The 72,089-nt window shown below is 40.9% G+C and overlaps 3 protein-coding genes across 3 annotated transcripts; 2 read left to right on the top strand and 1 right to left on the bottom strand.

Annotated features, from left to right (window-relative positions):
• Positions 1 to 19,657: 19,657 nt before the first annotated feature.
• LOC121393677 (protein kinase C delta type-like) lies at positions 19,658 to 27,039 on the top strand. The gene is made up of 8 exons (XM_041562800.1): positions 19,658 to 20,667; positions 22,132 to 22,238; positions 22,348 to 22,509; positions 22,965 to 23,119; positions 23,526 to 23,664; positions 25,060 to 25,251; positions 25,357 to 25,485; positions 25,832 to 27,039. Exons 1-8 carry the CDS (start codon positions 20,022 to 20,024, stop codon positions 25,943 to 25,945), a joined length of 1,644 nt encoding a protein of 547 aa, XP_041418734.1. The 5' UTR covers positions 19,658 to 20,021; the 3' UTR covers positions 25,946 to 27,039.
• Positions 27,040 to 50,149: 23,110 nt separating this feature from the next.
• Positions 50,150 to 51,660, bottom strand: LOC108705656 (zinc finger CCCH domain-containing protein 6). The gene is made up of 4 exons (XM_041585779.1): positions 51,529 to 51,660; positions 51,204 to 51,394; positions 50,883 to 51,010; positions 50,150 to 50,462 (listed from the first exon to the last, which is right to left on the bottom strand). The coding sequence occupies exons 1-3, from the start codon at positions 51,559 to 51,561 to the stop codon at positions 50,929 to 50,931; spliced, it is 306 nt and encodes a 101-aa protein (XP_041441713.1). The 5' UTR covers positions 51,562 to 51,660; the 3' UTR covers positions 50,150 to 50,462; positions 50,883 to 50,928.
• Positions 51,661 to 65,983: 14,323 nt separating this feature from the next.
• Positions 65,984 to 69,910, top strand: LOC121393674 (protein kinase C delta type-like). The gene is made up of 7 exons (XM_041562791.1): positions 65,984 to 66,163; positions 66,273 to 66,434; positions 66,898 to 67,052; positions 67,477 to 67,615; positions 69,010 to 69,201; positions 69,307 to 69,435; positions 69,782 to 69,910. Exons 2-7 carry the CDS (start codon positions 66,276 to 66,278, stop codon positions 69,893 to 69,895), a joined length of 888 nt encoding a protein of 295 aa, XP_041418725.1. The 5' UTR covers positions 65,984 to 66,163; positions 66,273 to 66,275; the 3' UTR covers positions 69,896 to 69,910.
• The last annotated feature ends 2,179 nt before the right edge of the window (positions 69,911 to 72,089 follow it).

Genomic DNA, 72,089 nt, shown 5'->3' with positions numbered 1-72,089 from the left:
CACTTCCTATTTAATGGCTTTTTAAACTTCATGTACTTGAGCCTATGATTACATATTGTATTATATGAAACGCATCAGGCTGTTTGTTTTTAAAGACGTGAAATAAAGACTTGGTTTTGATCTCCATCTGAGGTGTTCCACCAGTGTGCTTGCCTAATTTTTGGATAGAGGTTACCTCTCACCCCCAGCTATGGATTGGGGCAATGCACCCAGACCACCAACATGTCTGGTGAGTGTCTCTTTCTCTGTAATCTGGATTCATAGTTTGGAGTGGTGTGCATTCACCTAACTAAAGCAATAGTCTTGGGGTTTATACACCCAGGCTCACTGAAATACGGGTTTTAGTCTACAGTTAACTGTTTTCACTCCCAAGACTGAATGAGGCATTTTTCTTTTTTCCCTGCTGTCTGAAATAACAGTGGCAAGTGTTTCTCATCTGTACACATTTTACACCTGTGTACCATGTCTATACATATGTGTAAGCAGGTACACAAAGAACATAGAGACGTTCCCATGTGCCTGATATGGGCATTGAAACTGGGACCCCATGAATAGTAGGACTGGAGCATAAAGACAGAACATGTATTCCCAAATAAAATCACCTTTCTGGCCTTACATGTATTTCCTACAAACCTGGCATAACCATGGCACCTATGGGACACAATTAATGAGTATTTGAACACGTATATGGTGGTTTCTATATGTACAAAATACTACACTATATTACTTTTCTGTTTTTCCCTCCTCAAATTATTTTGAGGTTAACAGCGATCTTTTTGAAACTTATAGCCTTGGCACCTGTATACAGTCATAGTCTAGTCAAACAGGTTACTAATGGTTAATTACTCTGCCTCCCACTGGACAATTTTCTTCAGACACCCATGCTACTATTTCTATATACACCATACCATCAAGTCACCCTCCCCAGGCACCCCAGTTATTAGCCCATCGTCCCCCCCCCCAGGCTGTGTGGGACCTGCCAACAAGTAGAAACATCATCATTTATTTACCGGTATATAGTGGCAGCAAGTTACCCGGCACTTCACTTTCATTTCTAACAAATAGGGTTTCAATAAGTTAACAATCCATTTTTTATAAAATAATAATGGAGTTTCCAAGCTAAAGCATGGGCCCCAATGGAAAAAAAGAAATTCCAATGTAGTACATGTATATAGTGTATATAAATGTAATAGTATTATACTTTCTCTGAACTACCAGCCTATATATGTTGTCTTTACCTCATTAAAACATTGGCATGATGTCATTGCAACTGTAGCAGAGAGAGAGAGAAAGAGGACAGTTGTCTCTTTCTAGAAAACCATTGCTGCCTCTCTCTTCTCACAATAGCAGAGCAATGTTTCTTGGCATTGTAGGGCAGTATGAACTAAAGTGACAATGTCCTCTTTGCTCCAAACTTTCTGATACCTGCCTGCCAACTTGAATAGCAGCTGAGAAAACCTCCCACTTCTCTCTTTACTGTGTTACTGAGGCACAACCTGCAGCTCTCCCCTACGGACTGCAGGACGGTGTGCTCCCCTAAGGCAGAAGAATGCATACTCGCCTCTAAGGGTAGAGACACACGCTGCTATTTCGGCAGATTAGTCGCCCAGCGAATAATCGCTTCTTCTTCGGGCTACAAATCTCCCCGAACTGCCTTCCCGCCAGCTAGAATGTAAATCGCAGACAGGATGGCACTCGTAATGCTTTGTTTTCCAAAGTTGCCTCACAAGGAAACTTCAGGCGGCTTCGAAAAGCCGAATCGATCCAAGTGCCATCCCGCCGGTGATTTACATTCTAGCTGGCAGAAGGCAGTTCAGGGAGATTAGTCGCCCGAAGAAGAGGCGATTTGTGGCTGGGCAACTAATCTCCCAAAATAGCATTGTATCTCTGCCCTTATTGTACTCACTTATCCAAAGAGGCTGCAGTCACATCTCCATGCTGCCCACATGTCATGTTCCAATCTCCCTCCTCCTGTCTCATTTCTCCCTCCTCAGCCCTCAGTGCTCACTGGAGTCAAGCTATCAGACTGTTTCTGAACAGCAGTCAAGCTATCAGACCATTTATTTCAATGCACGCAGTCAAGCTATCAGACTATGCTTTTAGCAACAGCAAATCACATTTTCCATGCATTCCACCACTACTGCCACGAAGTACAACACCACCTTACTCAGTCCACTTAGTTTCGTGAAATTTCACTGTCGAAATTTACCGCAACGCTTCGCCAAATATTGCAAATCGCACTAATTTCTAATTCTCAAATGCAAAGTTCTGTTATCCATAGCAGCAGCAAATCACATTTTCCGTGCATTCCACCACTAGTGCCACGAAGTACAACACCACCTTACTCAGTCCTCTTAGTTTCGTGAAATTTCACTGTCGAAATTTATCGCAACGCTTCGCCAAATATTGCAATTCACACTAAATTCTACTCCTCATGTGCCAATTTCTGTTACCCATAGCAACAGCAAATCACATTTTCCGTGCATTCCACCACTAGTGCCACGAAGTACAACACCAGCTTACTCAGTCGACTTAGTTTGGAGAAATTTCTCTGTCGAAATTTACCGCAACACCAAATATTGCAAATCGCACTAATTTCTAATTCTCAAATGCAAAGTTCTGTTACCCATAGCAACAGCAAATCACATTTTCCGTGCATTCCATCACTAGTGCCACGAAGTACAACACCACCTTACTCAGTCCACTTAGTTTCGTGAAATTTCACTGTTGAAATTTACCGCAACGCTTCACCAAATATTGCAAGTCGCACTAATTTCTAGTCCTGATATGCAAAGTTCTGTTACCCGTAGCAACAGCAAAACATATTTCCAGTGCATTCCACCACTAGTGCCATGAAGTACAACACAAACTTACTCACTATATTAAAATACTAAAAATATTAACATGGCTTGTTAACAGTGAAAATATTATTTTCTGATGAAGATTTAATGACATATACATTTATCTGTAACAGGTATATGCTTTGAAATCGATTTAACACAATTGATGATTATTAACCTTATATATGGTTTGCCTGTGGAATAAAGCACAATTCAAGAAATTTCCTCATGAAATTTGAGCAAAATGCTTGTATTTTATTTGTACTGTGGTATTATAATGTTAGTATTTTTTTTTTTAATTATAGGTTTTTTTGCGTATATTTTTTCTTAAATAACGTTCGGAAAATCCTTTTCTTGTATGCCCAAACTGTCAGTGCAGACATCAGTGTTTTGTCTTTATTCACATCTAGAGGCAGGACAGAAAATTGATTTCTCCATGTCTCTCCCTCTGGTTATATCAGCTGGTTCCACCTTCTCCTCTCAGTTCTATTGGGAAGCTGGAAGGCCAAGAGACAATAGGTAGAGTATATAGCGAGAAGAGGTCCCAATGCCCATACTAAAATCAGCCTGGGTGGGACTAACTGCACTGACAACTAAAAAATGATTTTCCAGGGAGTCCAAAATCCGCTTTTCTCTAAAGGCCCTCCTGTCAGTGCAGACGCCAGGGGACGTACAAAAGCTGTCCCTCTGTAAGGGTGGGTATACCTGAACGGTGCGAAGCGTAATTTACATAATTATGCTACAGCAGCCTGTAAAACTTTTCGCCAAACATGGCAGACTGTGAAGCAAAAACATTTAACTTGTAAAACTTAATGAAAGTATTTGGTGAGGCCCAGTTTGCTGCTCTGTAGATTTGCTCTGCTGTTGCCATGTTTTGCAGCGCCCAGGAAGTACTTTGTGCTCTAGTGGAATGAGCCTTCACTACGAATGGTCTGGACCTTTTTTTTTATGGTCGTAGGCCATATTAATGGTCTCTACCAACCAACATGCAATAGTTCTCTTAGAAATAACTCTACCCTTGTGTGTAAAGGAGTAGGAGAAAAAAAGATTGTCAGAGCGGCGGTAGGCCACTTATCGCTTTAGGTAAAAAGCTCTAACTACATCCAATTTGTGTATTAGTTTTTCTTTTGCATTTGTCGGTGTTGGGCAAAATGATGGTAAAATAATGTCTTGGTTCATATGAAGTTCTGACACCACTTTAGGGAGGAACCCAGAAATGGTTCTGAGTACAGCCTTTTAATGGTGGATGGTGAGCCATGGTTGCTTAAAGGAGAGGGTGGCAATCTCTAACACTCATTTGCTTGTTATAGCTATGAGGAAAATTACCTTGAGAGATTGCCATTTGAGGTTGCATGTCGGGAGTGGATCAAATGGGGGCTGTTGCAAGGCAGCTAACACTAGTGGCAAGTCCCAGGTTGGTAATGGTTCTCTCTCAGGGGTGGTCTCTTACAGGCCAACCCCTTGAAGAATTGTTGGATTGCAGTGTCGTCTGACCAGTGAGTGTGAGAGTCGAAAGGCGGAGACCTGGGTCTTCCGCATGTGTAGACTAAGTCATTTTTGGAAACCTTCAGTGAGAAATTTTATTACAGAATGGTTGGATGCAGTCTGCAAATGTATGTGGTGTAGGTCACACCAGGTAAGAAAGGTGCGCCACTCTGTAGTATGCTTTACCCATGGGCGACTTACGTGCCTGAAGTAATATATCTGTTGCGTTCTGCGAAAAACCTGTGTTGGGTCCACCAGCTGGCCTCGAGAGCCAGGCTGTCAAATGGAGCATGGGTAGATTTGGATGATTGAGGGGGCCCTGAGAAGGTTGGGTCTCTGAGGTAGTCACCAGGGTCTTGCTACTGATAACTGAATGAAGTCTGTTTACGATACTCTGTTGGGCCAGTCTGGTGCTATTAGGATCGTGCTGGTGCTGCTGAATTTCATCTTTCTGATTATTCTGGGTAGTTTAGGGAGTGGAGGGAATGCATATACCATCTTTAAGTTCCAAGGCGGGACAAGCATATCTATGAACACTGCCTTGAGGTCCTTCATCTTTGCGCAATAGCGTGGGACCTTGCAATTGAGTTTGGACGCTAGCATTTCCACCTCTGGCATTCCCCACTTGCGCCTTACTTGTAGGAACACTTTGTTGTTTAACGACCATTCTTCTTAGTCAATCTGCTTAAGTTGTCCGCTTGCCAGTTCTGTACTCCAGCGATGGATATTGCAGATATTGCCGGTACCATCTGCTCCACCCACCTGAGGATTCGGGACAGTTCCTTCATGGCCAATTTACTATGTGTCCCTCCCTGCTTGTTGATATATGCCACGGCTGTGGTATTGTCCGATTGCACTCTGATTTTATGGGTTCTCAACAACGTGGACCATCCCTCCCGCGCCAGGGCGATTGCCCTGAGTTCTTAGATATTAATGGGTAATATGTAGGGATGCAACGAATCCACTATTTTGGATTCGGCCGAACCTCCGAATCCTTCGCAAAAGATTCGGCCGAATACCAAACCGAATCCTAATTTGCATATGCAAATTAGGGGTGGGAAGGGGAACATTTTTTTACTTTGTTTTGTGACAAAAAGTCACGCGATTTCCCTCCCCGCCCCTAATTATGTAAATACGGATTTGGTTCAGCTGCGCAGAAGGATTCGGTTGAATCCGAATCCTGCTGAAAAAGGCCGAATCGCAAACCGAATCCTGGATTTGGTGCATCCCAAGTAATATGCTCTCCTCTGGGGACCATAGTCCCTGTAGTGTGTGGTTTACTGCGATTACTGTCTGGACTAATTGCATTTTGAATTATTGGTTGGCTGCTATTGGGTTGAGCGGTTTCAGGTTGAGTACTGGCCTGAATCTTCCCTCTTTTTTCGCACCAGGAAGAGGTTTAAGTAAAAACCGTTTAAGCTTTGAGTGTCTGGGACTTTTTTTATGGGATCTACTCTCGACACCTGGCCCCATCAGGAGATCTACCTTGATGGTTTAATAAGGCCCCGGACACATATGCGGTTTTTGGCGGGGGTGGGATGAAACGTCAGTGGCTCTCAGCAAAGTCCCGGATGCATTTGCAGGCAAAGCTACTGTGACATACCCATGACCACCACATTGAAAAAGGAAGCAAAATAACAAACACTACTGTTTTTCCAGTTTCCTAAAAGGCACTGCCAGGAAGCTTTGGTGAAAGTCCTCCAGAGCTGGCAAAGTCGTCATGGCGACTGAACTTTCCATACCCCGATATTTGTGTGTGCATTGCTGGCGAGTCCACCGAGGAGCCGTGGGGAGAGAGCAGTCCAGGCTTGTAACAGCGACAGAGGCAGTTGTTATGCGGCGGTCAGTCCAATCACAAGGACATGTCGCGGTCTACCAGGAACATTAATGGGATCTACTGGTAGACCGTGATTGACATCCTGGGCACCGCTGGTGTAGGGGGTGAAGTTGCTAGTAATTTATTAGCTTGGAGGTAGTGTCTCATTCGTAGGTATGTACTGTATATAGTTGGTTGTTGGGGAGCCCATAATTGCTTTGGATTGTTGTGAAGGTTTTAATGCCTTCTTGGTTGTATAGGTCCCCCATTGTTTGTAATCCTGTTTGTAGTCCACGTGGTCAGGGTTAAGTCCTGTATAGCCCCTTCTAATCTTATTAATGGGGCTAAGACCTCTGGGAACTGGACCAGAGTTGCTGTTGATTTTGTGGTTTGCGATACTTGTAGTGTTGCTTTCATTGGTAGTGGCAGTGGGTCCTTGCTTGACTGTGGTCTTTTGTCTTGTGACCATAAATGTGTTGTTATGGCTTGTTTAGTTTGATTTTTGTAAATCCAGTGTTCTAGGTCCACCTAGCTTTTTGTGTTTGGGAGAAGTTGCCAGTCTGCTAGTTGGATCAACAGTGTTGCTCTGTAGTAGTTTTGTAGGTTTGGGCACGCCAGGCCCACTTTTTTCTTGTTTGTATACATAATGTCTTTAGCGATCCTTGGCTTAATTGGGCCCCAGATGAATGACATGAGGAGTCTCAGCAGTGGTTGGAAGAAGGCATTTCCTAATGGTATTGGGAGTGCTTGGAGCTTATATAATATCTTGGGGAGCATCAGCATTTTTATTGCATTTATCCTTTCTAGCCAGGACACAAAGGTAGTTTTCCAGGCTTGCAGTTCATTCAGTCTTGCAATATTGATGCAAAATTCTGTTGGTATGGAGCAGGGATCCCCAACCTTTTTCAACATTTCATTCAAATGTAAGAAGGGTTGGGGAGCAACATAAGCATGAAAATAGTTCCCGAAGATGCCAATGAAGGGCTGTGAACTATGTGAACTGGCAGTTTACAGAAAGCTCTATTTGGCAAAACTACAGTTTTTTATGCAACCAAAAGTTTCCTCCAAGCCTGGAATTAAAAAATAGGCACCTGCTTTGAAGCCACTAGGAGCAACATCCAAGGGGTTGGGGAGCAACATATTGCTCACAAGCTACTGGTTGGGGATCACTGGTATAGAGCATTGGGGTTAGCTGTGATGTTGATTCCTAGATACTTAATCAGGCATGTTTCAGGGGCTGCTGCCACCTGAGACAGCAGCCCCGATGCCGCCCCCTCCCCACTCGGTGCTTCTAACTTCTATTGTTGGAGCGGGTGGAGGAGGGGGCGCATAGCTATTGCAGAGAGCGCTATTGCGCTTGCTGCACTAGAAGAGCTGAATTTCCGTTTTAAAAAATGGAAATTCGGCTCTTAAAGTTACCAGAGGTGGCTTTTTGCTGCCCCTGGTAACTGGCTGCTCTGTGCCGCCTGAGGCAAAATTCTCACCTTGCCTCATGGCTGGAGTGGCCCTGTACTTAATAGAGGTATCTTGCCAGTCCATGTTGTAGTCTCCTTTCAATCTCTGCAGTTCAGTATGCGCCATGTGGATGGGGAGTGCCTGGGTTTTGGACATAATGAGCTTATAGTGGGATAGTCTTTTAAAGTTGAATAGTATGTAGTGCCGTACATGGGTTTGTAAGGATTAGGGCCACATCATCGGAAAATAGCTGAATGTTGTATTCAGTAGGTCCAATTTTGAGGCCTTGTATATGTTGGGCTTGCCGTGTTTGTTGGCCTAGGGGATCAATGCTTAGGATGTAGATGAGGGTGGATAGGGGGCAGCCTTGTCTAGTCCCATTTGTTAAGGAGAAGTTATCAGACATGAAACCTTGGATGTTAACTTGCGCTGTTGGGATGGAGTAGAGTGCCATGATAGCCATCACCAAGGGAGCAGGTATAGCAAATTTGTGTAGTACATGTGTACTGTATAGCCAGTTCACCCTATCGTACGCCTTTTCGGCATCGTGTGCTAACAGTATGGAGGATGTTTTACTTCTAAGCAGGTGTTGGGTCAGTGTGAGTAATCGTCTAGTGTTATCATATAGCTGCCGTCTTTACGTAGCCAAACTGATTTTATTAGGCCTGGTAGTAGGGTTTGAAGTCTTTGTGCTAAGATGGTAGCATATATTTTCAGATCTTCGTTGAGGAGGGGGATTGGCCTGTAATTAGCATACTGTGTTGTATCTTTCCCTGGCTTTGGTATTGCTGATATGTGGGAGAGTAGCATTTCTTTGAGGAATGTGCCTAGTTGGAATGCCTGGTTTGACATTCTGGTGAGGTTTGGGACAAATTGGGAATATCTGTTAGTAAACCCGTTGGGTCCCGGTGCTTTGTTTATGGGTAGGCCTTTGATGATAAGATAGTTCTGGAGCTACAGATTCTACCAGTTTTGTTGCTATTCATGATGGTCTTCCTGTTGTCCTGGGAAATCCGCCACCTGTAATGGGTGCCTGCCTCAGTCTGCCACCTGTAATGGGTGTGAAGGGGCCTGTCCTGGCTCCCGATTCTGGAAATGTTCCTGTCCTGGCTCTCGACGCTAGCAATGTTCCTGTCTTGGCTCCTGACCCTGGCTACTCCTCCATTCTGGCTCCTGACCCTGGTGACTCTTCCGATCTGGCTCCTGACCCTGGCGACACCTCCCATCTTGCTCCTGACCCTGGCGACTCCTCTGATCTGGCTCCTGACCCTGGTGACTCCTCTGATCTGGCTCCTGACCCTGGTGACTCCTCCGATCTGGCTTCTGTCATGCTGAGCCACAGGTGAGTGGCTGGCAGGTTGGAGCCTATTTGCTGTGTTACGTGTGTAATATAAAACTGGTACTTAAAAGGCAGCTGACATGTTGTAAGCATGGAGATTTATTAAAGAAAGAGTACAGCAGCAAGGAATGTAGGCTCAAGTAATAAGTCCTTTACCAGGCCAAAGGTCGAAGGCAGGCGGCTGACAAGGAGAGTCCGATGGGCAGGCCGAGGTCAATACTAGGAGATCCAATTAAGGAATGGTAAAAGGAGTAGAGGAAACACAGGCATGGCGCAGGAACAGGGAACCAGGAGGGACTCAGTAACTATGGCAGGAATCAGGAAACTCCAGCAGGAATCAGGAATAAAGGAACACAGGAACAGACCACCGCTAGAACTGGCGAAAGGGCTTCAATAATCAAGCAACCAGGGGTTGCTTCCAATGGGCTTATAAAGTCCCTTAATTGAATAATTGGTAACACATGATGAAAATGAGTTGGGCGGAGGGAGAGACCAGCAGGCAGAGAGAGAGACCCATGACCAACAGGATAGTTAACCCACATCCACACTGAAAACCCCCAGTGACTGAGTAGGTTAATGCAGATACGGTTCATCAATCAGACCAGGGTTTGAGAACAGGTAAGTCCTGAAAGATGGTGGCTAGGATTTCCGTTTGTAGGATTAAAGCTGTTGCTTCCTGTCGGATAGCAGGGAGTTGCAATGTATCTAGGAATGACCGAATATCTCTGGTAAAGGGTAGTGCTAGGTCTTTCAGGTTGTATAGGTGAGAATAAAATTGGGCAAAGGTATTAACTATTTTAATTTCCTGATTTGTTGCTTTGTTGCTTGTATTTTGGCTATATTATTTTGGGCGGCCTGCCTGATCAGTTGCTTCTTTAGGGCTGCATGTGCTGTATTGTCCATAGCTTAGGTATGGCTTTGAAATTTGAGTAGCTGGTTCTGACATCTCTGGAGGACTAGGATGTTGAATTCCTCTTTAAGTTTAGATAATTGTGTTGCGTGGTGGGAGAAGGAGAACTGTAGGTTTCTTGTTCTAGTTCATTGATGTGGAGTAGTAGTTGTTTCTGCTTGGCCTTAGCTTAGTTGTAGCTATGCTTATGAGTTGCCCTTTGACAGTCACCTTATATGCACAACTCAGGGAGAAATTGCTTATTCCTTGGGTGTGTTTTTTTATCAAGTAGTGGTCAATTTCTTTGGGGATTTGGTCAGTTAGTGTGGGGTCATTTAGGAGTGAGTTGTTTAATCTGCAAGTTGTCCTGGTGGAAAATTGATGTTTTTCTTCTAGAGTGAAATTTACTGCTGAGTGATGTGTCCAGGTTGCAGATTTGATGGAGCTGTGTGTTATTTGGTTTAATGTCTGAGGTTGTACTAAGGATAAGTCTATTCTTGTGTGTTATTTATGGTGTGGAGAGTAATAAGTATAGTCCTTTATAATATGGTTTTGGACTCTCCAGACATCATATAGATTGTGCTGAGTCAGTAATCTTGTTCCTAGCCTCTTTGATAACTTTGCATCTGTACACTTTGGGTAGGTTGGAAGCCTGGGGGGTCCTGTCCATTTCAGGGTCTAGTATAGTGTTGAAATCTCCTCCAATTACTAGTGTACCTTGCTGTATGGGTGATAGTTTTTCTAGTAATTGTCTAAAGAATTAGGTTTGGCTGTTGTTGGGAGCATAGAGGTTTACCAGCGTATATTGTTGTTGGTTTATGGTACATATTATTGCAAGGCATCTATCTTTGGGATATGCCAGTTGCATTGTACTTTGTATATTCAAGTTAGGTTTTGCCAGTATTGTTATGCCTCTATTCTTGTTAGAGGCTATAGCTGCTGCAATCATGTTTATTTTTCACAGTTACAGTATCTGGTCCTTGTGATGTGTTGTGATGATTTTGTGTTTCTTGCCATTGTATTATTAGATTCATTGGGTAGCCCCATTTATATGGTACTCCATGGGCTTGCAGGGCTTGTGTTATTGAGTTCACGCTGCTTTGCAAGCGTGCTTGGAGAGAGGTCTGCAAAGATTTGTATTTTCTCATAAGGTTGGGGGAGAGATTTCTGTTTCCTCATGAATTGCAGCAATTCTTCTTTAGTGTGGTAGAAGTGAATTCTCAGTATGACATATTTGGTGTGGTTTTTGGCTTAGGGAGTCTATGGATCCTGTCAATAAGGAGGTGATCTGCAAATCTTTCTAGCAGTGCTGACAGTATGAAGTTTTGTGCGTATTGGCAGAGCAGTAGCTGTGTAATGTCCTCTGGTACTCCTCTCAGACTGATATTATTCCTTCTGGAGCGATCCTCCAGATCCCCTATTTTGAATTGCAATGCTGAGATAAGGGAGTCTTGTGCATCTACTTGGTCTATTGTTCTCTATGTGGTCAGTGCATGTTGCTAAGGCCTGTATGTCTGCCTTTAACTCACGTACGGTAGTTTTGGAGTCCGTTATATCCACTCTAAGCTGTGCCAGCATTGTTTTGAGGTGCGAGCACTGCAGTTTGTTTCTTACAATTATCTGCATTCGGCTCTGTGTCCGAATAAGGAATCCCCGGTAAATTAAAAGCAGTCTCAACTTTGAGACTGCATCACCCGACCAGTGTTGGAGCCAAAGGGCGCACCTCGCTACCGCGGTGTTGGCTGCTGTTTTAGCTGCTAGTTTGAACACTTCGATAGCTGCGTCAGCTAAGAAAATTAATGTGGTGGTTAGCCTTTGTACTTCTGTGTGGAATTGTTGTCGAGATGATGGCGGCTGGCATGCCAGTTCTTGTGCCCAGGTTTTTGCCGTTCCGGCTAAACCTGCTGATGCCGCTGCTGGGCAAAGTATTGCTGCTGCTTGAATATAAGACCTCTTCAAAGTTGACTCCATGTGTCAGTCCAATGGGTCTTTGAATGCTGCTTCCTCTGCAGGCAATGCAGTCTGTCTGGATAGCCGGGCAACTACAGAGTCCGCCCTGAGTGCTTTATCCCATTTTTTTTGATGGTCCTCTGGCACCGGGTAGGTTTTGAAAAAGTGAGGGCAATGAAGCCTGAAATCAGGCTGAGACCATTCAGTTTCAATTGTTTGGGTAATATCCGCTTTTGATAAAGCTACTGTTTCATATCTTATCTCTAGAGTTTTAGCATTTCTCTGAGTATTTTTTGGCTACCTCAGGATTTGCTGAGGAAGAGTTATCATTCTCTGAGTCAGTATCCGACAATTAGAGTCTGAAGCTAATCCTTCTTCTGACTCAGAGAAGGCAGGCTGTGGAATTGGTGCTTTTTACTTTTTGTTGTATTGCGTGTTTGTTTGAGTTGAACCGTATTCATTATACATTAAAAACATTCCCTCACTTGGTTAGGTACTGGTGCAGAACCTGAGGCTACAGCTGAGTTCTGATCCCAAGGTAAGGGAATGGGGTTATCTACTATGCTCTGTGGAGGAGTATGCGAAATAGGAGTATTTGGAATGGCTATTGGGGGTGTAGTGGGAATTGAGCCAGGTCCCTCTGATATCTGAGGCTGGGTGGGTTGTGGTAATAGTACAGGTGCCTCCAGCATCTTCTCAATGTTTGTGTGGTGTTTGCAATCGGAACAGTAGTTTCTCTCTGATTTCCAGAGAAAATGTTTAAATTTTTTACATTTAGGTAATTTTTCAATTCTTTTTGTCTTTTTAGTTGATTGTAAATCATCTCTGAGTTCCTCAAGGGAGTCAGTTTTTTTCATGGTGAAGTTAGGTATGGTAAAAACTAGTAGGGTATAGGGTATGCAATTAGTGTGGTATACATAGGTTAACAGGATCGCATTCAAAGCGCCCTTGAGTCAAATGCGTGTATTGTGGTAACAATGACACACTCACGGACTGTAGTGATGTCACCTATACTGACACTGGTCCCAGTAACTGCGCAGTCATGCCTGGGAAAGTGTGTCCCGTCTTGAAGCTCCGGCAAAGTGCGCAGTTACAGCCTTGTCAGCTCAAGAGCGGACTGTGGAGGCGACCGCTAATGACTTTGGCACACCAAGAGTTAGGAATAGGCGTGGAGATACGGCGCGAATCGTCACCTAGCAAACGGATGGTTCTTTTGGGTGCAAAGTGGAAGTTCAGTCTTTGTAAGCTATAGCTGCACCTGATGGTTACCAATTACCATAGTCCACAGTCAATAGTTACCCCAGACTGTGACTCCTCTGCTTGAAAACAGAATGGCTGGCTAAGGTTGTGATATAAGTCAGTGGCTAGCTAAGTGTGAAGCAGCTCTGCATGCCCCATGCTCACTTAAGCTCAGAACAGCTCTGTGTTCAGTTAGAGCCCCATCATTTCTGACCCTAAAGCAACAGCTCTGTGTGTTGTCTGGGAAATATGACGTACAGCTCGGTGTGTCTTTCAGGAGACGTATTCAAGGATTCCCTTGTGGTGCAATTGCACCTAAGGACAGCTCTGTGTGTCCCTTTTGTGCCGCTGTGTTTTAGCATATGACTGTAGAGTTGGATTAGAGTATGTAAGAAATAAAAGAAAATTATAAATAAACAAAAAGAAGAATTGCTATCTGTCCTTCATTCACCTCAGAGGCAGGACAAAGAACTGAGAGGAAAAGGTGGAGCCAGCTGATATAATCAATCCAAAGGTGAATGAAGACAAACCCCTGACATCTTCACTGACAGGTGGGCCGCTAGAGAAATACTGAATACTTTATTAAACTATTTCTAGATTTGCATTTACAGTAAATTTAATTTTTTTGTATTTCTAACAAAATATTTATCTACACTTTCTATGAAGCATTTTATTAAAATGTACTATTATAAAATAAAGGATTATAGTTAAAATATTTAATTTATTAAAGTTAACTTGGTGTGGCCCCCATTTGCCTCCTTTATTATCTACTTTTGTCGACCAACTGTCAAGACATTTTTGAATTTTACCAAGTAGTCTTTGTAGTTATTGTTTACTACATAACTTGTTCATCAACGTATGGGTATTTTGAGCTTACTGTGTTTAGGACAAGGGCACACCATCTTGCATACTGGATGTCCCACTTCTCTCCACTGGAGAGAAAGGGGTCCGTCCTTTATATTATGTAATCATGTTTAGGCTCCATAGGCTCATCTGTGCAAGAATGGTGGGCCGCAGTTTCTGACTGATTTCCATGCACTATGGAGTCTAAACTTCTCTTTTCACCTTGTTATTCTGATGCATTTTGCATCATTGAGCAGAACAATAAGAAGTTGGCCATACCATATGTCATGCCTCTCAACTGTCCCATTTTTTGTGGGTCAGTCCAGATTTTGACAGCTAAGCCCACAGTCCCAGATTCTTATTAAAATGTCCCACATTGATCTCTTGCACAGATGCCAGAATTTTCACCGATCTAAGTGGAGTGAGTAAGGTGATGATGTACTTCATAGCACTAGTGGTGGAATGCATGGGAAATATGTTTTGCTGTTGCTATGGGTAACAAAACCTTGCATTTGAGGAGAAATTAGTGTCACTTGCAATATTTGGCGCATCATTGCGGAAAATTTCGACAGTGAAATTTCACCAAACTAAGTGGACTGAGTAAGGTGTTGTTGTACTTCGTGGCACTAGTGGTGGAATGCACGAAAAGCGTGATTTGCTGTTGCTATGGATAACAGAACATTGCATATGAGGATTAGAAATTAGTGCGATTTTCAATATTTGGCGAAGCGTTGCGGTAAATTCCGACAGTAAAATTTCACGAAACTAAGTGGACTGAGTAAGGTGGTGTTGTACTTTGTGGCAGTAGTGGTGGAATGCACGGAAAATGTGATTTGCTGTTTCTATGGAAAACAGAACTTTGCAAATGAGGATTAGAAATTAGTGCGAATTGCAATATTTGGTGAAGCATTGCGATAAATTTCGACAGTGAAATTTCTCCAAACTAAATGGACTGAGTAAGGTGGTGTTGTACTTCGTGGCATTAGTGGTGGAATGCACGGAAAATGTGATTTGCTGTTGCTATGGATAACAGAACTTTGCATATGAGGATTAGAAATTAGTGCGAATTGCAATATTTGGTGAAGCATTGCGATAAATTTCGACAGTGAAATTTCACCAAACTAACTGTTGCTATGGGTAACAGAAATCGGCACATGAGGACTAGAATTTAGTGTGAATTGCAATATTTGGCGGTGTTGCGAAAAATTTCGACAGTGAAATTTCACCAAACTAAGTGAATTGAGTAAGGTGGTGTTGTACTTCATGGCACTAGTGGTGGAATGCACGGAAAATGTGATTTGCTGTTGCTATGGATAACAGAACTTTGCATATGAGGATTAGAAATTAGTGCGAATTGCAATATTTGGTGAAGCATTGCGATAAATTTCGACAGTGAAATTTCACCAAACTAAGTGGGCTGGGTAAGGTGGTGTTGTATTTCATGGCATTAGTGGTGGAATGCACGGAAAATGTGATTTGCTGTTGCTAAAAGCATAGTCTGATAGCTTGACTGTGTGCATTGAAATAAATGGTCTGATAGCTTGACTGCTGTTCAGAAACAGTCTGATAGCTTGACTCCAGTTATAATGATGCCTCTGTATTTTGGCTCAAGAGACGTCCCCGTATTCAAGGAGCTGTCCCTGGATCAATTTTGTCCCATAAAGTCTACCCGTTACGCCTGTGAGTCCCAATAAAACCGGGGCCGCCATTTTGTTTGTTTATGCGCATGCACCCGATCTAGGGCGCGCATGACGTCACGGCGCGCTGAAAGGAAACGTCGCCGCAATAGTAGGGAACATCCCGCTCTTGTTTTGTTTAATCCGCCTTTACCGAGGGAAAAAGTTGTGAATGAAGCAGAGCGTCAAAGAGATAGACAGAATGTATTGCGGGGTGACAGAAATGGCAGGGACTCGGAGAGTCTGACAGGGATGGCGGCTCTTGCAGGAGGGTGAGGGCGATGAGGGAGCGCGTCAGGGATCGGCACAGGTGGATCAACAAGGGAGATGCTTGAGGTGCCTGAAATATTAGTATTGGTAGGAGAGATGTCGACAAAAGGGTTGCTATTAGGGTAATTACGGTAGACAGGGATGTGAGGATAAACCTGATTACGGTTTCTTATGTTTTACATCTTAGGCATCAGCCGCCTTTACTGAGGGAAATACAGTGATTGGTGTAGAGCGGCAAAGAGCCAGAAAATGTCTGTATTGTGGAGAGATGAATATGCAGAATTGGCAGGGACGGGGAGGGTCTGAGTGCGTGTGACAGAGATGGCGGCTTTTACTGGAGGGTGAGGGAGCGCATCAGGGATCCGCACAGGTGGCTCAACAAGGGCGATGCTTGAGGTGCCTGAAATGGCAGGAGAAATGTCGTAAAATTGCTGCTATTGGGGTAATTACGGTAGACCGTGATGTATTGGACGAAGCTGATTTTGGTTACTTATATTTTACATTTTAGGGTTTTCAGGGGCCCATATAAACATATAAATATAAATGCATTATAGATTATTTATTAGTAAGACCACAAAAAAAAGAGTAAAATGAGGGAAAACGTAAAATGAGGGGATGTATTTTGATGCTTGAATACAATGTTATTAGTAGGGATGAAACTGTGTATGTGGCATATAGAGACAGCCAAAATAAAAGTAATGTATATGAATTATCATGGCTGTGACTTTTATTATTGGAATGATTCAATTTATTTTATACATGGTGACAACAGCAAATCGTAAGGTCACTCCAGAAAACCTACATTTTAACATTCTAATAAATGTAAAATGGGTAATTATGCTTTTCTACTCCTCACAACCAAGCTCCAAAGCTTTGCTAAACATGGAGACATATTTATTAGTGTTTGAGCAATTGGTTATAGACAGCGCAAGTGAGTTTCTGAAGTGAATCGCATTTTCTATTATTGATTACTTTGGCTGATTATTACAGAAGCAAACTTGCTGGGAAAAAAGCTTTATTTATTTTATCACTTATTTTACAATCTGTTTGCTAGTAAGCTAATGGGTTATACCTTCTATAACCGAATACTCATTTGTGCAGGCTTGAGCAATAATAAATAATATGCTCTGAGATTTTTGTAAAACATTCTGAAAATTGCCTCATATCTTGCAATTTACAGCAACTCCCACATGTGCTCCCACAAACAGACTCATTTTGGGCAACTGAAAAAAGTACACTTTAGGGTAGAAAAAAAGTTGAGTTGAGTTTGAAACATACAACCTTCAAGTTCATTCCTTTTATCAAATACACAATTCTCAAACTTCTGCTTGATCCTGGGGGAAAGGTGAAATACCCATCTGTAGCTCTTTCCAGCGGAAAATCTTTTCTGAAGGCAGCCAGTCCTGACAGTATCCAGCCAACAATACAAGACTACTTTTATGAGGTAGCTTGTATATTAAGGGTATTTTTGCTATTTCCACTGGGGATGCACCGAATCCAGGATTCGGTTCGGGATTCTGCCTTTTTTCAGCAGGATTCAGATTCGGCCGAATCCTTCTGGCGAACTGAATCCTAATCCTAATTTGCATATGCAAATTAGGGGCGGGAAGGGAGATTGCGTAACTTTTTGTCACAAAACAAGGAAGTAAAACATGTTTTCCCCCTCCCAACCCTAATTTGCATATGCGGATTCGGTATTCGGCCGAATCTTTCACAAAGGATTCAGGGGGTTCGGCCAAATCCAAAATATTGGATTAGGTGCATCCCTAATTTCCACATTAGGAATGGTTTTAGCAGTGCTGAACTTCATCCTAGCTCTGGATACTAATAGGACATGTCACATGCAGAAACATTAGGAACCCCTTAGTCTCCTTAAGAATCATTAGTAAAGATATTCCACCAACAAGTAAGTCTCTTGGCTGCACTTACTGCTGACACCAATATGGCACTGGACAGGGTCTTCTTTACTAACAACAGGTCTTATTAGGCTACTGCTCCTACACTGAGCCTTGTGTTCTATAATAAAGACAACAGGCCAGGGTGTTGGTTATCTTTGCATGATAATTCCATTGATTCCACACGAATTACATTGTATTGCGAAATTCGAATATTTGACTATTTATTAATAAAATAGAGTATGTAAAACTTGGACGAATTTTACCGATTCGAAAACTGAAATCGAATTCAACCAAAAAAGAATCGAATATCAGGAATGCTACAAACATCACTAAATTGATTACTGGACCTTTCCCATTGACTTATACAGTAATTCGGCAGGTTTTAGGTGGGGAATCGTCAAATTCAAAGTCTTAAAGGGCCAGGGTATGATAAATCTCGAAAATCTAATTGTCGTTGTTTTAAAAACTCAAAACAAGTTTGGATAATTCCCTAGATGAATTTGAGAATTTTGATCATAAAAAATTAGAGAATTTGAATTTTCAATTCGACCCTCAATAAATCTGCCACTTAAGGGCAGATTTATCAAGGGTCGAATTTCGAAGTAATGGGAGTTTTTTTGAACTCCCAAAACAAAAATTGAGTTTTTTTCCTGCGGGTGAACAGACCATATTCAAATCGTTCGAATCGAAACATCTTATTCGATCGAAGTCGATTCAAAGTTTTTTTTAAAAAAACCTTTGATTTTTCAAAGTCCACCAATGGACTCCAATTTGGTTCTAGGAGGTCCCCCATAGGCTTAAACAGCAATTCTGCAGATTTTAGATGGCGAATGGTCGAAGTTGAATTTTCAAAGAGACAGTAAGTACATGATACATTTCGATATTCAAATTTTTTTAAAATTCAAATCAAATTTGTACTATTCCCTTGTCCAGTACACAAAAATAGCTCAGAATTCCCCCAAGTGTCCTTTGACTTTTTCAGCAGTTACAATCCATTCCAGAAACTGAACTTGTAGCTCTTGTAAAATATAATGTGTGAGATTCTTAAGGGTATTATCTTTTATCTATATAGCAGTGATCAGATACTTATCCCTTTTCATTCATACTTATATGCAATGTAGCAGTTTCTGTAGGAGGGACTAGATCCATACAGAATCCCTTCATTGTATGAGAGCTGTTCTCTTCTTTTTTCATTTGGTTAGGGGATGCTTTGGCATATGCACACTGAATATAGAACCACTAAGCATAAAAATATGCCAAACTTTGTGCACTTTACACCTGATTTTTCTCACACCTAGCACTAATGCAGCCATTGCCCCTGTAATGTGAAAGAGGCAAAATGTGCGCAAGAATTCAACTGAGCCCTGTACTTTACCTTTACCTGCGAGTAAGGGGACAGGGGTCAGGGAGTAGGCAGCCGTGGGGCAGGGGGGGGAGGGCCATACAGAGAACACAACTGAGAACTGAAAAAGCTAAGGGGAAGAGATGACACCATCTCAAAAACACCTTTTTATATATTATCCCATATGTCTTGAACATTTCATGCCTGTTGTTTTGTCCAGTCCATACCCAATTCAGCCTAAATCAAACCATGCCCTGTTCCATATAGACCCCCCCTATGAGTATGAATATTGTTAGTTCCTGAAAACAACTTGCTGGGATGACAGATCTATACTTATGATGTGATAAACTATCCTCGTATCCCTTTTCCTTCCACTCTCACCATAATAACCTTGCATTCTACAAATATACTTTACTTTACTGGAAACTCTTTCATTTCAAACCTTAATTATGGTACCATACATTTAGAAAAAAAAGCTGTACAATGAAATAGTGAAATGTTTAATATATATATATATATATATATATATATATATATATATATATATATATATATATATATATATATATATATATATATATATATATATACACACACACATATATTTATATATATATATGCATAACCATACACACACTTATGAATATGACTTTTGGCACTGTGAGTTACAGCCAAGCATTTTATCTAAAGAAGACAACCAACCAATAGCACCAACCAATATAGTATTGCCATAGTATTGTCTTCAGCTCTCAATTGCATGCTTGTTGCTCCATGGTAAACCCAATGATGCCCGCATGCCACTGCTGGTGGTCACATGACACACCTAGCTTAACTGTTACTTGCTGGTTCAGACCAACCGCCGTTTGGACAGTGAGTAGGAGAGAATAGGAGTTTTTGATCAGCGATTGCTAAATTTATCCAAACCGTGAGTAAAAATAAAAAACCGTATAGGAGGAGTAGTATAGGAGTAAAGAACAACATGGATTTGAGTGAGAGAAGGAGATGTCCGGCTGGACAGGTAGTGAAAAGCTGCATAGAAGGTAAGACCAACAAGGATTGGATCAAGGAGTCAGGAGAAAGAAAATCAGATGCAGCAAATGATAAAAAGATTTGCAGAAATGCACAGACAAGTCTGGATAGGAGCATTAAAAGGAGATGGAGAGTAGAGAAACAGACAGAAAATAAAGAGAAGACCATTAAAAGGATAAAAAATGAAAAAAGACAGATTGAAAAAGAAAGCCAGGCAGAGAAAACCAGTGAAGATGAGAAGATTAAAAGGAGAAGATTTGAAGGAGGAGATATAGAAAAGGAAAGCCAGGCAGAGAAGAAGACCAATGAAGATAAAATGATTAAAAGGAGAAGATTTGAAGAAGGAGAGATAGAAAAGAAAAGCCAAGTAGAGAAGAAAACTAGTGAAGGTAAGAGCATTAAAAAGAGAGCAGTTGAAGAAGGACAGTTACAAAAGGAAAGACAAGCAAAGAAAAAGACTAGTAAGCTTGAGAGAATTAAAACAAGTCAGGTTGCTAAAGACGATAAAAAAATCAAAGAAGACAACAGTAAAGAAAGAAATTTAGAGCAAAATGAAGGGAATAGCAGAAGATCAAGACCAGAAGACCTATTAGAAGGTAAGGAAAAGACATTACCCTTGTTGTATGTATTTAATAGAGGCATATACTGTAGGTACATAATCACTGAATGTGAAATTACTCAGTGCCGTTATAAGCACTTTTGCTAAGCCCCTATCACATTACAAGCATGGGACCTGTTATCCAGAATGCATGGGACCTGGGGTTTTTTCCGGGTAAAGGGTCTTTTGGTATTTTGGATCTCTACACCATGTCTACTAAAAAATTATTTAAACATGAATTAAACCTATATGATTGTTTTGGGTCAAAAAAAGATTAATTACATCTTAGTTGGGTTACCTTTACCTTTATTTTTTTAAAATATAAATTATTTGATTCAAATGTCTATGGGGGATGGCCATACAGTGATTCAGAGCTTTCTGGATAATGAATTTGTGGATAACTTATCCTATACCTGTATTATCCATTAGGATGAACATACACATTTCTTTAATTCCTAGCTGAAATTGAATCTAAGTCCCCAGCACTATAACTGTTGTCCCACCATTAATAGTATATGGGCTATTGTAAATTGAAAAAGTGCTTATAATAGCAGGCTGCGCAATTTTACATTGTACTTATGTACATTTTATGTCCCCTTCAACCTATCCCCTCACTTGCTAACAAACAGCAAACTCAACTGCTAATTTCCCTATATAACTTGTGCTGGAAAATTCCCATTGATCCTTTATGCAACACTGACAAACGTAGGCACATCCATTTCTGGATAAAGAGAGAACGGCACGACTCCATTTTGGGCCCTGTGAACAAATTTGGAGAAAGTAGAAAAAACATGGCACTTTGCAGTACAGCTGTTTTCTACAATTTGCCCCTCACATTTGTAAATGAGCCGTTGGGTCATAAAATGAGGTTGCGAGTGGCCATACATATAAGTGGGTAGGTATCACCTTCTCAATTATATGTTATACTGTAAATAAGTACCTCCCAAGAAACCATTTATACATTTAAAAAATACATTTAAAATACATTTAAAAAGTTTGTTTTGATTTTCATATGTATGTTTGTTTTTTAACATATACTATTATGTACATTTTATAAGTTTTTCACTAAAAAAATTGAAAACTGCAGCAAAATTAGCCAAATGGCGAAAAATTTGCAAAATGCATTACAGTCTATGGGTCACAGCGACTTTTTGTTAGCAAAATATACTCTAGTCCAAATGGGTGTTTTTTCTCACTCCAAGTGCATTGTCAATGGGTGTTTTTTCTTACTTTAAATCCATTAAAGCCAATGGGCTTTTTTCAAGTTTTTTCTCACTCCAAATGCATTGAAGTGAATGGACGTTTTTTATGATTAATTTTTTCGTGGCAGATTTTTGCTGCAGTTTCTTGAAAAATCCACCATTGGCAAAATTTCATTACAAATCCATGTGTGTTTAAAAAATTGGCTTATCACTACAGTTTGTGGTGTGATCTGTTAATGGAATTTTTTCTCTTTAACAAGGTGGAAGCATACAGAAGAGACCCCGTCTGGACATTGAAAGACCTGCTCCCCTGGATAGTAACAACTACAAGTTCCACACTGTACTGGGACAAGGAGGCTTTGGCCAGGTAAGTGAAGGATTTCCCAAGTCATGAAGCATGTTTGCATAGCAAGTTACATTGTTTCTGTCTCTAGGAGAGACCCCATGATATGAATCTCTTTTCTTATTTTTATTAGGTGATGTTGGCTTCTTTTAGACCAAATAAACAACTGGTGGCAATTAAGATCTTGAAGAAACAGAAGAACGACTGCTATTCCATCGCTAAAGAAGCTCGTGTATTGAAGATCAGCAGAGAATGTGCATTTTTATGCCAATCTCATGCAACTTTTCAGTCAGAGGTAAAGCATACTGATCCTTATGCACAATAACAGGTTAAAACAGCACTTTGTATGTGTCTCTGAGATTTAATTCTTGGAACTCGCACTCCTTATTTTCATCTAGTACTAACAGCATAATCTACTTGGTCATTGTCAATATATTCTTGTTGGTATAGAGTGGTGGTACCTTCATGGGGTGTATTACAGGGGTACTTATTTAACATTTAAATATGTTAAACAAAACCTATTGATTGACTCGCTTCCTGAAATGCACCCACACAGCTCCCAATACTGCCCTATTTGCCCTGTTAATGTTGATGCAGTTGGGGAGGGGGTATGAGATCATTGCAGGGGGCCCAAGTTACATAGATGGTTTTGTTCCCCTTAAACAAGTCCCTTTAGCCCTTCTTTTAACCAGCTCTATTTCTGTATAGTAATGTCTCATGTCTCACATTCTTCTAACCTGCACTTACCAGCTTGAAGCCTTCTTTGTCCTGGAGTATGCCAGTGGGAAATCTTTATGGCAAATGATTATGCGTGAAGGAGGTCTGCCAATGTCGACAATCATGTTCTACACAGCAGAGATGGTGGTTGCCCTCCAGTTCCTGCATTCTAAGGGAATCATTCATCGGTCAGTAAAATCTCAGTGTATTGTGTTTGTGTTCTTTAACACTTGTAAAGTTCTTTGAGGTCAGCTAATTAAATACAGTTTGTCTGGGGGGGATTAGATGCGGCTACTTATCAACTATAAGTTGCAATCGTGTAGAACACTCTATTATGCCCTCAATGAATCAAGAGCAGTGGCACACAGTGGGCTTTGTTGTACGCTTAATTTAAATTAGTTTATCACCTTCTTTTGTGGTTAATTTAATTGAGGTAATTTTTAACAACAATTAACTTTCTTAAATAGAAGGGAATGAAATATGTGATCGCATTTAACTTACAAAGACTTCACTTATGTGATAAAGCTTGACCTCTTTCCCAGAACTCTTTCTATATTTTTCTGAAAGTAAATTGTTCTTATGTTTAACCTACAGTGATCTGAAGCCGGACAACATATTAGTGGATAAAGACGGCCACATAAAGATCTGCGACTTTGGCATTGCAGAAGAGAACATCTTTGGCCAGAGGAAGACCTACGGCTTAGCAGGAACCCCTGGATATCGGGCACCAGAGGTAACATAATTTGTTGTAAAATATTTACAATATATGCATAGTAGCATATATATTAGAAAGGTGTGTATCAAAAAAAAATGAGAGAATAGTATCAACATCTTTGATGATCCCATTCCCATCTATCCCAATCTATCACCTAACAAATGCTGGCACAATGCCAATTCAAGCAATTTAGTTTCTTAGAATCTATTAGGGTCCAGTTTAGATGTTAGAATTTTCACTGATCTGAACCCAATGTGACCTTTCCATGATTACAGGTATGGGATCCGTTATCGGAAAACCCTGTATCCAGAAAGGTCCAAATTACGGAAAGGCAGTGTCTCCCATACACTCCATTGTATCCAATTAATCCAGATTTTTAAAAATGTCCTTTTTCTCTGTAATAATAAATCAGTACCTTGTATTTGATCCAAAATAAGATTTAATTGATCCTTATTGGAAGCAAAACCAGCCTATTGGGTTTATTTCATGTTTATATGATTTTCTAGTAGACCTAAGATATGAAGATCCAAATTAAGGAAAGATACATTTTGCCAGAAAACCCCAGGTCCTGAGAATTCTGGATAACAGGTCATATACCTGTATTGAAATGAAAGTGAAACTGTCAGTCCCAATGTTATAACCTTTAAACTTGTATCAGAAAATAGACCAAATTTGTACTATTAACATTTAAACATGCCATACTTCAATATATTTATTAAACAACAGGTTAACACTACTTCCCACCTTAAAATCACTGGTGGCTAATATAAGGCACCCCTCCTGTTGCAATTAAACCTTAATTAACACAAAGCATTCTAAATGGCATTTACTACATTTTATACAGCACAGAAATGTTAGTTATAGCTACAAAGTCTTATATGGGATCTTAGTATTAATATGTACTTTGTAACTGCAGAACTGTAATTCATCCAGCTGCACAGGCTCCTACTGTGGAAACACATTAATCCACTAGTAATTCCTGTTGTACATCCAGAACTCTAGTGCAAATATATCCAAAGCTTGTGTGATTCAGTTTGTTAGTTGTCATAGAATGTTAAATTGCAAATTAAATTAAATGCGACACCCCTGGCGTCTTTTTCCCATTCTCATGTGTTCCTCCTAATTACCCGCCAGTGATTTAAGAGGTGGATTAAATTTTTAGGCCTGTTGCTTAATAAATATATTTGTTTTAATATTGAAGTAAGGCGTGGTTAATTGTTAATATTACATGTAGTTAAAATAACTGAGTCCATCCCTTTTCTGATGTAGTTTAGACGTTCCAATATGTTGCAAAAAGACATGTCAATGTACCCTTGTAATTAACTTTCAATGCTTGGATCTCTTTACTACCACAAATATAAGGCATAAAGTTGTTTGTTGCTATAATTCATTTTATTTTTTTTCTTTTCAAAGATTCTATTAAAGGAAGACTACAATACAGCCGTGGATTGGTGGTCTTTCGGGGTGACAATGTATGAAATGGCCACAGGTGAATTGCCATATTCAACATCAGGCAGCATTTTAAGGCAGCGATATATGATTTTGAACAAAACACCAAAATATCCATGTTATATGAGCGAGGAAATGCTGGACCTCCTGCCTAAGGTAAATAGATATACTGGCATACTGCTTATGTGCCTGCCAATAATGCAGGGAGTGACCTAGTATAACATCTGCAAAACTCTAACATATGACCATGTTTCTCTTTAGCTTTTGGAGATTGATAACACCAAACGAATTGGACAGAATGGGAACATCAGGGAGCATCCTTTCTACAGCACTATCAACTGGGATGATCTGGAAAATCGAAGACTGAAGACACCTTTTCAGCCAGAAATGGTAAATAAATGTGATGGAGCAATCAATGTCTTATCAATACTATTTCATGAAACAGTAGGGCAGAGGTCTTCTGACTTATTATACATGTATGATTTGTATGAAAACATAGTCATAAGCATCACTCTCCCACTGCATAAGACCCCTGCTATTATTGGGATGGAGGACAGGTCAGTTGCATAATAACACCAGGCAACTGAGTTCATCCTTTTGTTCCTTGTAGTTAGGAAGCCCTCAGTGACTAATAAGATGTGATAGCAAATTACATTTAACCACTAGTGAAATTAATACAAAATTCTGCCGTGTGAAATGTTGTATAAAAGGTTAAGTTCTTTTTCTTTGTTCACAGCCATCTGCGGACGACTTAGATGAATATCCGCTAACATTCTCCCCTCATAGTTGCGATGGAAAGAATTTGAAAGATTTCTCGGAAGTTGATCCCAACTGGAATTGGCAGGAGTAAGGCATTACCTCTGTTCTAACATGGGATACCATCATTAGTTGCTGCCTGTAATAACCTGAGGCCTTTAACATCTGTGGCAAGCTGCACCCCTAAACAACCAATCCACCTGTTGTACCAAACCTAAACCATCTCCTGTGAATGTCAACTGGTTCTACCATCAAAGCCAGCACCAGACGGGATCTCTGACTGTAGCTTCTAAAGGATGGAAAATAGGAAGGTACTATGGTAAGGTTACATCTTGAATGAAAATTGCTAAATAAAAACAGGTTAACCCCACCCTCCCCCAAACATCTGCCTCCCTCCTATTCCCTTACCTGTGATTAACCCCTATCCTAAGTGGCCCACTCCAGTGGCATAACTATAAAGGAAGCAGACCCCATGGCCGCGGGGGGCCCGGATCTACTTCCTTTATACTGTCTCCCTCCTACTCCCTACTCCCTTATCCCTGATTTGCCTCTTTTTTAATCACTAAACCACACCCCAAACTTCAGTCTCTCTCTTATTCTCTTACCCATGATTGACCCCTTTCCTAAGTGGGTCACACCAACAGCATAACTATAAAGGAAGCAGACCCTCTGGCCGCGGGGGGCCCGGATCTGCTTCCTTTATACTGTCTCCCTCCTACTCCCTTATCCCTGATTTGCCTCTTTTTTAATCACTAAATCACACCCCAAACTTTAGTCTCTCTCTTATTCTCTTACCCATGATTGACCCCTTTCCTAAGTGGCCCACTCCAGTGGCATAACTATAAAGGAAGCAGACCCCATGGCCGCGGGGGGCCCAGGTCTACTTCCTTTATACTGTCTCCCTCCTACTCCCTACTCCCTTATCCCTGATTTGCCTCTTTTTTAATCACTAAACCACACCCCAAACTTCAGTCTCTCTCTTATTCTCTTACCCATGATTGACCCCTTTCCTAAGTGGGTCACACCAGCAGCATAACTATAAAGGAAGCAGACCCTCTGGCCGCGGGGGGCCCGGGTCTACTTCCTCTATATTGTCTCCTCCTACTCCCTTTCCTCTGATTTCCTTCATTCATAATCACTTCACAATACCCCAAACATCTGCCTTCCTCTTATTCCCTTACCTGTGTAACCCCTTTTCTAAGCAGTGGTGTAGCTATGAAGGAAGCAGACCCCCTGGCCGCGGGGGGCCCAGGTCTACTTCCTCTGTACTTTCTCCCTTCTGCTCCCTTACCCTTTATTTCCCTTCTTCCTAATCTCTAAACAACACCCCAAACTTCTTTTTCTCCCTTATTTCCTTACATGGCATAACTATAAAGAAAGCAGACCCTGCGGCCGCGGGGGGCACTGGTCTACTTCCTCTATACTGTGTCCTCCTTTTCCCTTTCCCCTGATTTCCTTATTTACATTTCTCTCAATCCCTTTCCCTATTCCCAGCTTCTTTACCATCCACTTTTAATCCCTCCAGGTTTTCTTCCATACCTTAACCCTAGCACTTCCCATACCCATGCCCTCTTTGTCCTCTCCCCAACTTCTCTCCCAACTCTTCTCTGTGAGTGTGTGTGCTCTATGTATTTGTGTGTGTGATTGAGTGTAAGTCAGTTTAGTCATTTGAAATGCTCACCCATTTGTTGAACAGGAGAACATTGAGATATATTTCTTACTATTATCCACTAGTATTTCTAGGTGCGTCTAGAGTCATTTTACTTGCAGTCCATAGCCAGTTCAGAGGTCACTGTATTTGTAGAGCTTGCATTAATAGCGCAGCAGCTGCTGACTGTACTGCAGGTGAAATTGGATTAGAAGCACCTTCAAATGCCCCTGTGTGTATCATCCTTACTGTTCTCCTGTTCAATGAATCAGTTACCAGTGCCAGGATATTTTTATAACCTGGTACTTTCCCAAATGTATGCCAATACTGAACCAACCCATATGCCCTGAAGGTAGCATTGTGCTTACTGTACAAAGCTACTGGTTTTAGTAGAATTAGGAAACCATTGATCCAGGGATTATACCGATTGCCATTTTGGAGTCAGGAAGGAATTTTTTCCCCCTTCTGAAGCAAATTAGAAGCTGCTTCAGACGGGGTTTTTTTGCCTTCCTCTGGATCATCTAAAAATTAGGTAGGATTTGTTTCAGCAAAAGGTTGAATTTGGACACCTTTTTTCAACCAAAAGATCAATGCCACACCTGGCTGAGAAAGCTCCCATTCACTCCATGGTATAAGTGCACTGACAGTCATGGAACAGATTTTGGTGTGAAAATGTATATTTATGCTTCTCTGCACCAAAATCCACTCCGTGTGTATCAATGCACTTACACCATGGAGCAAATGGGAGCGGATCTGCTTTTTCACAGCCTGGTGTGGCATTAGCCTCACTACTAAGTAACTGTGTCAGTGCACATAAGATAATTAAAATCACCATTAGAATATAAATTAAACCAACTAAAACAAAATCTCCTAAAAACAAAAGGGGTACTAAACTGAATCAAATAGGAGGGGGTTCAGTGCTGGCTTTTTCAAGCCGGCAATTGGCTACATATGAATCTAGGATTAGGGACTATTCCAGCAAACCACAGCAATTATATTAACTTTAATACACCAATAGCTCACTATGTGATTTGCTTTAATATGCATGTATGTTGTATGGCTTTGTGAGACGTATGAGCATTGTAAAAACAAACCCAAGATATTGAGCGCTGTGTCTGGCATAAAATGCAGGAAAGAGCTTGATTAACCAAAACGCTGCCTAGTCACCACCTGTTTTGTACCCCCAAGTTTGAATAATTTGATCAGCTAAATAGGGACATCATTAGTCATTCACCAGTATTTAAAATCTAAAATCCTTACTTGTTAGGGGAGTATTGCAGCAAACCATATGGTTAGCCAAACAGCAGAGGTATAAATCCCACGTGCTCTATGCGTCTCAATGTGATTTTACAAAATAGTCAATGTTTGTGTGATGAAAGTCAGTTTTGTGTCTGAATGTGAACTTAAAAAATCCCAGTGAAGAGCTTTAGGGACTAAATAGGGAATCATTGCAGCAAGTCATATGGTTAGCAAATCAGTGAGGATTTCATCCTCCTTATGCCTATGATCGCCAGCTGATTTGCTCCAACAAATAAAATTAGCTAGCGTATGTTTGAATGAAATCCAATATGTGTATGTGGGAATATTTAGCTTGTGCCTCTCAGTCATTACTGAGCAGGAAAGGTCCCATGACGGTTTGTCACTCAGTGCTGGACCAGCTAGGGAACTATTGCAGCAAATTATAGGGTGAGCCATTTGCTGCAATAAATGGACAGTAACAAGAGTTGAAGCCTTGACGTGGCGTTACTGCTCACATGGGTAACCATGTGCCAATTCAACCATTTATGAGGCTGTGATAGTGATTGTGGAGTATATTTAGTATTTAGACTATTGAACAAGTCTTCATTTTACTGAAAAACTAATCTTACGCTTACATTTTGTTTTCTAAGCTATTTTTATTTTAACTGAATCTATGTAGAAAAAAAGGAAATATACAGTTTGCAAAATTATTCAGTTCCCACACTTTAATATAATGTAAAGTTGTCTTTTGGCGCAATAACAGATTGAAGCACTTAAGTAAGCATATACCAGCAGGAGACTTGGACTGCCAACAAAAGGGACTGGGCTTCCTACATAAGGTGGGAGGCTGGTTAGGGTCAGAGTTTTGGAGGATGAGTGGATGGGATTGAAGGATCAAGGTATTTCCAGGTGGGATTGAACCCTAATTGTAGGGCAATTATTACAGGAAAATTAAACCTAAACTCATTAGGAGTGGCAAAACTCTGAATTGACAAGTTTAACTTTCTAGATATGCTGCAACCTTTTTCCCAGATTTAGACTTCTGCCTGCACAGTAGAGTAAAATCAGTCTTTCCTGATGAAAAGCAGCTCTTTAGGAAGGACCAATTCCGTCATTGCTGCACTCTGCTTATAGGGAGTGGAACCAAATGGAGCATTTCTGATTGGTTTGTCATTGATAGCATGTGCCGTGGATAGAGTGTTTCCTACTCTATTTTTGGGACATTTTTACTACCTGTTTTCTTAGTATTTCATTGAGCCAGTTAACAAACAGAATCAATTTCTAGGCAACTACAAGAAACAGCTGCTAATCTGCAGGTTTAATATAAAAGCCTTCATGAACTTCTTCCTCTGATTCTACCAAAATATTTATACAACCATTCACTATTAAATTCAAGTTATATAAATTAATTGAAATCAATCTGGACCAATCTGTGTTTGGAGCTTATTAATGGTATTCACAACAAATATGTATAAAAATAATTTGCTGACCTCAAAGCAAGTGTCAAATTGTGATAATGAACGGTCAAAACACAGCACTCTACTTTTCTTGCCTCTCTTTCATTACTAGCTTCATATTAGGGGTGGGTTGATTATTACAGTAGTTAAAGGGGTTTTTCACCTTTAACTTTTAGTATGATTTAGAGAGTGATATTCTGAGACAATCTGCAATTGGTTTTGAGTTTTTAGTATTTCTTGTTTCTTGAGTTATTTAGCTTTTTATTTAGCTTTTTATTTAGCAACCTCCAGTTTGCAATTTCAGTAATCTGGTTGCTAGGGTCAAAACTACCATAGCAACCATGCACTGATTTGAATAAGACACTGGAATATGAACAGGAGATGGCCTGAATGGAAACATGAGTAATAAAAGCAGCAATAACAACTAGAAAGGGAACTTCAGGTTGGTTTGAAAAACATGCAAAGTTTGCATTAATATTTAAAGAATGGTAGGAGTTTAAATTTAAACCAATGAAAGTCTATAGGTTAGATCTGATTGGCAGTTGTTGGCTCCGCCCACTTTTCTAACCTTGAAACCGTAGTCACCCAGTGAGTGACTGTGCAAAGTTTGGGAACCCAGACACAAATAATGTGAGAATGGGAGTGTTTTAAATGTAAAACAAGGAAATTCAATGGATGAAATCTGATTGGCTGTTAGTGGCTTTGTCCACTTTTACTAACCTTGACCTGCAGTCCACCAGTGACCAACCGTGAATAGTTTGGGGACCCTGGTGTTAATACTGTAAAAATGGCAGCAGGTTCAATTCCCCCATTGAAAGTTAATGGGTGAAATCTGAATTGCTGTTTATAGCTCCACCCACTTTGGGGCATCCAACAAAAATAATCTTTTCATTCAGGTTGACCCCATGACTATGTGATTCCAGTTTTGCGAGTGTAGCTTCAAAGATGTAACACTGGCAGCAGTTTAAATTTCTCCATTAAAGTTAATGGGTGAAATTGGATTGGCTGTTGTTGGCTCCTCCCACTTTGGGTCACTGTTTCTTTCGAGGGGAGACCCCATGATTATGTGATTGAAGTTTGGTGAGTTTAGCGTCAAAGCTGTAAGAGTGGCAGCAGCAAATCGGGGTGTTCTAAGTGGCTGAAAATATACAAAATAAACAAATTGTTTAACCAGTATCTACTGCATTTGAGAAGGTTTTATATGAGCTTACGGCTGTAACCGTTGGGCCCGGCTGCACATGCCCCAGACCTTCAGCAAGAGGAGTCAAACACCAGAAAAACTTCAAAAGAGACTGGCACAAGCCTGGACCCATGAAGTAGTAAAGCTGGAGTCAAGTTGTAAAAGAGTTAAAAAAGCTTATATTTTATTTTCCATAATTAAGAAAACAGCCCTGACGCGTTTCGTGTCTACCAGGGACACTTACTCATAGGCTAAACATGAAACAATTCATTATTCTCTATAGATTGTTGTACACAGCTGATAGACACGTACATAGAGAATAATGAATGTGGCAGAAGCAGGAATGAGGTGAGTGTAGCGCAAGACTTGGAGTCCAGGCCCTTGGGGCGCTACAGTCGGGCAGGATAATATTATGGGATGTGTATTTCATGGGGACCTGACAGAACGCTGTGGAAGGCAGTGCAGGCTGCAGTGACACATACACAGAGAATTAGGGATTCCTGGGTAGGAGAGAGCAGAATGCGAGACATTTGAAGTCATTTTCCCCTTCTTTGTGCACGGACAGTAATTTCCAGCTGGGGCAGCTCAGAGCCAGACACTGACAGTGGGAAATGATTTAACAGGCCCGGGTGGGATTAGAGCGGAGACTCTTTCTCCTCACACAGTCCTTCTCTTTCCCCTGTCACGGGAGAGGGTGGGCCGGAGCGGTTTATGTTGCTCACCCGGGGACCCAACTACCTGCGGCAGATCACAGTGCCTGGGGGCCCCATTATCTATATTATAGACTAGAACGATATCTAGTAGTGACCCGGAGCCCACAGAAGACACACACTTTTAGTGTCACAATCACACTGTGTATAGTGTCACACTCCCTGGCACAGATGTGATAGTAACTCAGAGTGAAACACAGATGCGCCTCTAATACAGCAGCAGCTTTTAGCAGTGTGAGAGTGGAGCGGGCGCAATACAGTGTGGAAGAAGACTCTGGGGAAGCGAGGTTTGTCTCCCCCGGCTCCGGAGCTCTTCCCTGGTATGTGGCAGTGCAGGAGTGGGAGGCAACGGTGAAGTTGGCCCCGTGCTGTGGGGGTGAGGGCGATGCACTCAGGCTTGGGGCACATCGGGGAAAACTTTGCCAGTTTGGAGCATCAGTCAGTGGCCAGCAGGATCCAGCAGCAGAGAGCAAGGGAGGAGAAATCGAGCGCCACTAGATGGATGGTCGCCCTGTCCCCTTTTCCAAAGAGGAGCGGAAGCTGAGTTATTTCTTAATAAAGACTTTGCAATTTTAAAGTATAATTTGTCTTTGTGTTATTTATTCATTGTGTACTAAGGAAATCTTTTTTTTCAAAAAATTTGATGTTACTGGTCCTTTAACAACATCAATTATGACCTTTAATATAACGTCATCAAAAGTGCCAATATTCCTTCCTTAGGTAATGTGTGATTAGCTTAAGACAGAAAGAATCTATATTGAATATTTCTTATGTGTTTGACTTGCAGACTATAAATGGAGGACAATTCTACGATCAATTTTGTGTAAACATGAACTTATAGTTTTAGTCATAAGCTTAATTGTATTTTATTAGCAGTGAGCAGTGTCAGCCACAAGTGGGAGACATTTATGTTTCTGCACAAACACAACATACATCCAGCTATAGATGCAATATACATTTTTAGCTGCTTTTTTTAAGAAATTGGGAGAGCGTATTAAAAGGGAAAAAAAATCAAAGCATTCAACCCTGAGTCAAAATAATGATTAATCCAATAGTGATGCAGTATTGGAAATAACGAAATGCTAAGGGGTTCTATGTAGGGTAGGGGGGTAGAGTTTGTTTTTAAAGTTTAAATAATTCTTTTAGTAGACTTAAGGTATGGAGATCCACAGAAAGAACCCTTATCTGGAAAACCCTAGGTCCTGAGCATTCTGGATAGCAGGTCCCATACTTGCACTATATATTGGGTGGTCAGCTGGTATTGTCTTTGGAAGTACTAGCCTCCATTCTCTGCCTGCCAATAAAGCTTAATAATATTCCTTGTCATTTGTACATTTTAATAGCATAGTTTTGCTTTTATAATGCCTTTACCTGAAAAGTTTCAACCAGGTTTTTTAAGGTTCAGCAAATAAATTCATAAAGGTTATTCTGTCTATCATTTTTCAACACGGCAATCTACAATTTCCCCATAACAAAAATCACAGTTAATATAGAATGTTCAGGGGCGCTCAGGCGAGTTGAGAAACTTGTCTCATGCGGCAGCACCCGCTGGTTGCCAGGGGCAGCAAATTAGCTTCTCCTGGTAAGTTTAAGAGCCAAATTCCCATTTTTCAACCAGGAAATTCTGCTCCTTTAGTGCAGCGAGTGCAACTGCGCTCTTTGCACTAGTGACATGGACCCCCCGACCCCCTCCGCCGCTGAAAAGGTGAGTGCCGTGGGGAGGGGCGGCAGAACAAAATGGCCTGGATCACCCCTGAGAATGTTGATCTAGAGTTACATGTAGTTTAGCTCTTACGGAGAGACACTACATTAGCAGTGGAATGGGGACCCAAATAACTACAGTGTCTAGGGCTATTCTGTTGTCTTATAAATTAAATTGACAATTTCACTGATTAAGACCAGTAATTAAGAATACAATTTCAGGTTCCACTGTAATTCAGTAAAATTCCCATGGTTGAAGTGCTCAGTGTAGAATTAAACAATACCTCATACCTCATTAGTGAATGCAATGTCACAATTTACAATTTTCCAATAAAATCATTGCATGAGGACAGACAAATAAAGCAGGCAGTGGAGATCAAGGCTTAACGCGTTTCGTCACTGTGCTAGTCACTTCCTCAGAAACCAGTGCGCCCTCTGCCGAAATAACACCCTTATAGCCACATATATAAAAGGATTGGTCTAAAGGCTGTTATACACAGTCACATAAAGCGATAGAAGTCATGATAAATACTGTGGATATCGTAAAATTTATTATTATCGTTGTACCATTCCCTAATTAATATGTAATAAAACAGCAATAGTTATTGAGACAGTGAACAGTTTGAAACATACTAAATGGAGTTATAAATATTGCTATAAATACAATATAAATACATATAGGTAAGAAATCCAGGCAAGCCAGAAAAAATATAAATGTATATGTACATGACAATATACAGTATCCTCAATGTGGATTTAAAGTAATGGGGAAATATAGAGTATGTATAAAGAGGAGAATATAAGGAAAAACATCAAGTTAATGCATAAATGGCCACATTCATAAAATAAGGCTGAAAAGAAAAAATGTTGATAAATTCATTATTATATTATAAATACAAAGGGTACACCCAAATTAATCAATAAAGCAATTAATTTCCCAATCTCCATGAAGCCCTCCCAGGGTAACTGTGCCAAGCGTGTAAATCCAAAATGCTTCCCTCTTCAAGAGGGATTTTCAAGGTCTCCTTTCCTAACCCCAGGGGTATCACCCTGTCTATCACTTGAAAGGAGACACATTGTTTTCCACCATGTTTTTCTATCAAATGTTTGGCAACTGCTGAGCTCTTATCCCCCCTAGAGACACAGCTCATGTGCTCAGAAATACGTTTTCTCACCGGTCTGATCGTTTTACCCACATATTGGATCCCACAAACACAAGTAATTAGATATATTACCCATTTTGTACTGCAAATGGCATAAAATGTCATCTTATATGTACGAGAGCTATCCCTAGAGCCAAATTCCTTAGTAGATTTCATGAGGTTACATGCATGACAGTGCGACCTACCACATCTGTAGCATTACATTTAACCAGTAAGAGTTCCTAGTTTCTTTACAATCCAAAAATAAACTAGGGGATAGTTGTGAACCCAGGCTTTTACCCTTCTTAAAAGTAAAGCACGGTCAAGGGGATAATATTGTTTTCAAAACCGGGTCATGTCTCAAAACACCCCAATGACATTGAATTATTCTTTGTAAAAGGGGGGTGTCCTTTGAGTATGTAGTAATTATACGGGGGCAAACTGGATTGGCCTTTGCGGGTATATGTCCAGATGAAATAGATGGATTCATATGTGATTTAATATTATATCTGGGTTTACTTTGCAACAAATGTTTGCGATTAGCACCCACAGCCCTCATTTTACCATTAGTGTGATAAACTGCTTGGCTAGCAGTGGGTTAAATTATAATGCTGTGTTAGTTCAGGTGAAGCAGTCAGACCAGCACAGGAACTTTATACATTTATTAGTAAATGGCAGGTAACACAGCCCTGCTCCACAGTTGCTCTCAGCTTAGACAGGAAGTTGGAAAAAATAGGAACAGGAAATGAAACATAAGGCAATAGCTAAACAGCAGGTATGCCCTTAACCAAAATGTCCACAAAAGCTGGTTACTAAAATAGCCTTTTTTAATATTCCCCTGGGCCCAATGATTGGATCAGAATGCATTCCAAACGGTGGTCGGATCGCAGGACTGCATATATGCATAGATGTGGCCGCGATCCAACTGGATTTTTTACCCTGCTCGATCGAGATCTGCCTGACTTTCAGCCAGATATCGATCAGGGAAGCCCGTCAGATAGCCTAATACACGGACTCGGTCTGTCGGCAGCTTTTATCGGCCCGTGTATGGGGGCCTTTAGTCCTTAATGTTCGCCTGTAAGAACCCAAACAGTCTAAAAACCTGTTGACATTTGCTCTTAAAATGAAATGAACCAAACACTCTAAAGTATGTTCTTATAGCAAAATGATTGCTGTATGTAGGTAATTATAAAATACTAAAATTAGCTAACTCACAGAACTAAAAAATGCACGTAGTTTAATCACTCCATTACATAACATCTATGGAATGTCTTTACTTATACAAAAAGGAGATTTTGTGTACTCACCGTTCTATCTCTTTCTCTTCAGTTGCTTGGGGGACACGGACAGTGGGGTATAGCTGGCACCAGTAGGAGGCAGGATACAATAAAAAAAATAGAAACTTGATCCCTCCTCCTCCTGCTATACCCCTTCCTCTGTAGGCAGAGGCACTCGGTTCATACCAAAGGAGAAACAGGAGGTTATTAATAATCAACAGAAAAACTGATAAATAATTACAAGAAGAACAGATGGTTGAATTAACCAAGTCTGAAGCCAAGAGAAGGCCTCTATCCAGGGAGGGAAGCCCTGTGTCCCCCAAGCGACTGAAGAGAAAGAGATTTAACGGTGAGTACACAAAATCTCCTTTTCTCCAGGTCTGCTTGGGGGACACAGGGACAGTGAATCTAGGGCAAGAAGTAGAGGCCTATGTGGTACCAGCCACTGCAGCCTGAAGTACCTTCCTGCTGTAGTGGGTGTCAAATTCCACAAAGGTGGCAAACTGGTAAAATTTGGCAAAAGCATGGATTGAAGTCCACGTTGCAGCCATAAACAATTGTTCCGCTGAGGTTTGGTTTCGAAAAGCCCAGGGCGCACTCATTCTTCTGGTGGAATGTGCCTGATTGAGTCTGGGGGAACCTGACCCTGAGAGGGCCTGAGGGAAGGATGAACAAGGAGTCTGATTGACGGATGTCCTCGATCTGGTGCAGGTAAAACTTGAGGCCCCCCTAACGGGGTCGAGGGTGTGTAGTGCCGCTTCCTTCACATTGGAAAGGGATGAGCAGAAGGTAGGAATCGTAATTTCATGGTTGAGGTGGAAAGTGGAAAGTGGAAACCACTTTGGGAAGAAAAGAGGGAGAAGTATAAAGTACTGCACTGTCGTTGTGGAAGGTCAACAGAGGAGACCTACAGGAGAGGGCAGAGAGCTCAGATACTCTCCGTGCTGAGGCAATAGCCAGCAGAAAAACGGTTTTCCATGTGAGCCACTGAAGTGGAATAGAATCCAAAGGGAGCGCATTGTAGGGCACGTAGTACTAGTAAGTAAGTAAGTCCCAATTGGGCACCGGTGAACGCACCGGGGGCTTTATGTGGGCCACTCACTGAAGAAAAATCTTAACATCGGGGAGCAAGGCGAGATGTCTTTGGAACAGGATGGAATGTTCCGAAATCTGAGATTTCAGCGACTCGAGGGACATGTCCAAGGACAGTCCCTCCTGAAAAAAGGCCAGAAGGTGTCGACTGGAAACCATAATGTTGGCACAACCGATGGTAACTGAACCAGATCAGATGGTACATCTTGGTGGAGACCGGTTTGCGGGCTGCACGCATGGTAGAATGACAGTGTCAGGATTGCGGTTTCAGTAGCCACGCCGTCAAATTGAGGTTGGCAGGACAAGGGTGAAGGCTTGGACCCTGAGAGAGAAGGTCCGGGATGAGAGGCAGAGTCCAAGGTTCCTCAACTGATGTGCTAGATCCAAGACCCAGGATTGATGGGGCCATCTTGGAACTATGAGGATGAGAGTAGTGTGTTCTCTCTGAAGCTTCTTGATCGTTCTTGGAATGAACGCGAGATGGAAGTCCCAGGGAGAGGTGAGGGTGTCTGTCGCCAGAGGGTCCCTGGACCTTGTAAAGAAGAGAGGAACTTTTCAATTGTGACGTGATCAACCTCTGGCGTCCCCCATCTTTGAGTGATATTGTGGAAAATGTCGTCCTTTTGAGACCACTCGCCGGGATCTAAGGATTGTCTGCTGAGATAATCTGCTTCCCAGTTTAAGAGACCTGGAATGAAGATGGCTGACCCTATAAGGCGAGTCGGATTGCCCGTATCTCAAGAAGGTTGATGTGAAGACTCTGTTCCGATAGACCAGCGACCCTGCGCTGACTTACCGTCCAGCACTGCTTCCCAACCGGAGAGGCTTGCATCTGTGGTGAGCAGTCGCCATTGTGGATCCCCTAGGGGTCTGCCCCTGGTCAGGTGACTGGTTTGCATCCACCCAAGAAGAGAGAGGCTTGAGTCTTGCAGGATAGACGAAATTCCAGGAGAAGGGATTTGCGCCTCCAGGCCGCAAGAATATTCCACTGAAGCTCCCTGAGGTGATGCTGGGCGAAGGGAACTGCTTCTATCATCTAAACCATGACTCCCAACACCTTTATGTAGAATCTCGCAGTGTGGGACTTCAAGAGGAGAGAGCGCACGAGGGCCAGTAGATGCTGGACCTTGTCGCTGGGACAGTTTGTGTCTGGGTGTTGAACTGCATCCCGAGGAAGACCATGGATTGGCTCGGGGTTAATGAGGACTTGTCCAACTCCTGTAACCGAACCATAGTGAAGTGCAACGTCTGCTGGGCCTCTGCGAAGGAAGGTGCCTTGATCAGGAGATCGTCCAGCTAAGGAGGAGTGGCCACTGACATGATCTTGGTAAAGACACAAGGGGCCGAAGTCAGGCCAAAGGGAAGGGCCGTGAATTGGAAGTGGCGATTTTGGAAGGCAAATCGCAAGAATCTCTGATGGGGACGGAAAATTGGGACATGAAGGTAGGAGTCCTTTATGTCCAGAGAAACCAGGAATTGGCCTGTGGACATGGCCGCGATGACAGACCTGAGGGATTCCATCTTGAACCTTCGCAGTTGAATGAATGTATTGAGTTCCTTGAGGTCCAGGATTGGCCAAACAGACCCATCCTTCTTGGGAACTATAAACAAGTTTGAGTAATAGCCTCGAAATCTCTTCTCGGTCGGAACAGGGATGATGACCTCTGAACGAGCTTGTCGATCACGTCATGCAGCACCTGAGCCTTTTGATGCCTCTGAGGATATCTGGACATGAAGAACCGGCTGGGCGGGAGAGAAATTAATTCTAGGTGATAGCCCTGACTCACGACCTCGTGTACCCAGGCGTCGAGTCAAATTCTTCCTGTAATGAAATAAAAAGAAGAGCAAAATAAATACTAATATACTCCTGAATGCAGGAGACGGTCCTAACCTCCTGAGGACACAACAAAACTGAGTGTCTCTGCCTACAGAGGAGGGGTATAGCAGGAGGAGGAGGGATCAAGTTTTTTATTGTGTCCTGCCTCCTAGTGGTGCCAGCTATACCCCACTGTCCCTGTGTCCCCCAAGCAGACCTGGAGAAACCAGTGGTCTTTCAGTTGGACATGACTGCTGTTAACAAGAGGTTTGCACATTTAAAGGACAAATAAATATGAGAAGGTATTTTTATCTTATGTGGACCTACAGATAACTCTTCTTTTTATTACATTAGTTATCCTATAGTGAATTGTAGACTGCCCATTTATGAGTATCCTCCAGCTGAGTTCTTCCCCCTGCCCTTAAATATATACATAGATAAACAGTTAAAGCAATGTTCCCTCTAAGGTGTGCGCTCATGCACAAACACGATTTTTGAGGCCAGCACACACAACAAATTGTGGTGTGCACAAAAAAACTGTTGTATTAATATCAATAAATATCAATAAACTGAGCACACAGGTTTTAAAAACTGTGCACATTTTTAGCCAAGATAGGAATTAGAGATAACATTGCATTTAAGGTATATATAAAACACAGGCACACTAGTCTAGAACAGTGGTTTTCAGACTTTTATTGTGTCTAGCACAACTCTAAGACCCTAATTAACCCCGAAGTTGGACTTTCAGCTGTATCTAAAAAGACAATCGCATACTTCCCAAATTTCTCTCAACTCTCTTTATTTTGCCCCTCCCCCATTAAAGGCTTTGAGGCCAACCCCACACCAGAATCGCTGATCTAGAATGAAGACTCTGGCTTATGATCAACATGTTGCTCACCAACTCCTGGTTTGGGGACAAGTTTTGGTTGCATAAAAACCAGGTGTAGTGCCAGAGACTCCTGTAGGCTACCATTCCATATAGGGGCTACCAAATAGCCAATCCTTAATTGGCAATCATAGGAACCTTTTTCATACTTGTGTTGCTCCCCAACTCTATTTATATTTGAATGTGGCTCATAGGTAAAACGTTTGGACCCCTTCTCTAGATTTAATTGAATGGAATTAAAACTTGAAAAGAGAGCCAGATGTAGTGGAAGCCGCCCCAGGCACCTAAAGATGTAGGGTTTCTATGACTGATAAGATCAGGGCATCTATCATCCCTGCGGAACGTGGGACCGGGTCATCTTCCTCTTAGTCACTGAGGGATAGTTCCCCTTCTTAAAGAGTGTTGTCCGTAATAGGGGGAGATTGAATTCTGGTGCCTCCATTCTTCCGCAGAGGGCGATGGGGCCCTCCATTTATATGCCTTGCTTTTGGGGTTGTCAAGGTGGGATAGGAGCTTATCTAATAACTCACCCAGCTTTGGGATCCCTGTTGCAAGCTGGGATGCCCACTCAGGGATGTCTTGAGTACTGGAAAAAGAATTATCAGTGGAAGTGTTTCCCGCACTCTGTTAGAAAAAAGGACATTGCTGTGTCCCTCAGACATGGCTAGGCAGTTTAGGTCAATAGGTGACCTATGGATAATGTGTCTCTCCTATAAAGTGTGCAGTGTGACCTGATCCGCGGGGCGTTAGGGAGGTTTGGCGCCACAGAGTGATTTCCTGTGCATTATAGTGTGTGCGCGGTCCCCGCTGACGTGCTTCCAGATGCGAGTGGACTGAGGCGTGCGTAACACCATATGGCACCAATTTGGATTTTTCGCCAGTAACGTACCTCACCCCCCCCCACGACCCTGTTTAATACTGGGAGTGGTGCGGTAACGAATTTAGCCCTGTTGCTTCCTCATCCTGTATTGCAGGATCAGTGCAGCTAAGTGGGTTGCCAAAGCAATGGTTCTGTTTGGAGGAACTGTTTGTAAGGTGCCTGAGGTGTTCCACTTTTTAAAACACTGTTTCTGTGTCCCCTCTGCTTCCCTGAGTCAGACTGTAGAGCAAGGCTATGGCAGGTATAGGCAAGCAGAGGACAGAGGGGAGAGACTAGCATACTTACCTATGTGAGTTTCCTCTCCCTACATCTCATTCGGCCAGTCAATTCTCCTCCTGTAAATGGATGGAGAAATTAGAGATCCTGGATGGTCGGTGGCAAAGCACACTGTTCGACCCCAAAGACACAAAAAATGGACTAGTGGCAAAATGGACTAGTACCGAGAAAGAAGGAACTGCTGGAAAGAGTTAATAGTGTCGCACAATCTATAACAAACTAAATATAAATTTACTGTATGTTGCTGGAATAATGTGCAAACTTGAAAATCACCAATCAGTGTAACTGATTCACTGTGGCCTCAATTAACAAAATAAATTTATTTTGTTGAAAACCCAAATTCAGTGTGATTTTTCAAACTGTTGTGAGAAAAGAAAAATTAGAAAAACTTAATTGATAAATTCATGTTTAAAGTGCTGATAGTGCTTAATTATTGGTTGTTCACAATCCACTCAACAATAAATTACCCAATTAAAACGTAACATTTAATAGCGCCTTAAAAATATATATGAAGGAAAAATTATGTTAAAAGCATTTGAAAATGTTTAGATGTAAATTGATCTGGTATAAACGTGTTAAAGGGGTTGTTCACCTTTCAAACACTTTTTCCAATTCAGTTATTTTTAGATTGTTCCCCAGAAATAAAGACTTTCTTCAATTACTTTCCATTATTTATTTTTTACTGTTTTTCCAAAATCTAAGTTTAAAGTTGAATGTTCGTGTCTCTAGTGTTTGAGTCTGGCAGCTCAGTAATTCAGGTGCAGACTCTGAACTGTTACAATTTTGCAACATTTAGTTGATACATTTCTCAGCAGCATCTCTAGAGTATTAGCAACTATTGTATCAATTCTAACAGCTGCCTGTAATGAAACCCAGAGATTCTGCTCAGCAGGGACAAAGATAAGTAATGTATCAACTAAATGTATCAATTTAGAACAGTTTACAGGGTCAGCGACCCCCCCCTCCCAGAGATGCTTTAGGAGGTGAAAAATTACACTTAACATTTCAATATTAGAAAAACGGTCACACATAGAAAATGCAAAGTCATTGAAAATAGTCGTTATTTCTGGTGATCTATCTAAAACCAACTAGTTGTTTGGAGATGAACCACCCCTTTAAGGGATTACAGCATATATAATAAATTATTATACTGGTCCCACCTAGATCCTACATTGACCTAAATGCCCTCAAATTATATAATGTGTCATGGGGATCACGGGAGAGTATATGCGTTGCAGTAATTACGGCGGTTATTGTTGTAAAAAGGAATCGACGGACAGACCATTTAATAGAGTATCAAATCCTTAAGTAAAAATCACTCCAGACATTATATCCAATATGGTGTGCAAAAAAAGTCAAGCAGGACCTCCAAAAAGTGCGGAAGTGAACAGCGGCCTTGGAGCAGAGGGTCAGCTTGATGGAGGATCTATGCCACCCAATCCCTAACCAGGTCCAACAACTAAATCAGGCTGTCGAAGCATGCGCCTTAAAGGGTGGATGACCGAGATCAGTGCTGTCCAACTTCTATGGTACCGAGGGCCTTAATTTTTCTAATCTACATGGTGGAGGGCCGATAACGGAAGCCAGTGTTAGCCACTCCCTGTTTTTAGACCACACCCACTTCAAACCACACCCATGTTACTGCAAGACCATGTCCACATTAATAGCACACCAAAAAACCAAATGGTTGGTGCTCACTGCAAGGATCAGGGCCGGAACTAGGGGTAGGCAGAGTAGGCGGCTGTCTAGGGCGCCATCATTGGGGGGCGCACTTTTTTTCAAGCGTTTATTTAATAATTTGTTTCAGTAATCATGGTCACCCAGTTGGGTGGAATCCATCTCCTTCCCCTTCTCCCTCTTGCCGGCAAGTAATAGCTCCTTCTGTGCGGTGCAGCACGATGTGCGTACACGCATCAATGACATCACTGACGTGTTGGGTGACAGAGAGAAGCAGAGAGCTGGGGGGCTGCTTGGTGTGGCTCTCGCTGCTCTCAGCCTTGCACAATTGCACTGAACTGAAGACATTCTTTCTATTACTGTAAAGTGTGAAGCTTCCTGCTGGCACAGCCAGGTACAGATTTGGGGCCCATATGTTTGCTGTTGCTGCTGGGCGCTGGCACAGGTACATAAATACTTGAGGGCAACATAATGTGATCAGATTTATTTTTGGCTGCTGCTGACACAGGTAAAGATTGGGGGCAATATGATGGCTGCTGGAGGGCTGTATGATGGATGGCTGCTGAGCGTGCTTGCAGAGGTACAGGGGGCAGTAATATAAATGAAAAAGTGTTTTACAATTTCTTGCTCTCTTTATTTAAAATATTTACCACCATGGTAAGGAAGGAAATGGTAATGCAGGACAGGGGGGCACTGATTGAAGCTCTTGCCTAGGGTGCCAAACTACCTTGTGCCTGCCCTGGCAAGGATCTCACTCATATGGGAAAAAAGCTAAGTCATATTAAGACATACCCATAAATCCATATGCCTCCTCCTCCCCTGTGTATAATACAGTACCCCAGCATATGATTAAACACTTTAGGGGCCACTAACAATAATTTTCATATGCTAACAAACCCCCAGAACAAATACCAAAGTATGACACACACAGGGAGCACAGGGAAGGCAGAACAGAGCAGGAGACAGGAATCAGGACCAGTCTAATATGTACTACATACAGTGACACAGTGCTGGTGCCCCATTAGCATTTTGAATAAGGTGAACAATGTGGGCAATTTCAGTCTGGGTCTCAGGTGTGAACAGTACAGGCCTTAGAGGAGTGAACAATAGAGGTGTCACAAGTGTGAGCAATGCAGGGGGATCACAGGTGTGAACAATGCAGGGGATTAGTCTGAATTTGTGGTTTAGACAAAGCAGGTTAATCCAGTTAATCTCTGTAGTGATACCTTTTAAATTTTACATATGGTAAACAGACACAGCAGGCAGACTTTGATGTGGGGGGCCGCCAGTTGGACAGCCCTGACCTAGAGAATAGGCTCCTCCGTAACAATCTCTTGTTTATTGGTTTCCCTGAGAGAGCGGAGGGAGAGAACCCGGATCGCTTCATAGAGATCTGTCTAATAGATTGATTCAGCCGTGAGGTTTTTTCACAAGTTTTCGTGCTTACAGAATACCGACGAGACCACCTATACCTGCAGCTCCACCACATCCATTAATTGTCCAACTACTGAGCACCAGAGATAGAGATCGAGTGTTGGCCCTAGCTAGGAGATGGATACCCTTAACTTTCAGGATGCCCGGATCTCGATATTCAGTGATTTCTCATCCGAGGTACAACGGCAAAGAGCCAAATTCCAAGACAAAAAGCGGCGCCTTCGGGGCCTGGGATTACAATACGATATGCTATATCTGGCAAGGCTGCGTGTGGTGGCAGATGGATGGCCAGACCCGATTCTTCACGGAGCTGCAAGATCTCAGCCGCTGGCTGGACACGCAGGGCAGACCACCAGCTAACCCCTAACCGGATGGAAGGAGACCGCAACGTTACCCTGTGACCGTTCGCGGTCCTAGGCCCCAGATCTGCATTAACTGGTAAACCTGGCCTGAGTTACTCCCCCCCCCCACCACCTTGCTGGGCCTAATACCTGTTGACTAGTCAAGACAAAATCGGAGCCACTGGGTGGCCTCACCACGCAAGACGCATGGGTGGCGAGTGCCTCACCCGGTGTAGCTTGGCACACAGGGAAAACATGCACCCTTTGACTTTAAGTTTTAGCCCCCTGAAACTGACATCACCTACGCACGAAACCCAGACCAGGGACGGTGGGTTCAGGTTGGGCTCCTGTCTACGACACCCTCGTCCACCACAGGACCAGTGGCATAGTGCTTGTTGGCACCCCCATAGTTTCTTATGTGTTACAGGTTGAATTCTGCCAAAAGTTGGGGATCCGGGCAGAAAGGGAGAGTTATGAAGCTTAAGTTGGGGGAAGCTCTAAGGTTAAATGTTATGTGTTCATCCTCAAGCAAAATGTTTATACAAAATGTTATGCAAGGTTTAGTTAGTTATGGCACAATTTCAGGTACAATACATACGAAGAATGCTACAGATCCAAAGCCCAAGGCAAAAGCAGTAACATATCTGACATTGTATTTACTACTGTGTATAATAAGAGATTCATGGCTGCCAGCTGGTAAAGGTAAAATGCGCATGATGAAGGGTTTATATCCAAAATCTAGTACCTGTTATTTTATTCATAAATGTATGCAACATGGGACTTAAGGTTGTAACCTGGAATGCTAGGGCTCTAAATGATTGTATAAAGCGCAAGCTAGTTCTGGAATGTCTTAGGAAAACAGTGGCGAATGTTATCATGCTCCAAGAAACCCACCTAGCGGGATGCAAAACGCTGGCCATAAAACGCCCCTGAATAGGATGGTATTACCACGCACTGTACTCATCTCACTCCTCAGGAGTAGTGGTGTTAATAACTAGAAACACCCCCTTTAGAATGGACTCAATAAAAACGGACAGTAGGGGCAGATTTATCTTTATTCATGGCTACATTCAAGCGCAAGAGGTTATACTGGATACTATATACATACCCCCCTCCATTTAAAGGACAAGGAAAGTCTAAAGTAGAATAAGTCTAGAAATGCTGTATTTTGTATACTAAACATAAGCATGAACGTACTGCACCAAAAGCCTAATCAAACAAATGATTTATGATTTCAAAGTTGGCCACAGGGGGCTGTCATCTTGTAACTTTCTTAAACATCTTTGCCTGACCCTGACCCTGCACATGCTCAGTGTGGTCTGGGCTGCTTAGGGATTGTCATAAACAAAGCTGCTTGAGTTCTGCATGGCTGGGAAGTAAGGCGGGGGCTCCCCCTGCTGTTCATAAGTATGATTGTTTCCCTACTCAGCAGTTAGGGACCATCTGACAATTCCTATCCACAGCAGTAAATGAAGGGGGAATTTTACTGCATACAGTCAGGTTTCTTATAAAAACGTTACACATTTTTAAATTAAAGTATATTGGAGATATGTTTCTCTTTCATTAAAGAAAGTAAAAATGGGATTTTATTGTTTTGCCTTTCCTTGTCCTTTAAAGATGATTGTCTGGTGCAGCTAATCAGCTTCATGGCTCAGTATGAACATGCAGTGGTTTATGCACTGGGGGACTATAATACAATCCTAGATGCCATACTGGATAGGAGCCCCTACCAATATAAATGAAATTACATTAGCGGCTGGGTTAACTGAGGCATGGAGGCACTTCAACCCTGCCCACAAACAGTATAAATGCTTCTCCAGCTCACACACTTTGTTATCCGGTGGGCAGAATAACTCTAGTGAAAATGTTTGTTCAACCAAAAGTTGCATACACCCTATGGCATGCCCCGCTACTCATACCAAAATCTTTCTTTAAGAAACAAGAGGCTCTGTTTAGAAGTTTTATATGGGGTAACAGTTGACCTAGACTAGCTTTCTGCACCTTGATTAGACAGCAAGGCAAAGGTGGTTTGGCTGTACCAGACTTCCACATACTTTACATTGTATTACAACTATCCCATGTGGCTGCACTGCTGGGTGGAATGACTAGCTCTGCTGTGTTACAGTGCTGGACCTCTATACTCCCAAAAGATCATAATACAGCCCAATCATTGCTCACTCCCTATAAAAAGGGTTTGTGAGGAACTAATTCTATCCTATTGGCTACAGCAGAAATCTTCCTCAAAGCCACTACGCAAGTGTTAGTTGACACACTGGACACCTCCACACCCCTATGGAGGAGTGGCGGCTCAAGCGGCGTGACTGATCTTGTCCCCCCCCCTAGTGGGTGGAAGCAAAAGGGCATCCTTACATTAGGGCATGTTTGGCAAGATTTAAATATCATCTCCTTCTCAGCCCCATTATAAAAAATTGCCCTACAAGAAACTCACTGGTTGAGCTAGAGGATGTTGCACCATCATTGGCCCAGAGGCACAGACGTGTACCAATTAAAATGGAGACCCATCCGCTCCTCCCTAATCCTCAGGTCCCCAAAGGGTATAATATCTAACCTGTATAAAGAGATAAGTGCTCGCCACCTCAAGGAAATTCCAAACAAATCTAGAACTGCATGGGAGATAGATGTGGGAGATATAGCGGATGAGCAATGGGCGGAATTTCTTAAATCCCCCAATAGAGTCTCGGTGAATCCTAGACATAAAATCTTACAGCTCTACTTGGTACATAGAGCATACTTTACTCCTTCCCGTCTCCACAAGTTCAACGCAGACTACTCACCCCTATGTCTGAGGTGTAGGAAGGCAGGAAGGCACCTTGTTGCATACCACCTGGTCCTGTAGGGTGATACAACCATACTGGAAAGATATAACAAATGTGGTATCATCAGTCCTAAAACAAACGATACCTATTGACCCACTCATCTGTATCTTGGGCATATTCACAGGTCTGCCAACTACCCCACAGATTAAGGTTTTCCTTAGCAAAGCCATGTTTCAAGCTTAGAGGCTTATAACTCTTAATTGGAGATCAAATAGCCTGCCTGACCAGGGCCAGTGGATTAGCTCAATGACCAACCTAGCCTCAGTGGAGAATCTTCTCTCCAAAAAGAAGGGTTTATTATCTTAAGTATTACAGAGAGTGGTCCCCTTGGATCAGTAAATTTCCCTGCCCCACCATTCATCACTCTAGTGACCACCCACCCAATTAAAGTGGGGACACCTTCCTAAAAACCACCTCAGATATGTGCACTATAGTAGCCTTCTGGTAACTAGCTGTAAAGCCGTTTTTCATATATACACCTGTAGATACAGACTGCTTAAATATGTAAATAAGTTGAAGTGGATGAATCGGCTGTTAACTCATATGTGACTCTTTATTGCCAATTGCATACTGTGCTATGTTAATATGAAAACGCTTGTATATACTGTTTTAGAAGGATTGAATAAAGTTGAACTTTTAATTCATTCTTCGGCTCCACCATCCGGATGCTACCCCCTACGTGAAGCGCTTGTGAAGACTGAAAACAGCATGTCTGTAATAAGTGGCAACACTTCTTCATTGATGTATGTTCTTTGGTTTTCAATAAATTTACCTGAAACAAAAAAATAAATTAATTTTGTACAGCAATGCACAATACATACATACATACATACATACATAACATTTTAGGACTGGTGGCAGGACCCCAAATTAGGAGGGACACAGCAATTTAACCCCTGAAATAATACCTAACTCTGAGCAACCAGGGATTGAGGAGCAGCAGCTTAAAGGTTCTAACAGATCTTTATCTAAAGGTGGCCATACATGTAGAAATATGCACGTTTGGTGATCTCTTCACTGAGGTGGGCCATATCGGGCTGATCCGATCGTGGGCCCTAGAGCCCAACGATCGGATCATAAAGGTTCAAGCACACGGCCAGATTCGGGAAGATTTAGCCGCGTGGTGACTAATCGCCTCTTCTGCGGGGCAACAATCTCCCCCGAAATGCCTTCCCCCTGCAATAATGCGAAAACGCCAGCACCAATGCACTTGCAGCGCTTCGATTTCTGAAGTCGCTCCAAGTTGCCTCACGAGGAAACTTTGGGCGACTTCGGAAATCTAAGTGGCGTGTGTGCATTGGCGCTTTCGCATTATAGCAGTCTGAAGGCAGTTTGGGGAGTTTGTTGCCCCACAGAAGAGGCAATTAGTCGCCAGGCGACTAAATCTCCCTGAATCTGCCCTTCTGCTAGCTCCATAATGCATCCGATACGGGCGGTTGGATCATGGGAGCGCATATACCCACAGATGCGGCCTCAATCCAACGGGATTTTTTAACCTGCCCGATATCGATCAGGGAAGCCCGTCGTATGGCACCACACACGGGCCAATAAGCTGCTGACTCGGTCTGTCGGCAGCTTTTATCGGCCCGTGTATGGGGGTCTTAAAGGACAAGGAAAGGCAAAAAAAAAAAAATAATATCCCATTTTTACTTTCTTTAATGAAACAGAAACCTATCTCCAATATCCTTTAATTAAAAAATGTGTACCGTTTTTATAAGAAACCTGACTGTCTGCAGTGAAATTCTTCCTTCATTTACTGCTGTGGATAGGAATTGTCAGATGGTCCCTAACTGCTGAGTAGGGAAACAATCATACTTATGAACAGCAGGGGGAGCCCCCGCCTTACTTACCAGCCATGCAGAATTCAAGCAGCTTTGATTATGACGATCCCTAAGCAGCCCAGACCACACTGAGCATGTGCAGGGTCAGGGTCAGGGTCAGGCAAAGATGTTTAACAAAGTTACAAGATGACAGACCCCTGTGGCCAACTTTGAAGCATAAATTATTTGTTTGATTAGGCTTGTGGTGCAGTACGCTCATGCTTATGTTTAGTATACAAAATACAGCATTTCTAGCCTTATTCTATTTAGACTTTCCTTGTCCTTTAAGTCTTCTTGTTTGACAGTCTAAAAAATGGTCATACATAGGCCAATAAGACAAAGTCAGCTGCTTACAGGCATGTATAGGGCTCTTACAACAGCCTTCCCAACAAATATCTTGCCAGAATTAAAGATATCGATCTGGATGGTTAGAAAATCCCATGATGCAAAGCCATGAGCAGATGTCAACCAGGTTATTCAATCATTTTTTTGTTATCCTGAGTGGCAAATAGAAAGTAACCCCTTCCTCTCCTCATATCAGTACTATGAGTCTTGCAGCAGTAGATCCAATTTTTCTAATTTAAGGCCTCTTAAAGGCAGGGGTCTCTTCTCTTCCCATGATATGAAAAAGGTTGGCATAGCACATTTGGTTTTTTTATGACAATTTAAGAGTTGTAATTAATTTCTGCAATCCAGTAGGAAATGACTCAACTCACTATACAGAAATATCAGGAATACATAAAAGAGTAGCAAAAAAATGGCTTACAGTATGTCCAAATTGCACATTCCACCCTGACTTTTCTATTCTGTTCAATGTTTTAAATTAGCAAGTAATTTGGTTATAAAATCTCAACAGATCAGATGTTATATTTGTCCAGGAAGAGATTCTACAAACTGATATGAACCACACAGCTCCACCAGGGCCATCTGATCTGGGTACAAAAATGTACAGAAGGGTATGCTGACAGTTAGTTTAGCTCTTTCTTAACCGCCACTGTTTTACAACACGATGAACTGGTGGAACATTATGTATGAGCATTAAAAGTGCAATTATGGATAACAATGTATGCAAATTAGAAGACTACCTCGATACATTTTCCAGAAAATATTTGCAGATCTGCTTTCCTTTGTGCTCCACTGTATGCAGACTAATGAACTCTTGATTTAAGTTTACCGACTTCTTCACTGGCTTTGTATCCTATCACGATAGATAAAACAATAAAACTCAACAGTTTTAAACTATTATGCATCCGATATGAGCTTGTAAGGACAGACGGTACAATGTGACTTCATACATTCAATGTGGCCCTATTGCTATTACGTAGTAGCCAGACTTGCTACATTTTGGCTTAGAGTTAAGTCATATAGGGATCTAGGCAGTTTTTATTGATATATACGAGGCTAAGCTTTAACTCTTTATTGAGAAAAATCCTATTATTTTAAGTATGGTGGGGAGGTGATTTTATGCCAAATTCTATTTTCTTATTCACTACTTAACTATGTACACCACCTAATTTTCCTCTTAATTTGTGTGGAGGGTGTATTTGTGACATCCTTTTATTAGATTACTGTACTGTAAAACCCTCATCTATCAAAAGAAAAAGCACTGAACACTCACCTCTTGAAAGCCACCTTGAAAATGAGGATTTGGCCCTTCATTTAACCTATTCCACGGCCTTTAAATTTTTTCTTGTTGCCACGTCCTCGTCCATAAGAAAATCTGTCTGTTGTTCATGTCCTAATGTCCTAAAATTATAGTTATTTATTTGCATTGTGTGAGTTGTGTAAAAATTAATTCTGTAATGTAATTTTGGCACTGAATCAGCAGGTAAAAATCATGTTGCCCTTTAAAACACTTAGCTTTTGAGGAAGCAGTATCAATAGAATTATCAAATAATCTGTTGCTCCTTGGCAATTTGCTTTGCCATTTGTCACTTACCTTGCTGAATTCCTTTCACATTGTAGTTCAGCCACATTTGTGTTCTCCTTTGCTTGTCTGTAGTGTTTCAGCTGTTCAACAAAATCTTCTTCTTCCTCATTGTAGTTACCATCACTGTAGTTACTATAACCACCATAATCATTTGCATTTTTCTTGTGCTTTGGGGATGTAATATAGCTCCCTGGCCCATGCTGAAATGAAGTAGAGAAATAGCTTTGCAATTGCTGAAAACTCCTAAAACTGTTATTTTAAAGAGCTTAATAACAATCTAAACTATACATTGAAAAGGTCTCTGTGCTTTTTATATAAATCATGGCAAACATACCTGTGAATACTGAACATCATAATCTCTGTACATAGTATCTGTGTGTGGCCTTTCTCCATGCTCTGTATCAGAATCACCACTGTACTCTGAGCTGTTATCACTTTAAGGAAAGTTATGCTGCAAAAAATATGAGGCATTATACCAGTTAAAATAAAATTATAACAGATTGCTGCTATCTTAAGGTGGATGGTACTGGAACATATAGAAAGACCTTTACGAGGTGGTGATAGAAAAAAAACTTTAATATGAAGCGAAATGGATAGACAGGCTGAACAGTGTATGTATGTATGTATGTATGTATGTATGTATGTATGTATGTCCCAACAAATATCTTGCCAGAATTAAAGATATCGATCTGGATGGTTAGAAAATCCCATGATGCAAAGCCATGAGCAGATGTCAACCAGGTTATTCAATCATTTTTTTGTTATCCTGAGTGGCAAATAGAAAGTAACCCCTTCCTCTCCTCATATCAGTACTATGAGTCTTGCAGCAGTAGATCCAATTTTTCTAATTTAAGGCCTCTTAAAGGCAGGGGTCTCTTCTCTTCCCATGATATGAAAAAGGTTGGCATAGCACATTTGGTTTTTTTATGACAATTTAAGAGTTGTAATTAATTTCTGCAATCCAGTAGGAAATGACTCAACTCACTATACAGAAATATCAGGAATACATAAAAGAGTAGCAAAAAAATGGCTTACAGTATGTCCAAATTGCACATTCCACCCTGACTTTTCTATTCTGTTCAATGTTTTAAATCAGCAAGTAATTTGGTTATAAAATCTCAACAGATCAGATGTTATATTTGTCCAGGAAGAGATTCTACAAACTGATATGAACCACACAGCTCCACCAGGGCCATCTGATCTGGGTACAAAAATGTACAGAAGGGTATGCTGACAGTTAGTTTAGCTCTTTCTTAACCGCCACTGTTTTACAACACGATGAACTGGTGGAACATTATGTATGAGCATAAAATTATAACAGATTGCTGCTATCTTAAGGTGGATGGTACTGGAACATATAGAAAGACCTTTACGAGGTGGTGATAGAAAAAAAACTTTAATATGTATATATATATATATATATATATATATATATATATATATATATATATATATATATATATATATATATTCTTTACAGAGAAAAAACTCTGGAGGACCCTGAGATGTATGGACTCTGTTAATGACTTGATTTGGTGAAAAACAATCTATTACTGATACTATTAACTTATAACACTATTGAAAAAAAAATCACTGGTGTGGGCTTTGGATAGATGGCAACATAGTATCCCTTTGTTTATTATTGTGCTGATGCATCTTTTCCTCTGGCCACTAGATGGAGCTGAGGAAACACTTGGGGCAAATTTACTAAAGGGCACAGTGGCTAACGCTAGCGAAAATTCGCCAGTGTGACGTCATTTCGTTACTTCGCAGATTTACTAACAGGTGCTGGCGTAACTTCGCTAGCAAAGTGGACCTACTCTAGTGCTACTTTGCACCCTTACGCCAGACGAAGTTGTGCTATGGCGAAGGGACGTAACTACGCCAATTCCCTAACTTGCGGATTTTACTGAACATTACATCTTGCGCCAGACTTGCCTTTGCCACCTCAGACCAGGCGAAGTGCAATAGAGTAGATAGGGCTTGCTTCAAAAAAAGTTGACATTTTTTTCTAAGTCCCAAAAAACGCTGGCGTCTTTTTTAAGGGTGATAGGCTGCAAAAGATCGTAAATTATTTTGAGGTTACCCTCCTTCCCCCCTACATTTCCTAACATATGGCACCTAAACTATACAGTGGGCACATGTATAGGGCAAAATAACACCTCTATTTTATTTTATGAAGCTTTCCCAGGCTTGTGTAGTTTAATGTATTTGCTGCTACATATACGTCCATTGTACTTAGACTGCGTCGTATGCAAATTAGGCATCCCTAGCGTAACTTCGCTTTGCTTAAGGAATTAACAGTAGCGCAACTTCGCTACCTTTCGCCATTTCTGAGCGCAACTTCGGATTTTAGTTAATTAGCAGCGCCCTGGCGAAGTGCCGTGAAGCCAACGCTGGCGCAACTTCGAAGGTAAGTAAATTTGCCCCTTGGGGCTTATGGGTAAAAAAATGTTTAAACGGTCATCGTGTTAACAATGTTTGTAACTTGCACCAGAGGAAGGACCTTTGAGGTCCGAAACATGTAGTGCTGTAATAAAAACGTAATTTCTTCACACTGGAAGGCTCTCCAGTTCCCTTCATCTTTCATGATACTGCTGTGGAGATGGCTACTCTACTGTTGAAGAACTTGAGTCATTTGGAGGATCAGTTGGAAAATAATTGATTATACATTTAAAATAAAAAAAAAATAACACGGTACTCAAAACCTCCACAAGCACTCTGTGTGCAAATGCAATTTATGTTAACATACAGCACATATACAGGAAAACTGAGAAAAAGGGCATTCCTCCTCTTTCTGAAAACAAATTAATTAACAAGCTGAAAAACATTGAGTTGTAGCAAACAAATCAAAGGGAAAATGCATCTTACCCTGTGTTTCTCTCGTCCGTGACGTTTCCCTGTCTTTTTTGCCCTTTCATTTCTCTTTGTGGACTTCCTGTTTGTTTTTTACAACATCATGGTCTTCTGTTTCCTTATTTCTCGAGGTTTCTCTTCTACACCTAAATCTTCCAATTCCCCGTCTTCTCTGTAAGATAAACATATAATTCATAACAAGATCTTGGGCCAACCCACAAGAATTAACATCTACTCAAGTGACTATTGGTGTGGGCATATTTTCTGGTGTAACCTTGATTTAAAGCAATTCTACTGTGTGTAAGTATTATTGATAGAACAGGCAGATACAAAGATACAGGGTGGCCTACTGAGTTTTTTATAGCACCCAGCCTTGACAAATGTCACTATGATTTAAAGCAGTATTTAAGGGGTTCAACTAGGGAAACTGCCTACAACTCTACCCACAGAATAAATAGCGCAAAGACTAGCATTTCTAGACTGCCAGGATGATAACTATTTATATCTATGTTCTAAAACTATGGCCCTTCAGCTGCTGTTAAATTACAACTCACAGCACCCACCTACAGTCTTTGAAGTGCTAAGAGCTGCCATTCTACAAATTATGAAGGCAATAATATGATAATTTTACTATATGTAACGGGGCACTGGTGGACTGGATTATACGCCCAGAGAGATTGGTATCTTTGAGAATTTATGCCAGGCCAGGGGTAGGTTATCCAACTAACAGATCAGTATAAAGTGGCCATTAATATAAACAGTATGGTAGCCATCTATTTAGGCACAGAAACGCTGTTTGCTATTGATAAGAATTTGGAGCTCAGATTTGCCTGAGCAAACAATACATGGGCCACTAGCCTAACATAAATAATGAGCTCAGTATAAGCAAACAACTCCCTTCTCACAGCTGCAAATCAGGCTCTGAGATAAGGAGATACTCATTATACAGAGGACTTATCTGAGGCCTGGGTCATTTATTGGATGTGGGCTTAAAGGAACAGTAACCGCAAACAAATTAACTGTTTTAGTGATTAAAATATAATATACAGTTGCTCATCACTGGTACAACTGGTGTATGTGCTTCAGAACTTCTGCTATAGTTATATAAACAAGCTGCTGTGTAACCATGGGGGCAGCCACTGAGAGCTGAAAAAGGAGAAAAGACAGAGGATACACAGTAGATAACAGATAAGCTCTCTATTATACAATGGGATTCTTCACAATTTATCTGTTACCTACTATGTATCATGTGCTTGAAAGGCTGGCCTCGAGGCTACACAGCAGCTTGTTTATACAAACTATATTAAGGTTTCTGAAGCAAATACACCAGTTTTGCAAGAGCAACAGTACAGTTTGCTGTCGTTTCTTTATAATACTTTAATTTTTAGATGTTACTGTTCCTTTAAATGAAATTAACAATAAAAAGGTGGCCACACCTTGTATGGTATCCATCCTTTTATACAGTCGGCCAATTGGTTATATACCAAAGAGTATCAGCCAATGTATCGCTACCTTTAGTACAAAGCATAGAAATTTCATTGAATTTGTGCTAAACAAGAGGTATATTACCCCTTTAAGTCTGCACTCAGTAGCACAATGGAAAGGCTCACACTGTGAATTTCTGAAAAACTTGTCATGCCTTTTCAATCATTATCTATATTAAATGTAATTTATCTAGTATGATCACAAATACCAGAAACATAACAATCTCCATCATTGGGTTTACGGTCAACCGCTTGTCAGCTCAGGTAATGGCAGTTTTTGGCCTGAAAATTTGACCATTTTTGAGCCAAACCCCAGCTAAATTATTAAATAAATAAATGTAATATAAAATTAGTTAAATTATCTATTTAATATACATGAACACTGGTGGATTTAGGTGTTTGTGCAGCAGCAAAAAAAACTTGCCATGCCTAAGGTTAAGGTTATAATTTGCGCTTTCTCTGCTGACTCATTAATGCCAATAACATCAAATATGGCTCTGCGTCTGTAGGGAGTGTCACTGATGGGATTCTCCTATCGCTGCACATAGGGTGGATTTTGGCAGGAAAAGTGTTCATTTGTGCAGTTATGCCACAGTCTACTGACACAGTTAGGCACTTGGTGGTTCTCTGCCAGAGATGTCTGACATTGACTACTTTATGAATATAAGACTTATGGGACTTGTAGACTTTAGTTGCCATTTTTTTCTCAGAGTGAATAAAGAGACATGATGCCAGGAATTCGTTTAAACCACTTCTCATCATAGGTAATAGGACACAACTGGGGTTATATACATACCTCCCAACTGTCCTGTTTTTAGAGAGACAGTCCCTCTTTTGACAGCTCAACCTGCAGTCCCTCATTTGTACTGGAAAGTCCCGTTTTTGTCTGCACTGAACAGTCAGAAAAAGAAACAAAGTTTCTAACTTTATTGGCTTTTGGCAGAGAGCCCAGAACAGCCACAACAGAAGATACATTTGTAACAATTCAAATGTATCTAGATAAGCAAATAAGTAATTGTAACAAGATAAGATAACAGGTCCCTTGGGAAAAGTTAGACTCACAGCTTAGGGTAAGGCCAGACGAGGAGATTCGGGGAGGTTTTGTCGCCTGGCGACGAATCTCCTCGTCTGGCCTTACCCTTAAAGTGCAATTCACCTTCATTAGCAAAACTGTAATAACTAGAAAAAAAACACCGTATGTTCAAACTTTTACAACCTGCGAAATTTTGTAAAATGAACATGGTAATTAGGGGGGGGGTGATGTCAAAAATGGGTGTGGCAAAAAAAAAATTCGCCAGGCTACACGCGGCAACTTTTTTTGTCCCTCTTTTTATTTCCAAAATGTTGGGAGGTATGTATATAATTAATGGCACTAAGTTTGCCCAGGGGCAGTTACCCATAGCAACCAATAAGCAGGTAGAATTTATTAGTCACCTGTTTAAATGCAAGAATTTTATTGGTTGCCATGGGTTACTGCTCCTGGGCAAACAGTGCCATTTATTATATAACCCCTTAGTGCCTTATATTACATATGAGGGATATGATTCTAATGTAGCTACAGTTCCACCCGCACTACAATCGCTATTATCTAAAATGGGAAGCTATATGAGACAATTCCTACGTGGATTTTCAAAAGTATTTTTTTTTTTTACAATTACACAATTCCATTGATTTGATTAGTGATAACATGGAACAATAGATGGTGAAGATACAATGCTAAACAGCCTCTGGTAAGATTTGCAAACACCTACATATACATTCAGATATGTTATTTACTTGATTTTCATACTCAATCAATGATTTTTGTGACCTTTTAAACACTGGTGGGTAAGAAAGGGAAGTGGCAAAGCTACACTTCAATAAAGGGTTAAATTATTTGCATCTATTAATCACAGGGAGGAGTATGGGAGAGACTCGTATCACTACTTGCCACCAAAATGAATGTGAGCAGCTCTGCAGCTCTGTGCTGTCCCACAAACACACATGCATTTTCTTATAGATAAACACGAGTGCTTGCAGTGTACAAATTCCCCACTACTTAGAAACAGTCAAAAGCCCCCCTAACATTTCTCCCCTACAAGTCGTTTTGTTTTACACTGAGGCGCACACACTGCACCAAAAAGAAAAGGCTGCATTCCCCACACAACTTCCAACAATTTCCAAGACATGAAAAATAAAGAGAGAGAGAGAGAACATTACTGGACCTTTCATCCCCTGCATGCTCACAGTCTGTCATGTTTTTGTCAAGGGCTGGGTTTGGGGGTCTGGAGAAGAAGCTTTCAAAAGCCATGTCTGATGGATAATGACAGGCCCTTGTTTCGTACTTGCTTCTTGTGCAGCCTATATAATGATGCCACTATATTTTAGCTGAAGAGACGTCCCCGTATTAAAGGGGCTGTCCCTGGATCAATTTTGTCCCCTAAAGTCTACCCGTTACGCCTGTGAGTCCAATTAAAACCGGGGCCGCCATTTTGTTTGTTTGTGCGCATGCACCCGATCTAGGCGCGCGCATGACGTCAGGGCGCACTAAAAGGAAACGTCGCCGCAATAGTGGGGAACCTCCCGCTCTTGTTTTGTTTAATCCGCCTTTACTGAGGGAAAATGCAGTGATAGAAGTAGTGCGTCAAAGCGACAGACAGAAAATGGCTGTATTAAACTGAAATGGCAGGGACTCGGAGAGTCTGACAGGGATGGCGGCTCTTACAGGAAGGTGAGGGCGATGAGGGAGCGCGTCAGGGATCGGCACAGGTGGATCAACAAGGGAGATGGTGGAGGTGCCTGAAATATTAGTATTGGCAGGAGAGATGTCGTCAAATTGGCTGCTATTAGGGTAATTACGGTAGACAGGGATGCGATGGATGAACCTGATTACGGTTTCTTAAATTTTACATCTTAGGCATCAGCCGCCTTTACTGAGGGAAATACAGTGATTGGTGTAGAGCGGCAAAGAGCCAGAAAATGTCTGTATTGTGGAGAGATGAATATGCAGAATTGGCAGGGACGGGGAGGGTCTGAGTGCGTGTGACAGGGATGGCGGCTTTTACAGGAGGATGAGGGAGCGCATCAGGGATCCGCACAGGTGGATCAACAAGGGAGATGCTTGAGGTGCCTGAAATACTATTGGCAGGAGAAATGTCGTATAAAAGGTCCGATATGGCCGCTCTTAGGGTAATTATGGTAGACAGGGATGTGATGGACGAAGCTGATTATGTTTTTTTTTGTATTTTACATCTCAGGTCTTTCAGGGGACCATATAAACACATGTAAAATCCATGGAACGTGTAAAATCAGGGAAATGCATTATAGATTATTTATTAGTAAGACCCACAAAAAAAAGAGAGTAAATTGAGGGAAAACTTAAAATGAGGGGATGTATTTTTAAATTTGTGAGGGAAAAACACAAGTGATTTGTGCCAATACCACAGATAAATATTTGTCTGGAGATTCCTGACTTGTATGGAGACACAGATTCCCAGCAGAACACTACCAAGCTTTAAAGGCACAGCAACACAAACTGCCATTGTTTCGATTGCAAGGCCAAAAATTCAACGCGTAGCTTCACCACAGGACATTCCTACAGGTCTGGACTGGGATTTAAAATAGGCCCTGGCATTTCAAGTACCCAGAGGCCCAAACAGGCCCCCACCAGCCCAGCTGGCTATTGCAGTTTACAGCAGCCCACACATTGCCAGTCTGGGCCTGACACCCTATATTTTTGGATAGTACACTTTCTGACAAACAATGTTACAATTTCCATTGGGTAGCAGGATAAAACATCCTAAATATGAACACTAGGGGTCTTCTGGCAATGGCCAGTACACAAGGGATAACCAAACTGTGTGTTGGGTTGCCACATGGCCAATCAAAATGATACTTGAATACAATGTTATTAGTAGGGATGAAACTGTGTATGTGGCATATAGAGACACCCAAAATAAAAGTAATGTATATGAATTATCATGACTGTGACTTATTATTGGAATGATTCAATTTATTTTATACATGGTGACAACAGCAAATCGTAAGGTCACTCCAGAAAACCTACATTTTAACATTCTAATAAATGTAAAATGGGTAATTATGCTTTTCTACTCCTCACAACCAAGCTCCAAAGCTTTGCTAAACATGGAGACATATTTATTAGTGTTTGAGCAATTGGTTATAGACAGAGCAAGTGAGTTTCTGAAGTGAATCACATTTTCTATTATTGATTACCTCGGCTGATCATAAAAGTAGCAAAGATGCTGGGAAAAAAAACCTATTTATTTTTCAATTTGTTTGCTAGTAAACTAATGGGTTATAAGTTCTATAACCGAATACTCATTTATGGTTGGCATTATACAGCATTCATATCAGGCCCTGTCCCAATAGAGCTTGCAATCTATTTCCAATGAACTATCCAACCAAAGATTTGCCTCACGTTGTAACTGTCATGAAATGCTGTGGGGCCACACAGGTGTGTTAGTGGGTGTGACATTGGGTGGGGCTTGTTTTATGCTTTTCTTTGAGCTCTCATTCCAAACATGTGGCTCCTGTGCCTACTGCTCTCCCTTCCAAATATTATTGATCCTGGGATGCCAATACATATCTGATGCTACTCACCTCATGTGTTTTGTGTCCATCTTAATATAATAAAGTAGTTACATAGCAGTTGAGTTTGAAACATGCAACCTCATTCAAGTTCATTCTTTTTATCAAATACACAATTCTCAAACTTCTGCTTGATCCTGGGGGAAAGGTGAAATACCCATCTGTAGCTCTTTCCAGCGGAAAATCTTTTCTGAAGGCAGCCAGTCCCGACAGTATCCAGCCAACAATGCAAGACTACTTTTAAGAGGTAGCTTGTATATTAAGGGTACTTTTGCTATTTCCACATGAAGGGGCAGATTTACTAAGCTCGAGTGAATGGTTCGAATGGCAAAAAGTTCGAATTTCTAAGTAAATTTTTGGGTACTTCGACCATCGAATAGGCTATATTCGACTTCAATTTGAACGATTCGAAGTAAAAATAGTTCGACCATTCGATAATCGAAGCACTGTCTCTTTAAAAAAAATTTCGCCGTCATACTTCGCCAAATTAAAGTGCAATGTTAGCCTATGGGGACCTTCCACAGCACTTTTCTAAGTTCTTTTTGGTCGAATAGAAATCCTTCGATCGATGGCTAAAAATCGTTCGATCGATCTTTGTTGAAAAACTTTGAATTCGATATTCAAATTCAAAGTATTTTTAATTCGATGGTCGAATTTCGAAGTTTTTTGTACTTCGAAATTTGACCCTTAGTAAATCTGCCCCCAAGAATGGCTTTAGCAGTGCTGAACTTCATCCTAGCTCTGGATACTGATAGAACATGTCACATGCAGAAACATTAGGAACCCCTTAGTCTCCTTAAGAATCATTAGTAAAGATATTCCACCAACAAGTAAGTCTCTTGGCTGCACTTACTGCTGACACCAATATGGCACTGGACAGGGTCTTCTTTACTAACAACAGGTCTTATTAGGCTACTGCTCCTACACTGAGCCTTGTGTTCTATAATAAAGACAACAGGTCGGGGCGTTGGTTATCTTTTCATAATAAGCAGTTGTACAGAAGCACTATTCATTGTATTTTGCAAAATAACACATTGGGATTCTGCCATACTCATTTTGGCTCAGCTTGGTTTTATTTTGACTTTAGTTTGCAACCTATAGTGCAGTAACATTTAGCAACCAATCAGACTTTCCCTAATTTTCCTAAATCTGCTATACTTGTCAAACTGTATATTTATATATTTTTATATTATTTTTAGGTAACAGCAAAATAAAGTGTAGCCATCATGATATTGATATGGCCATGTTACAGTCCCTTCATACATGCTGTGTTTCACTCTTCCTAGCTATAATCTTCACCATTAGCACACCCCAGAGTCAACACTGTCTATTTAACAACACATACAGGTATGGGATCTGTTATCCGGTTGCCCATTATACAGAAAGCGCCACTTTTTTTGCTGGAAATTCTCTCACCACAGTTCCCTAGATGAATTTGACAGTTTTGACCATAAAAAAATTCCAGACTTTGAATTTGCCACTTAGGGGCAGATTTATCAAGGGTCGAATTTCAAAGTAATGGGAGACTTTTTGAAATGGTCAAAGTCGAATTTTTAAAGACACAATACATGATGAATTTCGATATTCGAATTTTCACATTTTTTTCAAATTCAAATCGAAATTGGACTATTCCCTAGTCCAGTACACAAAAATAGCTCTAAATTCCCCCACGTGTCCTTTGACCTTTTCAGCAGTTACAATCCATCCCAGAAAATGAACTTGTAGCTCTTGTAAAATATAATGTGTGAGATTCTTAAGGGTATTATCTTTTATCTATATAGCAGTGATCAAATACTTATCCCTTTTCATTACTACTTATATGCAATGTAGAAGTCAGCAGTTTCTGTAGGAGGGACTAGATCCATACAGAATCCCTTCATTGTATGAGAGCTGTTCTCTTCTTTTTTCATTTGGTTAGGGGATGCTATGGCATATGCACACTGAATATAGAACCTCTAAGCATAAAAATATGCCAAACTTTGTGCACTTTACACCTGATTTTTCTCACACCTAGCACTAATGCAGCCATTGCCCCTTTAATGTGAAAGAGGCAAAATGTGCACAAGAATTCAACTGAGCCCTGTACTTTACCTTTACCTGCGAGTAAGGGGACAGGGAGTAGGCAGACAGGGTTCAGGGAGTAGGCAGCCGTCTGGCAGGGAGTGGGCAGGAGGGCCATACAGAGAAAAGGGGAAGAAATGACACCATCTCAAAAACACCTTTTTATACATTATCCCATATGTCTTGAACATTTCATGCGTTTTTTTCCATTACTAAGCAGATTTCTTTGTTGCAAAATATTTCAGTGGGTGCAATTATTCTGAAATTCAGGGTAAAAATGCAACATTGTGAGGTGGACCAATTTATTACACTTTGAGGGCCCTGCTTTGTATATACGTATATGCCTGGATTTTGGTGCTTTGAAAAAACCCAGACAGCTTAAATTTGTTTGTACCAGAAGCTCTATTATACATGATAAATATACCTCTATGTGCCTATGAAACTGAGGCATGGAGTCCTTGGGTAAGATCACCTATGTATGTGAATATATACGGTATCCTGCATAGCTCCCAATTCTGCCCTTTTTGTGGGACAGTCCGGATTTTGAGCACACATCCCGCTTGTGTCCCATGTTGCTTGGCTCCTCTTTTGTTCTTCCTGGCCAGCACTTTGCTTCCTGCATCTGAAGAAAAAACTCAAGCTGGCCATGGGTTCCACTGTGGAAGACTTGGTCATCTTCAATATTTTAATTCCAAAGCAGAAAGTGGAAAAGAGGGAGCCAAACCGTGTGGAAGTTAGGAGAGAAGAACTTTGGTCTTGGCATTCTTCTTGTGCAAGTGTAGGGGAGATGATGCTTTCAATCTATCCTTTTCTACAGTGATCTTACTGGCATGTCTGGTATTAATAGAATCCTCACTGGCCATTTTGGCTGTGATCTTACTGGTTTGTCTAAATAGGTGTGATAAAAAATAGGTGTGATATGTAGGGGCATGGTCTTAAAATAATGCCACCAGATACCCTTGTCTCTCTTTCTCAAATGTTTCTGAAAACAACTTGCTGGGATGACAGATCTAGACTTATGATGTGATAAACTATTCTCGTATCCCTTTTCCTTCCAATCTCACCATAATAACCTTGCATTCTACAAATATACTTTACTTTATTGGAAACTCTTTCATTTCACACATTAATTATGGTACCATACATTTAGAAAAAAAAGCTGTACAATGAAATAGTGAAATGTTTAATATATATATATATATATATATGTAGATATATATATATATATATATATATACACATAACACACACACGCATATGAATATGACTTTTGGCACTGGGAGTTACAGCAAAGCATTTTATCTAAAGAAGGCAACCAACCAATAGCACCAACCAGTATATATTTTAGCAGTTCAGATTTAATCAATATTATGGGATACCTTACAAGAACTCAAGCTTACAAGAAAACAAGTTTTGTTGTTACTGATCTTTTATATAGTTTAATGTAGAGCAGCGTAAGTTGTTTTTTATTTGAGAAAGGTTTGTAGTGCCATAGTAATGTCTTCAGCTCTCAATTGCATGCTTGTTGCTCCATGGTAAACCCAATGATGCCCGCATGCCACTGCTGGTGGTCACATGACACACCTAGCTTAACTGTTACTTGCTGGTTCAGACCAACCGCCGTTTGGACAGTGAGTAGGAGAGAGTAGGTGTTTTTGATTAGCGATTGCTAAATTTATCCAAACCGTGAGTAAAAATAAAAAAACGTATAGGAGGAGTAGTATAGGAGTAAAGACAAACATGGATTTGAGTGAGAGAAGGAGATGTCCGGCTGGACAGGTAGTGAAAAGCTGCATAGAAGGTAAAACCAACAAGGATTGGATCAAGGAGTCAGGAGAAAGAAAATCAGATGCAGCAAATGATAAAAAGATTTGCAGAAATGCACAAACAAGTCTGAATAGGAGCATTAAAAGGAGATGGAGAGTAGAGAAACAGACAGAAAACAAAGAGAAGACCATTAAAAGGATAAAAAATGAAAAAAGACAGATTGAAAAAGAAAGCCAGGCAGAGAAAACCAGTGAAGATGAGAAGATTAAAAGGAGAAGATTTGAAGGAGGAGATATAGAAAAGGAAAGCCAGGCAGAGAAGAAGACCAATGAAGGTAAAATGATTAAAAGGAGAAGATTTGAAGTAGGAGAGGAGATAGAAAAGAAAAGCCAAGCAGAGAAGAAAACCAGTGAAGGTAAGAGCATTAAAAAGAGAGCAGTTGAAGAAGGACAGTTACAAAAGGAAAGCCAAGCAAAGAAAAAGACTAGTAAGCTTGAGAGAATTAAAACAAGTCAGGTTGCTAAAGACGATAAAAAAATCAAAGAAGACAACAGTAAAGAAAGAAATTTAGAGCAAAATGAAGTGAATAATAGAAGATCAAGACCAGAAAACCTATTAGAAGGTAAGGAAAAGACATTACCCTTGTTGTATGTATTTAATAGAGGCATATACTGTAGGTACATAATTACTTAATGTGAAATTGCTCAGTGCCATTATAAGCACTTTTGCTAAGTCCCTATCACATTACAAGCATGGGACCTGTTATCCAGAATGCATGGGACCTGGGGGTTTTTCCGGGTAAAGGGTCTTTTGGTATTTTGGATCTCTACACCATGTCTACTAAACATTTATTTAAACATGAATTAAACCCGATATGATTGTTTTAGGTCAAAAAAAGATTAATCACATCTTAGTTGGGTTCAAGTACAAGTTACCTTTACCTTTATTTTTTTAAAATATAAATTATTTGATTAAAATGTCTATGGGGGATGGCCATACAGTGATTCAGAGCTTTCTGGATAATGAATTTGTGGATTACTTATCCTATACCTGTATTATCCATCAGGATGAACATACACATTTCTTCAATTCCTAGCTGAAATTGAATCTAAGTCCCCAGCACTATAACTGTTGTCCCACCATTAATAGTATATGGGCTATTGTAAATTGAAAAAGTGCTTATAATAGCAGGCTGAGCAATTTTACATTGTACCTATGTACATTTTATGTCCCCTTCAACCTGTCCCCTCACTTGCTAACAAACAGCAAACTCAACTGCTAATTTCCCTATATAACTTGTGCTGCAAAATTCCCATTGATCCTTAATGCAACACTGACAAATGTAGGCACATCCATTTCTGGATAAAGAGAGAACGGCACGACTCCATTTTGGGCCCTGTGAACAGATTTGGAGAAAGTAGAAAAAACATGGCACTTTGCAGTACAGCTGTTTTCTGCATTTTGCCCCTCACATTTGTAAATGAGCCGTTGGGTCATAAAATGAGGTTGCGAGTGGCCATACATATAAGTGGGTAGGTATCACCCTCTCAATTATATGTTATAAATAAGTACCTCCCAAGAAACCATTTATACATTAAAAAATACATTTAAAATATAAAGGTTGTTTTGAATTTCATATGTATGCTTGTTTTTTAAGATATACTATTATGTACATTTTATTAGTTTTTCACTGAAAAAAAATTAAAAAAGCAGAAAATTTTGCAAAATGGCGAAAGATTTTCAAAATGCATTGAAGTCTATGGGCAAATTTTTTGTCACAGCGACTTTTTGTTAGCAAAATATACTCTAGTCCAAATGGGTGTTTTTTCTCACTCCAAATGCATTGTCAATGGGTGTTTTTTCTTACTTTAAATTTATTAAAGCTAATGGGCTTTTTATTCAAGTTTTTTGTAACTCCAAATGCATTGCAGTGAATGGACGTTTTTTTTTGGTTAATTTTTTCGTGGCAAATTTTTGTTGCAGTTTCTTGAAAAAATCCACCATTGGCGAAATTTCATTACAAATCCATGTGTGTTGAAAAAATTGGCTTATCACTACAGTTTGTGGTGTGATCTGTTAATGGAATTTTTTTCTCTTTAACAAGGTGGAAGCATACAGAAGAGACCCCGTCTGGACATTGAAAGACCTGCTCCCCTGGATAGTAACAACTACAAGTTCCACACTGTACTGGGACAAGGAGGCTTTGGCCAGGTAAGTGAAGGATTTCCCAAGTCATGAAGCATGTTTGCATAGCAAGTTACATTGTTTCTGTCTCTAGGAGAGACCCCATGATATGAATCTCTTTTCTTATTTTTATTAGGTGATGTTGGCTTCTTTTAGACCAAATAAACAACTGGTAGCAATTAAGATCTTGAAGAAACAGAAGAACGACTGCTATTCCATCGCTAAAGAAGCTCGTGTATTGAAGATCAGCAGAGAATGTGCATTTTTATGCCATTCTTATGCAACTTTTCAGTCAGAGGTAAAGCATACTGATCCTTATGCACAATAACAGGTTAAAACAGCACTTTGTATGTGTCTCTGAGATTTAATTCTTGGAACTCCCAGTCCTTATTGTCATCTAGTACTAACAGCATAATCTACTTGGTCATTGTCAATATATTCTTGTTGGTATAGAGTGGTGGTACCTTCATGGGGTGTATTACAGGGGTACTTATTTAACATTTAAATATGTTAAACAAAACCTATTTATATGACTTTGACTCACTTCCTGAAATGCACCCACACAGCTCCCAATACTGCCCTATTTGCCCTGTTAATTTTGATGCAGTTGGGGAGGGGGGTATGAGATAATTGCAGGGGGCCCAGGTTACATAGATGGTTTTGTTCCCTTTAAACAAGTCCCTTTAGCCCTTCTTTTAACCAGCTCTATTTCTGTATAGTAATGTCTCATGTCTCACATTCTTCTAACCTGCACTTACCAGCTTGAAGCCTTCTTTGTCCTGGAGTATGCCAGTGGGAAATCTTTATGGCAAATGATTATGCGTGAAGGAGGTCTGCCAATGTCGACAATCATGTTCTACACAGCAGAGATGGTGGTTGCCCTCCAGTTCCTGCATTCTAAGGGAATCATTCATCGGTCAGTAACATCTCAGAATATTGTGTTTGTGTTCTTTAACACTTGTAAAGTTCTTTGAGGTCAGCTAATAAAATACAGTTTGACATACTGGGGAGGATTAGAAGTGGCTACTTATCAACTATAAGTTGCATACATGTAGAACACTCTATTATGCCCTCAATCAATCAAGAGCAGTGGCACACAGTGGGCTTTGTTGTACGCTTAATTTAAATTAGTTTATCACCTTCTTTTGTGGTTAATTTAATTGAGGTTATTTTTAACAACAATTAACTTCTGTAATAATAATAAATCTATAAGAAGGGAATGAAATATGTGATCACATTTAACTTACAAAGACTTCACTTATGTGATAAAGCTTGACCTCTTTCCCAGAACTCTTTCTATATTTTTCTGAAAGTAAATTGTTCTTATGTTTAACCTACAGTGATCTGAAGCCGGACAACATATTAGTGGATAAAGACGGCCACATAAAGATCTGCGACTTTGGCATTGCAGAAGAGAACATCTTTGGCCAGAGGAAAACCTACGGCTTAGCAGGAACCCCTGGATATCGGGCACCAGAGGTAACATAATTTGTTGTAAAATATTTACAATATATGCATAGTAGCATATATATTAGAAAGAAAGGTGTGTATAAAAGAAAAAAAATGAGAGAATAGTATCAACATCTTTGATGATCCCATTCCCATCTATCCCAATCTATCACCTAACAAATGCTGGCACAATGCCAATTCAAGCAATTTAGTTTCTTAGAATCTATTAGGGTCCAGTTTAGATGTTAGAATTTTCACTGATCTGAACCCAATGTGACCTTTCCATGATTACAGGTATGGGATCCGTTATCGGAAAACCCTGTATCCAGAAAGGTCCAAATTACGGAAAGGCAGTGTCTCCCATACACTCCATTGTATCCAATTAATCCAGATTTTTAAAAATGTCCTTTTAATCTGTAATAATAAATCAGTACCTTGTATTTGATCCAAAATAAGATTTAATTGATCCTTATTGGAAGCAAAACCAGCCTATTGGGTTTATTTCATGTTTATCTAGTAGACCTAAGATATGAAGATCCAAATAAAGGAAAGATACATTTTGCCAGAAAACCCCAGGTCCTGAGAATTCTGGATAACAGGTCCTATACCTGTATTGAAATGAAAGTGAAACTGTCAGTCCCAATGTTATAACCTTTAAACTTGTATCAGAAAATAGACCAACTTTGTACTATTAACATTTAAACATGCCATACTTCAATATATTTATTAAACAACAGGTTAACACTACTTCCCACCTTAAAATCACTGGTGGCTAATATAAGGCACCCCTCCTGTTGCAATTAAACCTTAATTAACACAAAGCATTCTAAATGGCATTCAATACATTTTATACAGCACAGAAATGTCAGTTATAGCTACAAAGTCTTATATGGGATCTTAGTATTAATATGTACTTTGTAACTGCAGAACTGTAACTCATCCAGCTGCACAGGCTCCTACTGTGGAAACACATTAATCCACTAGTAATTCCTGTTGTACATCCAGAACTCTAGTGCAAATATATCCAAAGCTTGTGTGATTCAGTTTGTTAGTTGTCATAGAATGTTAAATTTCAAATTAAATTAAATGCGACACCCCTGGTGTCTTTTTCCCAGGCGCATGTGTTCCTCCTAATTACCCGCCAGTGATTTAAGAGGTGGATTAAATCTTTAGGCCTGTTGCTTAATAAATATATTTGTTTTAATATTGAAGTAAGGCGTGTTTAATTGTTAATATTACATGTAGTTAAAATAACTGAGTCCATCCCTTTTCTGATGTAGTTTAGACGTTCCAATATGTTGCAAAAAGACATGTCAATGTACCCTTGTAATTAACTTTCAATGCTTGGATCTCTTTACTACCACAAATATAAGGCATAAAGTTATTTGTTGCTATAATTCGTTTTCTTTTTTTTCTTTTCAAAGATTCTATTAAAGGAAGACTACAATACAGCCGTGGATTGGTGGTCTTTTGGGGTGACAATGTATGAAATGGCCACAGGTGAATTGCCATATTCAACATCAGGCAGCATTTTAAGGCAGCGATATATGATTTTGAACAAAACACCAAAATATCCATGTTATATGAGCGAGGAAATGCTGGACCTCCTGCCTAAGGTAAATAGATATACTGGCATACTGCTTATGTGCCTGCCAATAATGCAGGAAGTGACCTAGTATAACATCTGCAAAACTCTAACATATAACCATGTTTCTCTTTAGCTTTTGGAGATTGATAACACCAAACGAATTGGACAGAATGGGAATATCAGGGAGCATCCCTTCTACAGCACTATCAACTGGGATGATCTGGAAAATCGAAGACTGAAGACACCTTTTCAGCCAGAAATGGTAAATAAATGTGATGGAGCAATCAATGTCTTATCAATACTCTTTCATGAAACAGTAGGGCAGAGGTCTTCTGACTTATTATACATGTATGATTTGTATGAAAACATAGTCATAAGCATCACTCTCCCACTGCATAAGACCCCTGCTATTATTGGGATGGAGGACAGGTCAGTTGCATAATAACACCAGGCAACTGAGTTCATCCTTTTCTTCCTTGTAGTTAGGAAGCCCTCAGTGACTAATAAGGTGTGATATCAAATAACATTTAACCCCTAGTGAAATTAATACAAAATTGTGCCGTGTGAAATGTTGTATAAAAGGTTAAGTGCTTTTCCTTTGTTCACAGCCATCTGCGGACGACTTAGATGAATATCCGCTAACATTCTCCCCTCATAGTTGCGATGGAAAGAATTTGAAAGATTTCTCTGAAGTTGATTCCAACTGGAATTGGCAGGAGTAAGGCATTACCTCTGTTCTAACATGGGATACCATCATTAGTTGCTGCCTGTAACAACCTGTGGCAAGCTGCACCCCTAAACAACCAATCCACCTGTTGTACCAAACCTAAACCATCTCCTGTGAATGTCACCTGGTTCTACCATCAAAGCCAGCACCAGACGGGATCTCTGACTGTAGCTTCTAAAGGATGGAAAATAGGAAGGTAATATTGTAAGGTTACATCTTGAATGAAAATTGCCAAATAAAACCAGGTTACCCCCACCCTCCCCCAAACATCTGCCTCCCTCCTATTCCCTTACCTGTGATTAACCCCTATCCTAAGTGGCCCACTCCAGTGGCATAACTATAAAGGAAGCAGACCCCATGGCCGCGGGGGGCCCGGATCTGCTTCCTTTATACTGTCTCCCTCCTACTCCCTTATCCCTGATTTGCCTCTTTTTTAATCACTAAACCACACCCCAAACTTTAGTCTCTCTCTTATTCTCTTACCCATGATTGACCCCTTTCCTAAGTGGGTCACACCAGCAGCATAACTATAAAGGAAGCAGACCCTCTGGCCGCGGGGGGCCAGGTCTACTTCCTCTATATTGTCTCCTCCTACTCCCTTTCCTCTGATTTCCTTCATTCATAATCACTTCACAATACCCCAAACATCTGCCTTCCTCTTATTCCCTTACCTGTGATTAACCCCTTTTCTAAGCAGTGGTGTAACTATGAAGGAAGCAGACCCCCTGGCCGCGGGGGGCCCAGGTCTACTTCCTCTGAACTTTCTCCCTTCTGCTCCCTTACCCTTGATTTCCCTTCTTCCTAATCTCTAAACAACACCCCAAACTTCTTTTTCTCCCTTATTTCCTTACATGGCATAACTATAAAGAAAGCAGACCCTGTGGCCGCGGGGGGCACTGGTCTACTTCCTCTATACTGTGTCCTCCTTTTCCCTTTCCCCTGATTTCCTTATTTACATTTCTCTCAATCCCTTTCCCTATTCCCAGCTTCTTTACCATCCACTTTTAATCCCTCCAGGTTTTCTTCCATACCTTAACCCTAGCACTTCCCATACCCATGCCCTCTTTGTCCTCTCCCCAACTTCTCTCCCAACTCTTCTCTGTGAGTGTGTGTGCTCTATGTATTTGTGTGTGTGATTGAGTGTAAGTCAGTTTAGTCATTTGAAATGCTCACCCATTTGTTGAACAGGAGAACATTGAGATATATTTCTTACTATTATCCACTAGTATTTCTAGGTGCGTCTAGAGTCATTTTACTTGCAGTCCATAGCCAGTTCAGAGGTCACTGTATTTGTAGAGCTTGCATTAATAGCGCAGCAGCTGCTGACTGTACTGCAGGTGAAATTGGATTAGAAGCACCTTCAAATGCCCCTGTGTGTATCATCCTTACTGTTCTCCTGTTCAATGAATCAGTTACCAGTGCCAGGATATTTTTATAACCTGGTACTTTCCCAAATGTATGCCAATACTGAACCAACCCATATGCCCTGAAGGTAGCATTGTACTTACTGTACAAAGCTACTGGTTTTAGTAGAATTAGGAAACCATTGATCCAGGGATTATACCGATTGCCATTTTGGAGTCAGGAAGGAATTTTTTCCCCCTTCTGAAGCAAATTAGAAGCTGCTTTAGACGGGGTTTTTTTGCCTTCCTCTGGATCATCTAAAAATTAGGTAGGATTTGTTTCAGCAAAAGGTTGAATTTGGACACCTTTTTTCAACTAAAAGATCAATGCCACACCTGGCTGAGAAAGCTCCCATTCACTCCACGGTATAAGTGCACTGACAGTCATGCAACAGATTTTGGTGTGAAAATGTATATTTATGCTTCTCTGCACCAAAATCCACTCCGTGTGTATCAATGCACTTACACCATGGAGCAAATGGGAGCGGATCTGCTTTTTCACAGCCTGGTGTGGCATTAGCCTCACTACTAAGTAACTGTGTCAGTGCACATAAGATAATTAAAATCAAAATTAGAATATAAATTAAACCAACTAAAACAAAACCTCCTAAAAACAAAAGGGGTACTAAACTGAATCAAATAGGAGGGGGTTCAGTGCTGGCTTTTTCAAGCCGGCAATCGGCTACATATGAATCTAGGATTAGGGACTATTCCAGCAAACCACAGCAATTATATTAACTTTAATACACCAATAGCTCACTATGTGATTTGCTTTAATATGCATGT

Source organism: Xenopus laevis, chromosome 1L, assembly GCF_017654675.1.
Source record: "Xenopus laevis strain J_2021 chromosome 1L, Xenopus_laevis_v10.1, whole genome shotgun sequence".
Lineage (NCBI taxonomy): Eukaryota > Metazoa > Chordata > Amphibia > Anura > Pipidae > Xenopus > Xenopus laevis.
Note: the sequence above shows the minus strand (reverse complement) of the source record. Positions and strands in the feature narration are given on the sequence as shown.

Bases quoted from the DNA above. Each gene is read 5' to 3' on its own strand.
- LOC121393677 (XM_041562800.1), top strand. From the start codon at position 20,022: ATGGATTTGAGTGAGAGAAGGAGATGTCCGGCTGGACAGGTAGTGAAA. The intron at 22,510-22,964 runs GTAAAGCATACT...TGCACTTACCAG, and splicing joins ATGCAACTTTTCAGTCAGAG to CTTGAAGCCTTCTTTGTCCT. The intron at 23,665-25,059 runs GTAACATAATTT...TTCTTTTCAAAG, and splicing joins CTGGATATCGGGCACCAGAG to ATTCTATTAAAGGAAGACTA.
- LOC108705656 (XM_041585779.1), bottom strand. From the start codon at position 51,561: ATGTACAGAGATTATGATGTTCAGTATTCACAG. The intron at 51,395-51,528 runs GTATGTTTGCCA...ACTTCATTTCAG, and splicing joins ATGATGTTCAGTATTCACAG to CATGGGCCAGGGAGCTATAT. The intron at 51,011-51,203 runs GTAAGTGACAAA...CTATAATTTTAG, and splicing joins TGTGAAAGGAATTCAGCAAG to GACATTAGGACATGAACAAC.
- LOC121393674 (XM_041562791.1), top strand. From the start codon at position 66,276: ATGTTGGCTTCTTTTAGACCAAATAAACAACTGGTAGCAATTAAGATC. The intron at 67,616-69,009 runs GTAACATAATTT...TTCTTTTCAAAG, and splicing joins CTGGATATCGGGCACCAGAG to ATTCTATTAAAGGAAGACTA. The intron at 69,202-69,306 runs GTAAATAGATAT...GTTTCTCTTTAG, and splicing joins TGCTGGACCTCCTGCCTAAG to CTTTTGGAGATTGATAACAC.